This window comes from Marmota monax, unplaced genomic scaffold (genome assembly GCF_021218885.2).
Source record: "Marmota monax isolate L192 unplaced genomic scaffold, Marmota_monax_Labrador192_F-V1.1 WCK01_AAM20220418_F8-fsc00021, whole genome shotgun sequence".
Classification (NCBI taxonomy): domain Eukaryota; kingdom Metazoa; phylum Chordata; class Mammalia; order Rodentia; family Sciuridae; genus Marmota; species Marmota monax.
This window is the reverse complement of record NW_026695228.1, coordinates 22,253,393-22,314,340: the sequence shown is the minus strand read 5'-3', so window position 1 is coordinate 22,314,340 and position 60,948 is coordinate 22,253,393. Positions and strand designations below refer to the sequence as shown.

General features: G+C 40.9%; 2 protein-coding genes and 1 pseudogene across 2 annotated transcripts in view; 2 read left to right on the top strand and 1 right to left on the bottom strand.

Moving 5' to 3' along the window:
• The first annotated feature begins 15,243 nt into the window (after window positions 1-15,243).
• On the top strand, window positions 15,244-35,011 carry LOC124088157 (zinc finger protein 709). The gene is made up of 5 exons (XM_046437616.2): window positions 15,244-15,415; window positions 21,539-21,665; window positions 21,871-21,928; window positions 22,808-26,982; window positions 32,987-35,011. Exons 1-4 carry the CDS (start codon window positions 15,413-15,415, stop codon window positions 24,708-24,710), a joined length of 2,091 nt encoding a protein of 696 aa, XP_046293572.1. The 5' UTR covers window positions 15,244-15,412; the 3' UTR covers window positions 24,711-26,982; window positions 32,987-35,011.
• On the bottom strand, window positions 16,723-17,246 carry LOC124088158 (ubiquitin-ribosomal protein eS31 fusion protein-like; annotated as a pseudogene).
• Window positions 35,012-53,891: 18,880 nt separating the features above from the next.
• The window catches only part of LOC124088156 (zinc finger protein 709-like), a 12,550-nt gene continuing 5,493 nt past the window's right edge, over window positions 53,892-60,948 (top strand). Inside the window, exon 1 of the mRNA XM_046437615.2 lies at window positions 53,892-54,030. Within this exon, the coding sequence (XP_046293571.1) occupies window positions 54,028-54,030 (3 nt within the window). The 5' untranslated portion in view covers window positions 53,892-54,027. The remainder of the gene's footprint in view (window positions 54,031-60,948) is intronic.

Sequence of the window (60,948 nt, the reverse complement as noted above, 5' to 3'; positions counted from 1 at the left end):
TTGCTAGAGCCTCCAGGAAATTGATCTAGTCAGAATGCAATTTTACCAACTGCAAAATTTTGTGAATGGCAGACTGAAGGAAAGAACACCTTTGTTTATTTTTATTTATCTCAGATTCTGGCACAGAGTTTGGGGGGTAAAAGGAGTTTTGGGGATAAAAGGAGTTGTTGACTCTTGATCATGAGCCTATTTCAGATGATCTGTGGATTTATTGTGATGATATATGTAACTCAGAGTGTAGAGAGCCGTGACTGAGATTGAGGGTCTGTAATGACCTCGTGGCTGTTGTGTGCCTGGTGATTGGGAATGTTTCTGTGTTAAACAAAATTATGAAATGGAGTTAAAGATTTTGGAGGAGAGTAAGCAAGACGGAAGCCGTCACGTAACTTCTGAAGACTGCCATATGGCCCCTACGCGGGTATGAGAAGTAGGAAACATCAACAACTGTAGAGGCTCTTGTGCAGTTTTGATGGCAGTTTCAACCTTCAATAATGAAGCCTTTTTTTCTGCAGTAAGCTGCTGAGGAGAGGCCAGAGAGGGAATCTCCTATCATGTGTCAAATAAAGGGCTCAAATCTGCAGTAGATAAATGTAAGCTAGGCCTTAACCAGTTAAAATCTCTCAGTAGCTTTTGAAAATCATCGAGAATATGTAAAACATCAGTTGTAATCTGTAAGTTTCGGGGATGAATTAAGTATCCTATAATTAATTTGCCCAAATATACAAAGGAAAGGCCTTTTATACTTCTGCAGCACTAACAGACAACAGTTACACAATTTACAAGGAAAATACAAAATGAAATTTAATAAGAGTCAAAACATACTTAGAATGGTCAATCGCTATGAGCCAATAAACATGATTTTTTTAATAATCCCAACTATTTATTTAGCTATGTTTCCTGTTTATTTTAAGATTATAGCAATATTTATAACAAAAATTTATTTTTTTAACTTTTTTTGGGGGGGAGGCATTGGGGCACTCAACCACTGAGCCCCATCCCCAGCCCTATTTGTATTTTATTCACAGACAGGGTCTCCCTGAGTTGCTTAGTGCCTCACCTGTTGCTTTGACTCCTCCCTCAGCCTTCCAAGGTGCTAGGATTACAGGTATGTGCCGCTGCGCCCAGCAGGGTTGAATTTAACTTTAAATAAACTTTAGTGGTTACCTTAATGTGGAGAAAGGTCTTAACTAAGGTGAGGAAGCCTCTTGGCAAATCTTAGGTAAGATGTTTCCTTCCTTTTTTTTTTTTTTTTTTTTTCATTTTTAGTTGTAAATGGACACCTTTAATTAATTAATTAATTAATTTTTTTGGCGTGCTGAGGATCAAACCCAGTGCCTTACATGTGTCAGGCAAGTGCTCTACCACTGAGCTAGAACCCCAGACCAGGGTGTTTTATTTCTGAAACTAACTTAATTACTTTCTTAAATATTTTTTTTATAAAGTTTTTCTATTTCATTTTTTGAGTCTGCGAATCAGTTAACACATGATATAATATTACATCTGAAATATGAATCAAACGAGTTAAGAGAGCCTGTGACTCTCCTTTGTGGGAGAGTGGCAAAGCATCTTTACATCCCATATTGCCCACCTCTAAATCAACCAGGCTCTCTTTATTATCTATTAAAAGTGTATTTATCCCTCAGTGTCGAGAGTAACACAAAATTATATAACTTATGACAGATTGTTTTTATCTAATTACAAAATGTCAAATCACATAAATAAAACTGTAACTAAATTTGTTATTTTTATTATAAAACACAGTTATAGAGAACACCAGTTTTATAAAATGTTCTCCTAAACCTTATATGTAAAAGATTTTATATGAATAGTTTTAGAATAAAAAGAAACCAGTTAACAGTATGACAATTACACTATGTTCTTATATTAACCAAGTTTTAACTTTTGAAAAAAAAAATTAGAATCTGGAATGTCACATAATACTCTAAAATAATAGTTATTGTTTAACTAGAGTTGGACAAACAATTTCTTTAAGACTTTTTTTTAAACTTCACAGACATAAAAATTATTTTGATCAGTGAGAGCAAGTTAATGTTTTAGTAACTCCTATTTTAACACAGAGAACTAGAATCTGGTTTACATCAATCCATTAATATTTTACTTGCGTCTGGGGAAAGGATCAGTTTTTCTGTTTTATCTCAGCCTTTTTTTTTTTTTTGGAAGCTTAATTAACTATGGGTCTCTATCTTTTGAACTGTAAACAACTGTCCTAGGATTTTGAAAGCTTCCTCTTGAAATGTAACAAATGTTTGTGAAAAGAGCAGTTTTTTCTTGTCTGCTTTCATAAGTATGTTTTATGCCAGAGACCCTGTTCAAAGCCTTCAGCCTCCTAGATTAGGAATTTGCTTTTTAAAAAAGGAAAAGGCCTTAAATAACTCTCACTGATTGTGCTAATTATATATAACCTCTTTAGTCACGCACAAACTGTTTGAAATTTGCCCTTAACAAACCTTTTGCAACTTAAAAGAAACTTTTTGTCGCATACTCAGATTTTATGCCTCTTTCCCTTCACAACTTTTATTATATCTATTTCCCTTCACAAACCTTGTATCTGTTTCCCTTCATGAACCTTAAATCTCTGAACTTGTGGACTCCTGCTAACTCTTGTGTATTCTCCTTTATTTTAGTTAGCTAAATGAGGCTTATCAATTTTGATGATCTTATAAAAAATTACTTGATTTTGCTGATTTTCTCTATTGGATTCTAGTTTGAAATTTCATTGATATCTTCTCTAGTTATTTTGCTCTGCTTTATTTAAGATATGTTTCTAGGGTTATTTGATGTGGAAATTCAGCTGTTGAGTTGAGGTCTTTCTTCTTAAATTGTAGGACACCCAGAGAATAGTTTGGTGTTCAACAAACACCACACATTTGATGTCAGAAAGACTCCAAGGGTCCAAACCCACTACTGACTCCAGATAAGTGAGAGGTCACCTGTTAGAATTGAGCCTGTTGATCAATGAGCCTTTCCACATTGGAACAAGGGTAAAGTAGGATGCATGGAGGTCCCAGAATTCAATATTCTGGCTTCTCACTCACTTACTCACTCCTGGGAGTGAGCACCTGTGCTGCATCGGCCCTTGGAGAGTGGTCCCTAAGCTTAGGAATGGGTTGAACATTCTGAGTGTGGACTCCCTTGTGAACTGTGGTGAAGAAGGCTGCTTCCTTGAGCTGCTTCCTTTTAATTTTCTTCATAGAATCTTGTTTATTATCAAATTCCAATTTACTTGGGCATTTAAGAATGTTCTTCCATGAACATAAAATTGGGCTTTTTTGGTTGAAACTCAGGAGATAGAATTATGGTATTAAGAAGAAAAGAAGGATTCTTGAAATAAATTATTGTTTTAAAATCAGTTTAAATAAGAATAGAAACATCCATGGACCTGGGCTGGGACTGTTGTTTTTTTTCCTGGTACTGAAAATAGATCCCAGGGGTGCGCTACCAATGAACTACATCCCCAGCCTTTTTTTTTTTTTAATTTCTTTAAATTTTGAGATAGGGTCTTGCTAAATTGCTCAGGCCAGATTTGAACTTGTGATTCTCTTGCCTCACCCTCCCAAGTTGGGGATGACAGGCATGTGCCACTGTGCCCAGCTTGTTTTGAATTTTTAATATATAAGTCATATGTATTATCATATGCATACAGTCACATAGGCATATGTATTATTGTATATCATATATTATCATTTGTTTATGTTTCCCTGTGAATTCTTATATATTGTTTCTTTCTAGGAATTGGTAGATTTTTTTCTGAATTATTAAATTTATGGGCATAAAATAGTTTTTATTTTTCTTGGAAGTTCCTTTTAATGTCCACGGATTAGTAGGGAATGGCATCTCTTTCATTATAGGTGTTAGGAATTTGTGTATTCTCCTTTATTTTAGTTAGCTAAATAAGGCTTATCAATTTTGATGATCTTATAAAAAATTACTTGATTTTGCTGATTTTCTCTATTGGATTCTAGTTTGAAATTTCATTGATATCTTCTCTAGTTATTTTGCTCTGCTTTATTTAAGATATGTTTCTAGGGTCATTTGATGTGGAAATTCAGCTGTTGAGTTGAGGTCTTTCTTCTTTTCTAACATGTACATTCATTGTGTTAGATTTCTCCTTATGCATTGCTTTTTCTTTATCCCCAAAATGATATTAAGATGTTTGTTTGGGCTGGGGATATAGCTCAGTTGGTAGAGTGCTTATCTCTCATGCACAAGGCCATGGGTTCAATCCCCAGCACCACAAAAAAAAATTGTTTATTTTCACATATTGTGAATTACTTAAATTTCTTTGGAGTTGTTTCTTTTGGTGCATATGTCATTCAAAAGTGTAGTGTGCAATTCCTTGAAGATTTTCCAGCTACATTTCTGCTACTGATTTCCTGTTTCATTCCAGTATGATCTGAGAGCAAATATGTATGATTTGTTTCTTTAAAAAAAAAACATTTATTTTTTAGTTGAAGGTATTGTGTATATTTTATGTGTTGCTGAGGATCAAACCCAGTGCCTCATACTAATAGGCAAGCGCTCTTCCTCTGAGCCACAACCCCAGCCCCCATTTTCCATTTCTTTAGACTTGTTAAAGTATGTCTTGTAGCTCAGAACATGGTCTTTGTTGGTGAATATTGTATGTGATCATAGAGAAATGTGCAATGAGGCTTGGGCTATAGCTCAGGGGTAGAGAGACTTACCTAGTATTTGCAAAGCTTTGGATTCAATCTCCATCCCTGCAAAAAAAGAAAAGAAAGCAAACAATAGAATGTGTACTGTGTAGTTGTTGTTCTACAGTGTCCAATGTCTCCATTTAATATAAGATGCTGTTGATTTCAGCTATATCATTACTAATATTCTGCTGCCTTGAGCTTTCATTTACTGTTGGAGGCATATCGAAATCTCGGTTTATAACTATGGATGTGTGATTTTCCTTTCACTTCCATGTTTCTGCTTAATGTGGTTTGATGCTTTGTCTCTAGGGGAGTGTGTGTTAAGGATTGCCATGTCTTTTGAGAATCAACTGCTTCATTATTTAATCTCTTTATTGTTTATTATTTTGTTGGAGGTACAGCTTATTCTCAATATAGGATCTACAAGTGTTTTTGGATCAATGCTGGAATGATATCTGTCTCTGAAAAACTATATTCATCTTTGTCTTCAAGTTGATCTTATTTTGAAAATATTGATACATTTTTAATTGACAAATTGAATGTATTTATAATTTCAAACATGATGCTTTCAGCATGCCTGTACTCTCATCTACCTGGGAGGCTTAGTCAGGAAGATATCAAGTTCCTGTCTCAAAATAAAAATTTTAAAATGGCCTAGGGACATGATGGGGTTGTAACTCAGAATGACTCAGTCATAGTGCTCCTGGTTTCAATCTTCAGTGCCACAAAAAAATAACTGATTAGTTAATTAATTAATATATACATACATATGGCCTTGAAGCATGTGTACATTGTCAAATGGCTAAATTGAGCTAATTATCAGACACATTTCTTCACATACGTCTTTTCTATGGTAGGAACACTTTGAATATGATCCCATGGTTATTATTTTTTTTTTTTGATGAGTTAACATCAGATTATTTATTTTGCTTACACAAAATAAGGACAAGGGATCTTCATTATTTCGCCAGTTGAGAATGGCTGTTCTCCCCCCAATCCAGATTTCTCTTGGAGGACCAGATGTGTCAGATTGGTTTGATTGACTCCATGTTTGTTTGTTTTTTCCCCCTGGAATATTGTCTCTGTTGAAAAAGTGGCTTCACAAAGAAGGTGGCAGCAGGAAAATTTCAGAATCCAAAGCTTAAAAATAAGTCTTGGGCAGTGTGGGGTTATTTTCTGTCTCTGGGAGGGATCATCCGGTGTCCGAGGCCTGGGGACAGAGGCAAAGTCCCCAGCCGCCCATCCAGGAGATGTCACTCTCAGTAGCATCTGGTGTCCTGACCTGTGCTCGCCCAGGATGATGGTAGTTAAGGAGCAGCAGGTCACAGGGGCCCCCTGACCCTCTGGGAGACAGAGCTCTCCCTGGGCAGACCCCGGGCCTGAGGGTCAGTGGCCAGGGGAGAATCAATGACTGTCCCCGCCTGTGGTCCCTGAGGTCCTGGGGCAGGGATGCAGGAGGCAGCCAGTGTCACAAGACATCCCATCCCCAGCCAGGCCGGGAGCCTGGTTAAGCGAGGAGAAAGACGGTGTCCCTCCTCAGGGCCTGGCCCCTGCGCTGGTCTCACTTCCTGCCCGCACCGCCTGGAAGGGGAGGAAGTGACACCCAGGGGAAGGCCGGGAAGTGAGGCCACCGTCACATTCAAGTTCAGGGTGTGACAGCTCAGTCTGCCTCCAACAGGCCCCATACTCAGCTCCCCTTCATGGGCCACTTCCCTTCTGAGAGTCACGTCCTGCCCTTTAAAGGCACAAGGACCCAGAAGTTCCAGGGACACGGCCATGTTTAGGCCCCCGGATCTGGAAGTTCCTCAGGTGCACATCCATGTTTAAGCCCCAGGATCCGGAAGTTCAATGGGTGTACGTCCATATTTAGGCCCCCAGATCCGGAAGTTCCTCGGGCGCACGTCCATGTTTAGGCCATAGCATCCAGAAGTGCCACAGGTGCACGTCCATGTTTAGGCTCTAGGATCCAGAAGTTCCTCAGGTGTCCATATTTAGGCCCATGGATCCGGAGGTTCTTCGGTGCATGTCCATATTTAGGCCCCCCGGGTCCGGAAGTTCCTCAGGCATCCATGTTTAGGTTCTGGGATCCAGAAATGCTTCAGGCGTCCATGTTTAGGCCCCCGGATCCAGAAGTTCCTCAGTTGCACGTCCATGTTTAGGCTCTAGGATTCGGAAGTTCCTCAGGCGTCCATGTTTAGGCCCTCGGATCCAGAAGTTCATCAGGTACACGTCCATCTTTGGGCCCTCAGATCCGGAAGTGCCTCAGGCGTCCATGTTTAGGCCGTAGCATCCGGAAGTTCCTCAGGCGCACGTCCATGTTTAAGCCCCAGGATCCGGAAGTTCCTCAAGCATCCATGTTTAGGCTCTAGGATCCAGAAGTGCCTCAGGCATCCATGTTTAGGCTCCCGGGTCCGGAAGTTCCTCAGGTGCGTGTCCATGTTTAGGCTCTAGGATCCGGAAGTTCCTCAGTCCTCCATGTTTAGGCCATAGCATCCGGAAGTTCCTCAGGCGCACGTTCATGTTTAAGCCCTCCATGGTTATTTTCTAGGCTATGATCTGGATCATTTTATCTCATTTATCAAAATCTTATATCTATAATCTGTATTTTTTTTTTACTAATCTATAACCTATAACTTACACTCTTATTGATTGTGTCAATCAGTTCACACCACAACAGAATGGGAAAAAATATCTATGGTCTTAACTATAATCACCATGTTATATAACTGGTTCCCTGAACTCGTTTCTCCTATCCAGCTGAACTTTTGACTCTCCATGTCTTTACAGCTAAAATGTTTTGTTTTGTTTTGTTTTTAGTAGAGAACCGAAGGTTAGGTTAGGTTGTTTTCTAATCTACTTTGCCAATCTATCCTTTAAGTGATATATACAGATCACTCATTTCAAAGTGGCTATTTGGATTAAAAGTACCATATTTGGGGCTGGGGTTATAGGTCAGTGGTAGAGTGCTTACCAAGCAAGTGTGAGGCACTGTGTTCGATCCTCAGCAACACCTAAAAATAAATAAGTACAAGGTATTTCAGACCTTAAACTACTACAGAGCAATAGTATCAAAAATGGCGTGGTATTGGTACCAAAATAGACATGTAGACCAAAATCGAAGACAAAAAGACAAACCCACATAATACGGTTATCTCATACTAGACAAAGGTGTCAAAAACATACACTGGAAAAAAGAGAGTCTGTTCAACAAATGGTGCTGGGAAAACTGGAGATCCATGGGGCTGGGGATGTGGCTCAAGTAGTAGAGCGCTCGCCTGGCATGTGTGTGAGGCCCTGGGTTTGATCCTCAGCACCACATAAAAATAAATAAAGGCTCATCCCCAACTAAATATATATATTTAGATACTTGGAATGATATCTCCAAGAAGAATGAAGGAACTTTGGTTTGTGTACAGGGAAGGGAGGACAAGGGTGGGGTTGTAGAGATAGGAAGGATGGTAAAATGAGATAGACATTTTATTATAGACATTTTATTATATATATATATATATATATTTATTATATATATATATATATAATGAAATTAAACCTCTGTCTCTCACCCTGCACAAAAATCAAATCAAAGTGGATCAAAGACTTAATCACTAATACAGAGACCCTGCACCTAAAAGAAGAAAAAGTAGGCCCAAATCTTTATCATGTTGACTTAGAAACTGATTCCCTGAGCAAGACTCCTAAAGTGCAAGAAGTAAAATCAAGAATCAATAAATGGGATGGATACAAACTACAAAGCTTCTTCTCATCAAAGGAAACAATGTGATGAGTGAACCTATAGACTTGTTATCGGGAGCCGCTCCAGAAAACACTCTAAGTCCGAATTTCAAATCAAAAGAGAGCTTTATTTACCTGGCCAGGGACTGTCACCCGCTGTAGAGACTCAAGCTCTGTGGGAGACAGAAGCTTCCTGGTCCATCCAAAGAGAACATGAGCACACACACACACACACACACAAAACAAAACCACAACTCAGTGACTCGATTATCGTCATGTGAGCTAGCCAGCCATAGAAATTAAAATATTAATAAGTGGGACCTGTGGGCTCTGGGCAGGACTGGAATTTCCCAGTCAGCAAGCAATGGATAAACAGAAGCTAAAAAAGCATTAGCTAGCTTTGCAGTTCAGTTGACCACAGTCCCGGGTTCAAGTAGGTGCTAGACAGTCGCATCCTGAATTTGGGCAGGGGTCAGCAAGGTGAGAATCTACTTCAAAGTCATGTAGACCCACAAGGGCATTCACACCCAGGATGCAGCTCACCACGACCACTGCTGCATCTGGAGTAGGGTATAATTGGTGGGGTACAAAGTACAGAAAGACAATTTTTTAAAATAAGAAAATAACTTTCATTTCAGTTTCTTAGAAACAGCTCTTGTGATAGGTTTTAATAGAAAGCAACAAAATGGAGTCTTAGACCTGTCTATCACAGTTCTTGCTTTATAATTGTTTTATCTCACTTATCAAAATCTTATACCTATAATCTGTATTTTTTTTACTAATCTATAACCTATAACTTACACTCTTATTGATTGTGTTAATCAGTTCACACCACAACAGAATGGGAAAAAATATTTACCATATGCACCTCAGATAGAGCACTAATTTCCAGGATATATAAATAACTCAAAAAACTTAACACCAATAAAACAAATAACCCAATCAATAAATGGGCTAAGGAACTGAACAGACACTTCTCAGAATAAGAACTACAATTGATCAACAAACATATGAAAAAATATTCATCATCCCTAGCAATTAGAGAAATGCAAATCAAAACCAAGATTTCATATCACTCCAGTCAGAATGGCAATTATCAAGAATACAAGCAATCATAAGTGTTGGTGAGGATGTGGGGGGAAAGGTACACTCATACACTGCTGGTGGGACTACAAATTGATGCAACCACTCTGGAAAACAGTATGGAGATTTCTCAGAAAACTTGGAGTGGATCCACCATTTGATCTAGCTTATCCCACTCCTTGGTTTATACCCAAAGGACTTAAAATCAGCATACTACAGTGACACAGCCACATCAATGTTTATAGCAGCTCAGTTCACAATAGTAAACTGTGGAACTAACCTAGATGCCCTTCAACAGATGAACAGATAAAGAAAATATGGTACATATACATAAGGGAATATTACTCAGCCTTAAAGAAGAATAAACTTATGGCATCTACAGGTAAATGGATGAAACTAGAGAATATAATGCTAACTGAAATAGCCAATGCCAGAAAAACAAAAGCTGAATGTTTTCTCTGATAAGCAGATGCTGATCCATTGTGTGGTGGGGGGATAGGGAAGAATGAAGAAACTTTGGTTTGTGTAGAAGGGTGGGAGGGGAAAGGTTGGGTTGTAGAATGAGACCTACATTATTAATCTATATACATGTATGATTACACTATTGAAGTGACTCTGTACCATGTACAACCAAAGGAATGAGAAATTGTGCTCCATTTGTGTAAAATATGTCAAAATGTATCCTACTGTTAAATAAATAAATAAGTAAAGTACTTTCTCTCCTATTGTCTCACAACTAACGACAACAACAAAAAGGTAATGTAGAACTGGGATTGTAGTTCATAACAGAGCGCTTGCCTAGCACGTGTGAGACACTGGGTTTGATGCTCAGCACCTCTATAAATAAATAAAAGACATTGGTCCATCTACAACTGAAAAAAATGTAAACAAAACAAACAAACAAACAAAAACAGCTACCCATCCACAACTAAGAAAAAAAAGTACCATATTTGTAAGCACATTTTCTCTTCTACACAAGGATATCCACTAAATTTGATTTATTGATTAAATTAAACAAATATGTTTCTAAATAATTTAGTACAGTTATCAAAATCTATTTACAACTAAGCTAGATGCAGTGGTGCCTGTAGTCCCAGCAGCTCGCAAGGCTGCGGCAGGAGGATTGCAAGTTTAAGGCCAGCTTTAGCAACTTAGCAAGACCCTGTCTCAAAAATGATTTAAAAAAAAAAAAGGGCTGGAGGTGTAGCTCAGTGGTAAAGTGTCCCTGAGTTTAATCTCCAGTACCTCCCCCATATCTGTACACAGCTAATCACAGCGTGCCTTCAAACAACAGAGTACTGTTTTACAAACAGCTCACGTGTCTTCGTCTGTTCTCAGGTCTCTTTCCCATGCCATATATAATTGCTGTAATTTGTCTTATCTATCCATTAGGTATAACTACCAGGTAGATTGCTGATATGATCAATTTGAAGAAATATCTGTTGATGCAGATGGGAATAAAGAAAGTATAAAGTTTTTATTGTGCCCGGCGCGGGGCGCGGGGGGCGGCGCGGCGGCAGCGAGCGGGCGCGGGGCGCGGGGTGGGCTCCTGGGGGCCTTGCGCGGAGCTCGGCCTGCGGCGGCGGCGGCGCTCGGAGCGGTAGCGCGGCGGCTCCGGCGGTCGGCGGCAGCGGCGGGGCGGGCGAGCCCACGGCGCGGCGCCCCCCGCCCCGGCCGCGCTGCGGAGAATGGACACCTCGGGCTGCCGGGCGCCGCAGGAGGATAGACCCCGGTGATCACCGGCTCTGCCCGCGCCACCACCATGTCCGTGGCCTTCGCTTCCGCGCGGCCGAGAGGCAAAGGAGAGGTCACGCAGCAAACCGTTCAAAAGGGCTCGGGCCCCGGTGTGGCGGTCCCAGGCAGCTCCGGCGTGGGAGCCCCCAGGCAGTTCACGCGGCAGAGAATTGTTTTTAAATTGTTTTTAAACAATATCCCATTTGCTTGTTACAAAAAGGCGCGATCTGCAAATACGTGAAAACGTCCCCAGGCGTCTCGGTCAGAAACCCCGGCAGCCTGTGTTACTGGAGGAGCGCTTTGTAGAGCAACAGTGAATGGCTCGTCTCGCGCTCGTTCTCTAAACAAATATGAGCTCCCCGAGGTTGACCCGGGCAAATGGGATATTGTTTAAAAACAGCCACCTCTTTGCCATGGAACAGTTTTATATTCCAGTTTCTAAATCAGCTCAGTGTGGAAGGAAACCTCTCCTGTTGCAGAGAACACAGGCCTGTGGATGCTCCTGAAGGTCGGCTGCGCCCCCGCTCATCCTCGACTGAGTGGCCTTCTGGCCAAACAAGCCATATTAAAGACTGCCGTTCAGCGACCGCGCTGCCCTGCCAGCGCGCACAGCCCCAGGTCCTCGTGCATTTTGGTTTAGTTCACCTAACGTACCACGTAGGTGTCTGTCTACAGCCGATGACCTCATTTCACTTATTTAATTTTTGTAACAGTCAGTTGGCTAAGCAAACTGATTTTTAGACTATTTATCTTCCTCCTCTTCTTCCCCACTCCGCTTGAAGTTCTGCAGGAACGTGCGCTTTACCGCAGCACCGTCACCTCGAGTGGGCCCACGGTCCCGCCTGGTGGAGGCCAGGAGCCCAGCGAGCGGCCCCTTCTGAATGTGCTCAGCATCTGTACAAATGCATTTTATTTGCTACATTTTGTGAAGCTGTAATGTTAAAAGATATGAGAACTTTTTCAGCATAAATATATTTTACTTGCACTGTGTTTTTTAGCTAAAAGTGAAAACTTAGATTAAATAAAATCAAAGTTGAGAAGAATCATCAAAAGACTGTTTCTCAGTGTGAATCAAGTGTTGAAAAATGGTTGGTGTATTTTGTCAGTAATTGTACATAATCTTCGGCACATAACATGAAAATGGCTGTGTAAACTATGATTATTTTGCTAAGAGACTGTATGCCAGCCGAAGGCCGACTTTACAGACCCCAGAGCAAAGCCCCTTCTTTGTACCTATTTTTTTATTACAAATATACTAATTGGTTCTTTATATTTTCAGAGGTTATTGTATTAAATTGTCTATTGATAGTACTTTTATGACTGTAAATACTTGGGCTTTCTCCGTGTGGATCCTCACGTTAGACTTCAGTCTGCGCCTGTGGACTGAAGGCTGATCAGTATTTTTTATCAGCACCTGAGAACTGTTACACCTTTTATTTTATATTTTAGGAAAATCCCTGTCTTTCCATTTTTTCATGTAAATTTTGCACAGTTACTTGTTCATATGTAAATATTTTACTTTCAAAAATGAAGTTTTTAATTGCTATTGTTCGGGACTGGGGATGTGGCTCAAGCGGTAGCTCGCTCGCCTGGCATGCGTACGGCCCGGGTTGGATCCTCAGCACCACATACAAACATGTTGTCTGCCGAAAACTAAAAAATAAATATTAAAAAAATTCTCTCTCTCTCTAAAAAAAAAAACAAAAACAAAAAACAAAAAAACTCCTAAAGCACAAGAAATAAAATCAAGAATCAATAAATGGATTGGATTGAACTAAATCCAAAATTCTTTTAAAAAAATAATAATTGCTATTGTTTTATATAGGATTGAAAGAAAATTAACTCCTTTATTAAAAACAAATCTATCTGTAAAAAAATAAAGTTTTTATTGTACTTCCATGTAATTCTTTACTAGCATTCTTTATGTGAACATTCTCACATGTTTTCGCTTCTCTCTAGATAACTTTTTCCTAAAAGGCATCATTTTTTGTTGATTCTTTCTTCTCCTTGCTCCAGTGTGACATGGAACACCTATAGTGATGGTTTTATGTAAGTTGTTCTACATTGACCCTGCAAAACATCTATGTGATCCTTTTGATGACTTCTAAGTCTGTACTTGTTAGAGTCTGTAAACAAGTCAAAATAACACCTGGCATTTTGCCAGGGGAATGTTAGAGTTCCTAAACAAGTCTGGATGGTGCCTGGCAAAATGCCAGAGGGAGTGGTTTGAGAAGTAACAAAAGCGAGCCATTAAGTGGGGAGATTCCTTATTGGTTGACTGATGTATCTAGTTTATGCTAATTAGATAAGCTGTGTGGAATGTATAAATACCGCTCCTGTCCTGCAATAAACGGCTTCCACTCCTGCTGTATCAAAGTACACAAATTGTTCCTCACTCCCCGGTAATTCTGCTGCAGCCGGACTGCGGCATGTACTGATATCACACTATTCATACATCATCGTCCTGGTGACCTTTAGCTCTTTTTCTATGGTTGCCTCTACCACTTTCAGCATAGTTAAGACAGTTGCCTGATAGTCTGTGTCTAAGGTCAAAACCTGAGGTTTCTCCTGAATGGCTTCTCTCAGTTCATTTCTTTTTTCATTGATAAGCCCTATTTCCCTCTTTTTATTTATTCTTTTTGTTATTACTGTTATTGATAAGTGGATATTTGAATAGCTATAATGGTAGCTGTGAAAATCAGATTCTCTGAGTTTGGGCAGAAAGAGTGTTGAAATTGCTTTCAACTCCTGGCTTGTAGGTTTTGGCTAACTTCAAACTCTAGTAAATTTCAGTAGAGTACATCAGGTTATCCTAAATTCAGGTATAAACCTTTGATTGTTTGTTACACTCTTAAATACTTACACTGTATTTGGGTTTTTTGTTGTTGTTTTTTTTTTTACCCTAACAAGGACATGAGTCTTTTAATTGTGGAGTGTTTTACCTTTAGATAAATATGATTTGGTGTACTTTTCATGCATATACTCAGTCATTTTTACTCTGCCTAGGAACCTTTTGTGTGGGAGATGTAGTGGGAATTGAACCCAGCTGCTTTTTGCAACCACACAATTCTGCCATGATGTTCTGCATCAACTTGGCCCTCAGGAATGGAGCCTAAGGAGTGTCTGTGGACTGAAAATATAAGCCCCAAATAAACTTTTCCTCCTCTAAAAATTGATCAATTTAAAATTGATTTTGTAGTCTTTTGGTCACAGCAATGAAAAAGATGACTATTAGTCCTTTATGCTTATGTGAACCGATGGAAGGAAAGGGGCCTCCTGACAGGAGGAAAGAAAAACAAACATGGAAACATGGACATGAAACTGTCTGCCTCCTGGAAGCAGCGTGGTTACCCACATGGGCAGCAGCCATGCAGGTTAGGGGACCCCAAAAAGGTGGCTCAACCAGAATGCAGGGAGTGCACCGGCTCCGGACCGGCCAGCTGCAGCCAATGAACCTGCTTCCTGAAAACTCCTCGAGTGTCCAGCCTCTTCTGTCCTACGTGATTAATAGTAATTAGCAATATCAATATATTGTAGTTACGTTTAAAGTTGTATTTTATTGGGGCTACGTTGTTGCTCAGTGATAGAGCGCTCGCCTAGGCATGGGTTCGCTCTTCAGCACCACATAAAAAAAAGGAAATAAATAAAGGTGTTTTTAAAAAGGGCTGGACATGGGGCTCAATGGTTAAATGGCTCTGGTTTCAATCCATAGTACTAAAAGTTATATTTTGTAAAATTATCTCACATATTGTTTACTGTGTTTAGTTTATATAGGTATTCCCACACCTCGGAGGGTGGACCTGTATGGATGTGTGCAATTATCCCTCCCGTTAGCTCAGATCCAGGCCCTGGTAAGAAGCTCGGGCTGGGAAGGGCTGTAGCTGGAAACCACCTCTTAGGTTCCATTCAGCCAGGTAGAGGTTCTATTCTGCTGTCACTCAGGACTCAGGGGCGGGTCCTGGACCACTAGCCAATTAGAGACATGGGGTGGAGCCGCAGGAACTGTCCAATCAGAAGCGCAGCTGGAAGAAGATGGAAACCTTCTACTTTGGAACGGCTTCATTCCTGGGCCGCCATAGTGTGTCCAGCGGGTCTTGTGAAGAGAACTTCTAAGCGTCTCAGCTTCCTCTCTGTGACATCTCCGTTCTACAGGCTGAGGCGACCCCGGGAACCCCAGAAGGAGGGCAATGGTGAGTGTGGAGGGCGCCCTTCCCGCAAGGGGAGCGGGTCGCGGTGAAGGGGACGGGTGAGTCGCTGTGGAGGGACCCGGGCCTCCGGCGGCAGCTGCGGCGACTGCGGTCGGAGTCCGGCCGGGGCCCGGGTCCTGCGCGGCGCTTTGCCGGCCGGAGCGGTCTGTGGGCAGCGCGGCCGCCCAGCCCCGCGTCTCCCCCTCTGCGGTGGCGGCGGGAGGGTCGCGGGGAGACTCCCGCCGCGGGCGAGGCGGGGACTGGGAGGGAGGTGTGCGCGTCCCAGCCCCCCTGCTCCTCGGGGTCCCCTGGTTACTCCGAAGTCTGCAAACCTGGGGAAGCCGGTTCCCAAATCCGCGACTGACCCTCAGCCCCGGGGCTTGTGGGCGCAGGAGGCGGACAGATCTGTGGACCCTTCTGCCAGGGCCCCCTACTGGAAATCAGCGCCCGCTGGACATTGGTTTAGAAAATGCGGATCGAGGAAGGCACCGCTGCATTTAAGAGAACCGCAAAGCAGGGAAGCCCAGCTGTGAAGTCTGCAGACCCCTCAGTGGTTGGCAGAAAGGACTTTTCTTTCTAGAGGGGAGCAAAGGGGAGTACAAAGAAGGTGGCGGATGAAGGGAGGATGGAGGGTGGCAGCATCGTCTTAGGACGTTTCACCCTGACGTGAGCCTTGGGTGGGTTGGTTGGTTGGTTTTGTTTGCTACCGACATTGAACTCGGGGTCCTTAACCGCTGAGGCATATCCCCAAGCACTGCCTATCCCCCACCTCCGTGTTTTTTTGTAGTGGGGATTGAACCCAGGGACACTTCACTCAACTACATACATCCCCAGCGCTTTTTCTTTTTTATTTTGAGACATGGTTGTAAGTTGGTGCAGCTGGCTTTGAACTTGAGATCCTCCTTTCTCTCAGCCTCCAGAGGCACTAAGATGTATCTTTCATTGATTACCTCTGCCCTTGAGCGTTTTTCTTAAGTGATCCTTCATTTTTCTGAAATTGTTTCTCTGTCTCTTTGTCCAGCTTTTTGTTCGGTTTCAGTGGTGTTGTTTTTAATTTGACATTGATTTTTTTTTATACTTGATATACAGAAAGGTCCTGTGTGTATATTAAGGTCCTGTGTGTTTTGCAACCATGCTACACTCCAGTATTAATTGCAGGAGTTTTTGTTGGTTCTTTGGGATTTTGTAGGTAGGCAATAATGGCACGTGTGAGAAGTCATTTTTTATTTGTTTCATCTCGGTCTCAATGCCTATCATTATTATTTCTTTTGGTTTCTCTGTACCTATTGGTTTGATCTTAGAGTTTTTGTTGTTTATCTTTTTTAGTTCATGTCTTTTATTATCTCAAATACATTACTTGTCTTCTGGTTTGTTGAAGCAGTAAGTCAGACAACACTTGCCACAATAGTGTCTGTCAAAGTGGCTGGCCATAAAAACTCCTGCACCACATTCATCTGAAGGACACTCACGATGAAGGCGGCTAATTTTGCCATTTTCATCCACCTTATAATATTTCAGGACAGCCAACTTAACCTTCTTTCTCTTATGCTTTTCTTCTTGGGAGTGGTGTAAGACTTCTTCTTCCTTTTCTTAGCACCACCACAAAGCCTCAGCACAAGATGAAGGGTGGACTCCTTCTGAATGTTGTAGTCAGACAAAGTACGTCCATCTTCCAGTTGCTTACCAGCAAAGATCAGTCTTTGCTGATCAGGAGGAATTCTTCCTTATCCTGGATCTTGGCTTTTACATTTTCTATAGTGTCCGAGGGTTCAACCTCGAGTGTATTAGTCTTCCCCGTAAGGGTTTTTACAAAAATCTGCATCTCGGTGGTGGTCCCACCCAGATGGCGGATTGGAAAAGGTTTGTTGTTTATCTTGTTGAAATGATCAATTACATGAGTTGACTTTTTAATGTTTGGTCATTCTTTATAGTAGGGGCTGGGGTTATGGCTCAGTGGTAGATGCTTTCCTAGTGAGGCACTGGTTCGATTCTCAGCCCCATGTACAAATATATAAAATAAGGTCTATTGACAACAAAATATTTTTGAAAAATACTTTTAAGAATTTCTACTTGGATTTTGTTGGAGTATTGTGTTTAAATAAGGATAGATGTAATATACCATTATTTGTTGTGGGCTTTTTTCTTATTTATTTATATATTTATTTTTGCAGTGCTGGGGATCAAAGTCAGGGCCTCATCTGTGCTAGGCAGGTGCTGTACTGCTGAGCTATCCCCAGACCCTGTTGAAGATTTTTTCATCCTTATTCATAAAAAATTTTTGTCTTCTCTCTCTCCTCCCCTGTACTGGGATTGAAACCCAGGGAACTCTCACTGAGATACATCCCCAGTTCGCTCGTTTGTTCTTTCTTTCTTTTGAGAACCTCAGTCATTCCTTTATCTATCTATATATCTATTTATTTTGTTTCTTATAATGTCTATCTAGTTTAGTATCATGGCCCTATAGGACTCATACATTATTAAGAAGTACTTTAACATCTATTACCTGGAGAAATTGTGATGATTGGTGTTATTAAATGTTAGAATTAGCCAAAGAGACCAGTGAGCCTGCTTCTCCCTGTTGTTGAGTTGCTATTGTTTCTGTAATACATAGCGCCTTATTTACATTGATTATCTTTCCTCAGTGAGATAGTGTGGGTTGTTTCTTTCCAGAAATTGGTTGATTTCTTCCAAGTTATTTTTCTGTGCTTTACTTAAAATTACCTTGCTCTGGTTTGGCAGTTATCCAATGTGGTACATTAAACTGTTGATTAAAGGTCTTTCTTCTTTTCTAATACATGCATTCATTGTTTTAAGTTTCCTCCCTATGCACTGCTTTTTCTGTATCCCACAAGTGATGTTAACATGTTTGTTCATGTTCACATATTTCAAAATACTTAAATTTCTTTGGTATTGTTTCTTTCAATGCCTGTGCCATTCAACCATGGAGTGTGCAGTTTCTTGGACATTTTCCAGCTATGTTTATGCTATTAATGTCTGGTTTCATTTCAGTATGGTCTTTCAGTATAGAAAGTGAGCAACTGACTATGATTTCTTGCTGCGGCCCATGAAACTTCAACAAAGGATCTTGAGTACTGGGGACTGGAGATGGAGAAAAACACAGAGACATTTTTAAGCAAAGCTGGGGCCAGGTGGGACACTGCCTTCTGAAGGAGGAACAGTGACCCAGAACTAGCTCTGCAAGTTTATTATATAGAAAAAAAAAAAGTTTATTATATAGGGACTCCTAATCAGGAAGTTTAACTATTGGGGCATTGTAAAGTGTTCAAATTCAAAGCTTGTGAGTTATTAAGAAGCTTCTTTGTGCACTAAAAAGTTACAGAGGTAGAAACTGCTGTACCCAGAAAAAGCATTGTATTGGAACATTTGATAACTGAAGTCTGTGAAGTCAGAGCCGAGTGTCAAGACTGTTCACATCCTCGCCTTTGGCAAGGAATGTTTCCCAGGCTTGGCCTTTGCCACAATGTAGGATCAGCTGATGACTATGGGCTCATCTGCTCCCCACAATTTGTGTTCCTTTAGGTTTGTAAAATGTGTCTTGTAGCTCAGAACAAGACAGAATTGGTAAAGATTCTGTATTGTGGTAGAGCAAAATGGGAACTTTGGCAGTTTAAGAGCTGTCAGGCTGTGGTTTTTGCCTGTGGACACACAGAAGCTCAGCTTACTGACATGTAAGCATAGAGGCTTGTGGTGGCTAACAGGTACCTATAAAAGATAACTGCAGTGGCAGAAACAATAAACCAAGCAATAGAGACAGAACAATCCTACTTTAGGCTTGGTGTAGTAAAAGTCCCTAAGTTGTAGGAGCTAAGAGTCCCTTGGCAGTTGACAAGCTTGCATCCATATAAGAAATGTAGAATGTGGGCTGGCGCTGTAGCTCATCAGCAGAGAACTTGCCTAGCATGCATGAGTCACTGGGTGAGATCCCAGCACCACATAAAAAGAAACAAATAAAATAAAGGCATTCTGTCCATCTACAATTTCAAAAAAAATTTTTTTTTAATGTAGAATACACCTTCCAATAGAATTGCACCAACTCCCTTGCCTTGATGTACCCCAAACATGCTTATATAAAGTAATGGCCCTGCTGTGCTCAGTGCTCAGACTTTGGGATTTATCTCTCTGGGCTGTGACACCATGAATAAAGTATTGCTTTCAGATATTGGTGTCCTGACCCTCATTAACAGCTTGTTTTCTGCCAGTCTTTCTGCAGAACATTCACATTTAAGGTAATTACTTAAATATGAATTGATGGTAATTACTTAAATTACTTAAATGTAATTACTTAAATGTTTCCTTGGGGCTGGGGTTGTGGTTCAGTGGTAGAGCGCTTGCCTAGCACATGCGAGGCCCTGGGTTTGATCCTCAACACCACATAAAAATAAATAAAATAAAGGTATTGTGTCCAACTACAACTAAAAAATAAAAAAGAAAATAGAGTGTTTCCTAATTTAAAAGAGCAATAAAATTATCACTCTCTTATTCCAACGAATTTAAATATCATTAGAGGTTCATTATGCCCAGAGGCTTTCATAAATTAGTTTTTTGCCTTTGTTTTCTTCCTTTTTTTTTTTTTCTTTTTTCTTGTTGGTTTGGGTTGATGCCAAAGGCCCTAAATCACTGAGCCACATCCTAAGCCCTTTTTAAAACTTTTATTTTTTAAAATTTTTTTGTGGTGCTGAGATTGAACCCAGGGCCTTGTGCATGCAAGGCAAGCCTTCTACTAACTGAGCTATATCCTCAGCCCCAAAATTTATTTATTTATTTATTTATTTATTTATTTTTTTGGTACCAGGGATTGAACTCAGGGCACTTGGCCACTGAGTCACATCCCCAGCCCTATTTTTATATTTTATTTAGAGACGGGGTCTCACTGAGTTGCTTAGTGCCTTGCCATTGCTGAAGCTGGCTTTGAACTCATGATCCTCCTGTCTCAGCCTCCTGAGCCACTGGGATTACAGGCGTGCTCCACCGCACCAGGCCCAAAATTTATTCCTTTATCTTATTTTTTTAAATATTTTGAAACAGGGTCTCACTATATACAAGTCACTGGGATTATGGGAGTGTGCCACTGTACCAGGCGTGACCTAGTTTTTGTTTTCCTAGGAAAAGGACTTATTTTTAGCATTTTTGCAATTTTTATAGGTCCTGTGAGAGGTGACACCTTGGTGACACTGAAATATTTTTAAGAACATGTACCACTTTTCCCCTTATTTTATTCAGCTTTGACATTCTCCAACAAAAATCTTAATAATTACCTATGAGTATACTGAGTTATCCTTCATGAGTCTTATTTACTATTATATTCTTGTGGATGTACAGAAACTAACATACAGGCTTCCAGTTATGGTGCCTTAGTGTAACCCCAAATGATGTGCTTAATTCCCTAAATAAAGAGTTGTAAAAAGAGGTTTTGTTTTGTTTTGTTTTGTTTTTGTGATGCTGGGGATTGAACCCAGGGCTTTGTGCATGCAAGGCAAGCATTCTACCGACTGAGCTATATCCCTAGCCAAAAAAAAGAGTTTTAAAATCTGATCCAGTTCACTAAAGATTCATCACCCAGGTGTATTTCAGGGGATAATGAGATAGGCAACATCTAACAAGCATGTCAAAGTCTCACAAACATGTAGAGGAGCAACAAGATTTAAACAGGCTGAATTTTGTTGGGATAACCTGCTTAGGAACCCAATTCCCTCTTTACAGTTATGCTAGTGAGGGTCATACTAACAGTAGTTCCCAGATATCAACAAAGATCAAAGTTTGTCCTCAAGTATTTCTAAGAATATGCTGTCTCCTAACAGCTACTGATATTACGCACAGTACATGTTAGACTTTGTGGTGAGAAGGGCTAGAGATGAGTGTACAAAGAGAATTGGAGTAATCCAGGAGCACAGCCAGAGTTCCTGTTCTTTTTGTTACTCTAACAAGTGGATATGATCCAGCATCAGAATTGATGTGAGAGGATGTGAGCCTGGCTGGAGAGTAAGAGTGTGACACCCAAGTGATGGAGTATTGGGAGACACAGTACCATATGAGATTCTCACAAACTGAGTATAGGTCTGCAGTATGTCTCATTTTCCTCCTTGGAATACCTGTGGGATATTTTAGGAGTCGGTGACCTTTGAGGATGTGGCTGTGAACTTCACCCTGGAGGAGTGGGCTCTGCTAGATCCTTCCCAGAAAAAGCTCTTCAGAGATGTGATGCAGGAAACCTTCTGGAACCTGACCACTATAGGTAAGGGTGACATTTTTTCCCTCACTTTGTCAATCAGAGAATGGTTTTTACTTGCCTATCAGTTCTGTTCCATGATCTGGAATATGAAAGGTTCACATTCTGATGACTATACTGGCATGATGACATTATTCAACAGATCTACAAGACACTGATAATTTTTATGTAATGTTGAACTGACAATGATGTTTCTGGGTCTGCATTTTAGGAAAACACTGGAAAAATCAGGCCATCGATGATCACTATATTTCCTGGAGAAATCTAAGGTAATTGAACTCACAAGATAAGGCAATGTACCTCATAAATCTTGGAGTAATGTATAAAAACGTCATGAAGAGAGAGGGCTGGGGATGTGGCTCAAGTGGTAGCGCGCTCACCTGGCATGTGTGCAGCCCGGGTTTGATTCTCAGCACCACATACAAACAAAGATGTTTGTCCGCCAAAAACTAAAAAACAAAAATAAATAAATATTAAAATTCTCTCTTAAAAGAAAAAAAGAAATGGAAATCTTTAAAAAAAAAAGTCATGAAGAGAAGGAAAATATACATGCCATGATTTAATCTGTTTTTTGTTTTTGTTTTTGTCTTTTTTTTTTTTTTTTTAACAATACATACAGTTTGAGTGGGAAAGTTCAAGATCCAAAATGTTCCAGTATGGGAACCATTTGATGTCTTAAGTGACACTTTCTGATAATTTATTTTATATATATATTATATACTGTGTTCCATACACAAATTACTGGATATGTATGAAATTACCCTCAAGTGGGACCCATTTTGAAGGTATCTTATCTGAATTTTGTCCCATGCATTTCACATAAATAGTACTCTTTTGTAATTTGATAAACATCTTCAGGATTAAAAAAATACATTACTTGGAAGGAGTATGTAGAACCCCAAGGTAATTGGTAGTGCATACCTGTAATCCCAGCGATTGGGAGACTGAGGCAGGAGGATCACAAGTGGGAGGCCAGCACCTTAGTGAACCCTTGAGCAACTTACTGAGAGGCTGTTTCAAAAAATGAAAAATAACTTTAACAGGACTGGAATGTAGCTCAATAGTAAAGCTCACACAACATAAAATCTGTTGTTCTGGGAGATCATTAATAAGTAAATCCTTAGTAATGTAGTTTCTGTTCTTTGCAGAATTCAAGTGATTGAGAGACTCTGGGAACAGAAAGAAGATAATCAATATGGAGAAATATTCAGCCAAATCTTAGATCCTCTTATAAACAAGAGAAGTTCTTCTGGAGTAAAACCAAGTGAACACCATGTGTGTGGAGATGTCCTCGTTGCAGATTCATCCCTAGCCATGCCCCAGACAGCTCATATTAGACACAAAGCACATGGGTATCTGGAACATGGAGGGAAGCCATATGAATATAAGGAACATGGGAAAGCCTTCCATGATCCCCAATGTTTTCAGAAGCATGAAAGAACTCTCACAGCAGAGAAACCCCATGTGTGTAAGCACTGTGGAAAAGCATTTAGTTCTTCTAGGTACATTAAAGTTCATGAACGAATTCACAGTGGAGAGAAACCTTATAAATGCAAACAATGTGGCAAAGCCTTTCGTTTTCCCAGTTCCCTTAAAATTCATGAACAGATTCACAGTGGAAAGAAACCCTATGTGTGTAAGCAATGTGGAAAAGCCTTTAGCACTTCCAGATACATGAAAACACATGAAAAAATTCACAGTGGAAAGAAACCCTGTGTATGTAAGCACTGTGGAAAAGCCTTTAGTTCTTCCTATTATATTAAAATCCATGAACGAATTCACAGTGGAGAGAAACCCTGTGTATGTAAGCAATGTGGAAAAGCCTTTAGTTCTTCCTATCGCCTTAAAATCCATGAACAAGTTCACCTTGGAGAGAAACCCTGTGTATGTAAACAATGTGGAAAAGCCTTTAGTTCTTCCTATTACATAAAAATCCATGAACAAATTCACAGTGGAGAGAAACCCTATGTTTGTAAACAATGTGGGAAAGCTTTTCATTTACATAGATCCCTTCAAAGACATGAAATAACGCACACTAGAAGGAAACCCTATGTTTGTAAGCAATGTGGGAAACAATTTATTTCCTCCAGCTCCATTAGAAAACATGAACGAATTCACAGTGGAGAGAAGCCTTATACATGTAAACAATGTGGGAAAGCCTTTCCTTTTCTCAGTTCTCTTCAAATGCATGAACAAATTCACAGTGGAATAAAACCATATGTATGTAAGCAATGTGGAAAAGGCTTTAATTCTTCTAACCATATGAAAACACATGAACGCATTCATAGTGAAGAGAAACCTTATACATGCAAACAATGTGGGAAAGCTTTTCATTTCCCCAGATCCCTTCAAATACATGAAATAACCCACAATGGAGAGAAACCCTTTGTATGTAAGCAGTGTGGAAAGGGCTTTAGTTCTTCCAGCTCCATTAGAAAACATGAACAGATTCACAGTGGAGAGAAGCCCTGTGTATGTAGGCAATGTGGAAAAGCCTTTAGTTCTTTCTATTACATTAAAATCCATGAACGAATTCACAGTGGAGAGAAACCTTATAAATGCAATCAATGTGGGAAAGCCTTTCATTTTCCAAATTCCCTTCAAATTCATGAACAAATTCACAGCGGAAAGAAACCTTATGTATGTAAGAAATGTGGAAAAGCCTTTAGTTCTTCCAGCTCCATTAGAAAACATGAACGACTTCACAGTGGAGAGAAACCCTATATATGTAAGCAATGTGGAAAAGGCTTTAGTACTTCTAGATGCATGAAAACACATGAACAGATTCACAGTGGAGAAAAACCCTGTGTATGTAAGCACTGTGGAAAAGCCTTTAGTTCTACCTATTATATTAAAATCCATGAACGAATTCACAGTGGAGAGAAACCTTATGAATGCAAGCAATGTGGAAAAGCCTTTTGTTTTCCCAATTCCCTTCAAATCCATGAACAGATTCATAGTGGAAAGAAACCCTACATATGTAAACAATGTGGAAAAACCTTTAGTTCTTCCAGCTCCATTAGAAAACATGAACGGATTCATAAGGGATAGAAACCCTATACAGGTAAACAATGGGAAACCTTTCAGTCATTCTGATGCTATCAAAAGACGTGAGAAAACACTGGAGATAAACCCTATATGTGTAAGCAATGTGAAATAGGCTTTAGTTCTTCTAGCCCCATCAAAGCACATGAATGAATTCACAGGGAAGAGAAGTCCTATACATGTAAACAGTGTGGGAAAACTTTCATTCAGTCCTGTTCAATCAGAAGACACGAAATAATGTACACCAGAGAAAAACCCTGTGTATGAAAGCCATGTGGCAAAGCCTACAGTTATCCCTGTCCCCTCAAACAACATTAAAGAATTCACAGTGAAATGAAAACATGCATGAGAGCAGTGTGGGAAATCCTCCAGTGATTCCTCCACACAGAAAGAATGCACACTGGAGAGAAACCGTGTGTGTGTGAAGAAAGCAGTGAAGCCTTCACTCCCTCCAGTTACCTTCTCAAACATCAAGGATTCACTTTTGAGAGAAACTCCATGAGTGTAAACAAAGTGAGAAAGCCTTCACTACAGTTCTGTGTGTGTGTGTGTGTGTGGTGCTGGGGATTGAACCCAAGGCCTTCTATATGCAAGGCAAGCACTCTACCAACTGAGCTATATCCCCAGCCCCTCACAGTTCCCTTTGATACCATGAAACAATTCACACGGAGGAGAAACCTTAATGATATCAGCAATGTAAAACCGTCTTTTTCTCAGATTGCTTCAACTACACGGAAGAACACACTGGAGAGTAACTGTGAATATAGAGAAGTGGGAATAAACTTTGTTGCAAACATGAGAATACAGGTGCAATAACTTTTATTATTGCAAAGGATATGGGAATGCTTGTCATCTTGGTTCAGGATACTCCTATAAATGAACACAGTATGCAGTGGAACCTGCAATAGAAGTCATGTTCAATGATCTACATTTGGTTCACATGTAAGAAGTCACAGTGGATTAAAACCCTGTGAATGTGAAATATTCTCAGAAGAGAATTCTCCTGTTGTAAGATAGTTTCAGAGGCCTCTGAAAATTCTTCATGTAGCAGAATTCTATATGTGCAATTGATATGAAGAACTTGGTGCAAAATAATTAGTTTAGAAGTCTCCAGAAACTGTACTACCTAGAGATTTCCCAAAACTTATATTATTTTGACCAGTAATTCATTCTTAAAGTAATTTATGCACTGTGTGTTTCTAATCTGGATTCTTTGAAATAAAGATTGAGGTGAAACATTTCTGAGTTTTGTTTAGGTAGGCTGTACTATCTGAGTTTAATAGGTACTATATTTTGAATCAAATCTGGTAGTATGTCTTCTAACATTTTGAAGCATGTTGGCTCCAAAGCAATTTGATATGTATTTCTAATATGCCATTAGACTTCATTTATATGTAGTTTTTTTTTGGGGGGGGCGGGTAGCAAATGTAATAGTGTCTTTTTTTATTAAATTACTTATTCTAATTTATTATACATTATGGCAGAATACAATTCATTTTATATTACAATTTGTAATTTTATATATACAGGTACACGTATACTTGTGTATGTTTCTTCTCAGGGGAAAATGACATTTTTACATGGATTTTATATTTTTCACAGTTTGGCATATTTTTTTCCATAGTATTGGCACATATGATTACACATAATGGTGAAATTCATTTTTACATATTTGTATATGCCCGTGATATAGCGAAAGATGTACATTTCCTTCAAACCAGATTTTTGTGCATGCTTTTTTAGATTTTCTTAAATGTTTGAAACAAAATGCACATTAATATACATTAGCTTTTTCTTTAAGAATTTTTTTTTGGGTAAATATTGATAATACTGTGATAGAGTTCTTCTTTTGTGATACAGGTCTGAGAAGAATGAAATTCATTTTCAGTGGGATAGCAATTCTCTTCAATTGTAATTTCAACTTAGACTTCCCTATTGAATTAATTATAGCTATCATCTGTACAATATTTCTTACAGTTCAAGGGCAGGAAAATCAGATTGCCATGTTGTTGAGAGCCACAGCCGAAGGGGCCCCAGCAAACTTTCAGACTGCCAGCTGATGATTGGCTCACAGCGGCCCCAGCAACTTCTAGCTGATTGGCTCCTCTGTGGTGATGCTCATTGGGCTGTTTCCCTGCCCTTTCAGACTACGGAGCTGCTCATTGGGGGACTTTTTTGGCTCCGCCCACACGACCCAGCCAATTGGCCTCAGGAGCAGGAGGAGTGCGGGAGGTTGAGAGGCTTGTGGGAAGCCGGTGGTGGCAGTTGGGCTCTGAAGGTAAGTCCTGAGGAGCTGTTTTGTTTGGCGTGTGTGGTTCTAAAAATAAAGTTCGTTTCTTTTGACAAGTGGCTCCTGAATTGTGCCCAGCCAGACTGCGGCATTTGGTGGCTCGCACGGGGACAGAACGACTGAGGGTAAGTGATAAGGTAAACTGCTCGCCCCTGAGGGCAGGGCGAGAGGATGGGTAGCCATTTTAAGATTCCTCTTTTGTTTTGTTTCACTTTTGTTTTAAGTTGTCTGTCCCTGGAGATGAGTGAGACAGAAGAAAAACCGCTCACATCTAAGGAAAAACTATTTGCATCTGAGGAACAGATAGGGAGAAAGGACGGATGGACATTTCAGGAGGATAGAAAGGCTATAATGATTTCATGTCGTTCCATTTTTATTTCATTCTGTCTCGGTTTTGTTTGGTGTTATCTTGTTGGGTTGTATTATAGTAGAAATATGGGATCAGAAATTAGTAAAAAACAAACCGAAAGAGTGTTAAGTAAATTGTTAGAGGAAGGAAGCATCCCAGTAAAATCAAGAGCAGTCAGGGCATACGTTGATATAATACAAAAATGTAGCCCATGGCTTTTTAAGGAGGAGTTGTTGAATATATCAACAATATAATGGAACCATCATGGTGAAGATTTAAAAAGAATAGAAAAGAAAAGCCCAGGGACTCTGCCAGTTGGCACATTGCCATTGTGGACGTTGGTATTTGGTTTGATTAGTCCAAAACCTTCAGTTCAGACAAAGATAGAGGAAGAAAGCTTAGAGCAGAAAAAGCTATCAGGGGGAAAGTTACAAAAGGAGACTGCTACTAACACCTTTCTATCACAAGAGGGCGTAAATGTCCAACCAACAGCACCACCTTTACAGGAGACTGCTACTAACACCTTTCTATCACCAGAGGGCATAAATGTCCAACCAACAGCGCCACCTCCATATGCTGGGAGGCTCCCAACCCCCGCAGTTGATAGTTGGGATCCTGAGACAGGATCTCAAATATTAACATGCCCTGTATTTGAGGTAGGAGGGCAGCGAATTCACCATGCTTTAAATTTCAAAACAGTGAAGCAGCTAAAAGAGGCTGTAACAACCTGTGGTCCTCAAGCACCCTTCACTGTAAGCTTGGTCGAATCCATTAACAACTTGAACATGACGCCAGCAGATTGGGCTAATATGTGTAAAGCTGTGCTAAATGGAGGACAGTACCTGTTATGGAAGGTGGCCAATGAGGAATTTTGCAAGGAGACGGCTAGGCGAAATTCAGCAGCTGGTTATCCTCAGAGAAATCTAGATATGTTGTTAGGAAAGGGACCTTATGAGGATCAGCAGCAACAAATTGCATATGATCCTGGCGTATACGCACAAATTGCTGCAGAGGCGGTTAGGGCATGGAAGACTTTACAAGGACATGGAGGTTTACAAGGTCAATTATCTAAGGTAATACAAGGAGCTAATGAATCTTACGCTGAATTTGTAGATAGGCTTATTCAAACAGCTACCAGAGTTTTTGGGAATACAGAACAAGGAATGCCATTAATAAAACAACTGGCTTATGAGCAAGCGAATCGTTGGTGCAGAGAAGTCATTAGACCATGGAAACATGAAGATTTAAACACATATATTAAATTATGTAGAGACCTTAATGAACAAGAGCAAGTCGTGGCAGCTGCAGTAAAACAGGCTTTAGATGCCAGGCCAAGAACATGCTACAATTGTGAACAAACAGGACATTTTAAAAGGAATTGCCCCATAGGAGGAGGGTTTAACAAAACTAGGTATCAAAGGAGTAGAATACCGGGTATTTGCCCACGATGCCGTAGAGGGAGACATTGGGCTAATGAATGCTGTTCTCAAACCACCATAGAGGGTACTCCATTATCAAAAAACGAACAAGGACCAGATGTTTATCCACGATATCGTGGAGAAAGGCATCGGGCTCCATTGCCAAAAAATGGATAAGGGGGCCCAATGCTCCGGGGCTCAAAACCACAAATATATGGAGCACTGGAGGAACCCAGCAACCCCATGAGGGTAGTGCCCAGGACACATTGTCCATCAGATCCCTCATCAGACAAACCAGAGGGAGCACAGGGTTGGACATCTGCGCCTCCGCCAGAGCAGTACTAACTCCAGAGATGGGAGTTCAAATCATTCCCACAGGGGTAAAAGGACCTCTTCCCAAAGGAACAGTAGGCTTATTATTGGGACACAGCTCTTCTACTCTAAAAGGACTTATGATAAGTCCTGGGGTAATTGATCCCGATTATGAAGGTGAAATAAAAATTATAGCCAGTTCTCCAAAGGGTATATCAGTAATTTCACCAGGAGATAGAATAGCACAGTTACTAATAATACCCAGCCTACATGATAAATTTTCCAGTCGTACTGTAGAAAGAGGTTCCAAGGGATTAGGCTCCACAGGTGTAGATTGGGCTATGCTTTCTTTAAATTTAGATTCTCACCCCATGCTAAAACTAAATATTCAAGGACATGAATTTAATGGGCTACTGGATACAGGTGCAGACCTTAGCATCATCTCTCATCAAGAATGGCCAAAACATTGGCCATTACAACAAGCCACTCAAACGCTTCGAGGCCTAAGAGTGGCGACTAATCCCCATAGAAGTGCAATGGTATTAGATTGGAAGGATCCTGAAGGATGTGAAGGAACTATACAACCATATGTATTGGATCATCTCCCTGTAAATTTATGGGGACGAGATGTCCTAGTTGAATTAGGTTTGACATTAACAAATAACATCAATTAAAATGTACCCACTATTGTGGCTAGACAAGGTTTTAGGAAAGGAAAAAGATTAGAAAAACAAGAATAAGGTATAGCAGCACCAATACAAATAGATCAAGGAACAGACAGACATGGGTTGGATTTTCAGAAAGGGCCACTGAGACAATAAAAAATACTTGGAAATCAGAAAGACCAGTGTGGGTTCCTCAGTGGCCCCTGACTAAAGAAAAGATACAAGCAGCCCATGACCTGGTCAAACAACAATTAGCAGAAGGACATATACAACCTTCTGTATCTCCCCATAATACTCCATTTTTGTCATCAAAAAGAAATCTGGTAAATGGAGATTATTGCAAGATTTAAGAGCCATTAATAATGAGATGGTTATTATGGGACCTGCTCAATCGGGGATTCCTCAATTGTCTGCTTTGCCAAAAACCTGGTATGTTTTAGTTATAGATATTAAAGATTGTTTTTTTTCAATTCCAGTTCATCCTGAGGATAGTCCACGTTTTGCATTTACTATCCCTGCACTGAATCATGAAGGTCCTGATCAGAGATATGAATGGAAAGTACTCCCTCAAGGGATGGCTAACAGCCCAACTATGTGTCAAATTTATGTTAACAAAGTAATCCAGCCACTTAGAAATCAAAATCCTGAACTACAAATATTTCACTATATGAATGATGTATTATTAGCACACAAAGATAAAAACACATTGCTAGAATGTTATGCCACACTTACAAATTTATTAAAAAATTATAATCTAGAGATAGCAATAGATAAAGTACAATTAAATTTTCCAATTAATTATTTAGGAGTTCTGTTATCCTCAACCATGGTCCGTCCACCAAAAATTCAAATACGAGTAGATCAACTCAAATCACTTAACGACTTTCAAAAGTTATTAGGAGACATAAATTGGATAAGGCCTTATCTAGGTATACCAACAGGAGAGTTGGGACCTTTATTTGATATCCTAAAAGGTCCATCAGATCCAAATTCACCCCGAATGTTAACGCCTGAAGCAAGAAAGGCATTAAAAATCATTGAAACATATATGGAAAATATGCATTTGGATAGAATTGATATAAGTTTGCCTTTATTATTTATTGTACTACCAACAAAAAATATTCCTACAGGAGTATTTTGGCAAGAAGGTCCATTATTATGGATACATTTATCTTATTCTCCTAACACTATTCTTACTAGGTATCCTGAGGCTGTAGGACAATTAATACTCAAAGGAATAAAAGCAGCAAAGGGAGTGTTTGGAATTTCTCCCAATAAAATTATTACTCCATATACTATGAATCAAATTGATGAGTTAGCTAATGAGTTAAATACTTGGGCAATAATCATGTGCAAATCTAATGTTTCATTTGATAACTATTTACCATCTAATCCTTTATTGTCTTTTTGGTCATCGCATCCTGTAATTTTTCCAAAAATGACAAGAAAAACAATATCATGAATGCTCCAAATATATTCACTGATGGGTCAAATAATGGTAGAGCAGCAATAGTTACACCTGATCAAACTTTTACATTTTTAGTACCCAAACAATCAGCTCAAAAGGTAGAGCTTAATGCAGTATTACAAGCTTTTGTGATGTTTAAAGATTCTGTATTTAATTTATTTTCCGATAGTCAGTATATAGTTAATGCTATAGTATCCCTTGAAGATGCTGGTAGGATTTCCCCTTCCTCTACTGTTTTCTCTTTGCTTTCCACTATACAAAGTCTAATCTGGGACAGAAAAGATCCGTTCTTTATAGGACATATCAGGGCACATACAGGGTTGCCTGGAGCCCTTAGTTTGGGCAACGATTTAGCAGATAAAACTACACATGACATACATATTTTCTCTACACTAGAAGAAGCTACAAATTTTCATAAAAAGTTCCATGTCAATGCTAATACTTTACAAAAGCATTTTAAAATAACTAAGGAACAAGCTAGAGAAATAATAAAACAATGTCAAAATTGTGTGACCTTTTTACCACAAGTTAATCTTGGAGTCAATCCTAGAGGATTGATACCTAACCATATTTGGCAGTCACACACTTGCCAGAATTTGGAAAATTAAAATATTTGCATGTTACAGTTGATACTTCTTCTGGATTTTTGATGGGCTCCCTTCATGCCGGAGAAAAAACTAAAGATGTTATAGCTCATTGCTTACAAAATTTTGCCACTGTGGGCGTTCCAAAACAGTTAAAAACAGATAATGCCCCTGGTTATACTTCTACCTCTTTTAAACAATTTTGCTCAACATTTGGCATTACTCATATAACAGGAATCCCATACAATCCACAGGGACAAGGCATAGTTGAAAGAGCTCCTCAAACTATTAAAATGTACTTATTAAAGCAAAAAGAAGGAATTGGGAAGGGGTATATATTCCCCAAAGATAAACTTAAAATAACCCTTTTTACTCTAAACTTTTTAAGTTTGGATTCATCAGGGCTTAGTGCTGCGGAAAGGCATATGTATCCAAAAAATGTACATAAGCCCAAGGTACTTTGGAAGGATATTCTAACAGGACAATGGAAAGGTCCTGACCCAGTAATTGTCTGGAGTCGGGGGTCTGTTTGTGTGTTTCCACAGGGAGAACAGCAGCCGATTTGGATTCCAGAGAGATTAACTAAAGCGATTTCTACAGACCAAAAAGAAGATGATTTGGCTCAAATCCATAACAGCTGATATCTAGAACTCCAGTTTGGCTACCCTTACATCTGCGACAGAACCAGGATGCTTTTTTCAATATCTATTTTATTATTGCCCTTTCCCACATCATGAAGTTCTATTTTGTTTTTTGAGCTCATATAGACCTAGGTTAATGTTTTGCTGATCAGTTCTATTTTTTGACTATAGAATTTTTAAACATTGCAATGGAGATTTCACCTGTAAAAAGTTATAAGGTCTTTACTATTATGTTATGGTTTGTGTGCACACTTGTGTTTTATGTTGTGTTTGTGTGTATGTATGTCCATATATCATATATGATGAGCGCTCATGAAAAAATGGATCCAAATATTTTTTTTATTCACTTGATTTAAATGGTTTAATTTAAATTGGGTAAACAACTGTTGAGGATTGTTTTAATATGTGAACAAAAAAGGAGGTTAACAGATCTGTTTGTTTACTTTCACCTTTTCTTTTCATTATATTTAATAATTCTCTTAAAGATAATGTAAATTGTTAAGAAAATTGTTTTCTTTTAGTGCCTTCTGTAATGTTACATAATTTTTTCTTTAGCCATTATTGCCAGAATTCCTATCTTCATCCCAGTGCCAGTGAAGACAAAGATAAAACCAATCTACAGCTTCTGCAATAGCCATTACTGAACTGCTTGCAGAACTTGCCTGGACTATGTATCACTTGTATGCATTGTGAACTCACCTGTATGCATTGTGAACTATCTGTTGGTGCAGCGACTTGTGGTAATGTTGGGGTATTTTTGCTGATGATGTCATCGGTGGTACAATTTTTCCAAAAGGAGCTGTCAATTGGCTTGGTGTATCTTCCTCCCTTCTGCTTGTCATGATCGTTCAGCTAAAATTTGGGGGCCAACAGAGGTGAGGCAAAGAACCTCACCCCCCCCCCCGCTGGTACAAAGACCTATCCACAGGTGTGGCTGTATACTGGACCGGTAGTCAGTGACGGGTAAGATCCAATTGCAATGGTACCAACCTAAGACAGGAGGCTGACGCCTTGAGGTCAGCTCATCCGATAACGGGTAAGAACCATATGTACTATTGGACAACCTAAGGCAGGCACGGTCCCTAAGCCACATGCTTGTTGTTTAAACAGAGAGGGGGAGATTTTGAGAGCCACAGCCGAAGGGGCCCCAGCAAACTTTCAGACTGCCAGCTGATGATTGGCTCACAGCGGCCCCAGCAACTTCTAGCTGATTGGCTCCTCTGCGGTGATGCTCATTGGGCAGTTTCCCCGCCCTTTCAGACTACGGAGCTGCTCATTGGGGGACTTTTTTTGGCTCCGCCCACGCGACCCAGCCAATCGGCCTCAAGAGCAGGAGGAGTGGGGGAGGTTGAGAGGCTTGTGGGAAGCCGGTGGTGGCAGTTGGGCTCTGAAGATAAGTCCTGAGGAGCTGTTTTGTTTGGCATGTGTGGTTCTAAAAATAAAGTTCGTTTCTTTTGACAAGTGGCTCCTGAATTGTGCCCAGCCAGACTGCGGCACCATGTCAGTCCTACAGACTAAATGAGACTCCCCCCGTCTTTTTTTTTTTTTTTTTTTTTTTTTGCAGTTCTGCTTGCAGTTCTGCATGTTGAACCCAAGGCCTCACAGTTTCTAAGTACATCCTCTACAATTGAGGTATAATCCCCAGCCCCACTTATTTTATTTTGATAAAGGGTCTCAATTGCCCAGGCTAATGTCTAGTTTGCAGTCCTCCTGCCTTAGCCTCCTAGGAAACGGTGAGCCAACCCTAGCCCAAAACAGGTTCTTTCTAAAGCTCAGGGACTTATCTGCCACAGCCTTGGAGATTCCCAACTTACATGAGCCATTCACCTGGCATGTAGCTGAGAGACAAGGTGTGGCATGAGTCTTCACTCAAAAACTGAGGTATATTCCTCAATCTGTGGCTTACTTTTCTAAACAGTTGGATTCCATGTCCTGTGCATGGCCCAGACACCTAGGGGCTTGGTGGCCACAGCCCTTTTGGTGGAGGAGGCCACCAAATTAACCCTAGGACACTTACTAGCCACCAAGCTCAGTGTCCTTGAAATTAAAAGACATCAATATCAGCCAGCAGAAGATGTCTGGTGGATTAAGTAGGGAGATCAATGGCTAACTGGAAGGTGACTGACCAGGCTCCAACTCCAAGCCTCATACTGTAATCCCCTGAAGTCACTCCTAAAATTTGCCCAACTCTAAACCTGGCAACCATGCTTCCTAAAAGCTCATAGAAGGGAACACACACACACAAGAATGGATGCAGACCTCATGGACCAGTGATGCTCTATTAAGTACTAGAGGGGCAAACTTCATTGGAAATGGTGGTGGGCCACCATGAGGGTCTGGCTTTTATTTATTTTTTTTTTGGGGGGGGGGATTGGTTTATTTCACTTAGCATGATGTTTCTCCAACTCCATCCATTTACCTGCAAATGCCATAATTTTATTCTCTTTCAATGTTGAGCAATATTTCATTGTGTATATGTACCACAGTTTCTTTATCCATTCATCTATTGAAAGGCATCTAGGTTGCTTCCACAGTTTTGCAATTGTAAATTTTGCTGCTATAAACATTAATATGGCTGTGTCCTGGTAGTATTCTGTTTTCAAGTCCTTTGGGTATAGACAGAGGAGTGGAATAGCTGGGTCAAATGGTGGTTCAATTCTAAGTTTTCTAATGAATTTTTTTTTTAATTTTTTATTGTGGGTTGTTCAAAACATTACAAATTTCTTGACATATCATATTCCACACTTTGATTCAAGTGGGGTATGAACTCCCACCTTCACCCCATACACAGATTGCAGAATCACATCAGTTACACATCCATTGATTTACATATTGCCATACTAGTGTCTGTTGGGCTCCGCTGCCTTTCCCATCCTCCACCATCCCCCCTCCCCACCTCTCCCCTCCCCTTCCCTCCTCTCTCTCTACCCCCTCCACTGTATAACCCTTAGGGTCTCCTTCCATTACCATGCAATTTCCCTTCTCTCTCCCTTTCCTTCCCACCTCTCATCCCTGTTAAAAGTTAATCTTCTTCTCCTGCTCTTCGTCCCTACTCTGATCTTAGTTACTCTCCTTATATCAAAGAAGACATTTGGCATTTGTTTTTTAGGGATTGGCTAGCTTCACTTAGCATAATCTGCTCTAATGCCATCCATTTCCCTGTAAATTCTATGATTTTGTCATTTTTTAATGCAGAGTAATACTCCATTGTGTATAAATGCCACATTTTTTTTTATCCATTCGTCTATTGAAGGGCATCTAGGTTGGTTCCACAGTCTTGCTATTGTGAACTGTGCTGCTATGAACATCGATGTAGCAGTGTCCCTGTAGCATGCTCTTTTTAGGTCTTTAGGGAATAGACCAAGAAGGGGAATAGCTGGGTCAAATGGTGGCTCCATTCCCAGCTTTCCAAGAAATCTCCATACTGCTTTCCAAATTGGCTGCACCAATTTGCAGTCCCACCAGCAATGTACAAGTGTACCCTTTTCCCCACATCCTCGCCAGCACTTGTTGTTGTTTGACTTCATAATGGCTGCCAATCTTACTGGAGTGAGATGGTATCTTAGGGTGGTTTTGATTTGCATTTCTCTGACAGCTAGAGATGGTGAGCATTTTTTCATGTACTTGTTGATTGACTGTATGTCCTCCTCTGAGAAGTGTCTGTTCAGGTCCTTGGCCCATTTGTTGATTGGGTTGTTTGTTCTCTTATTGTCTAATTTTTTGAGTTCTTTGTATACTCTGGATATTAGGGCTCTATCTGAAGTGTGAGGAGTAAAGATTTGTTCCCAGGGTGTAGGCTCCCTATTTACCTCTCTTATTGTTTCTTTTGCTGAGAAAAAACTTTTTAGCTTGAGTAAGTCCCATTTGTTGATTCTAGTTATTAACTTTTGTGCTATGGGTGTCCTATTGAGGAATTTGGAGCCCGACCCCACCGACTGTAGATCGTAGCCAACTTTTTCTTCTATCAGACGGCGCATCTCTGATTTGATATCAAGCTCCTTGATCCATTTTGAATTCACTTTTGTGCATGGCGAGAGAAAGGGATTCAGTTTCATTTTGTTGCATATGGATTTCCAGTTTTCCCAGCACCATTTGTTGAAGATGCTATCCTTCCTCCATTGCATGCTTTTAGCCCCTTTATCAAATATAAGATAGTTGTAGTTTTGTGGATTGGTTTCTGTGTCCTCTATTCTGTACCATTGGTCCACCCGCCTGTTTTGGTACCAGTACCATGCTGTTTTTGTTACTATTGCTCTGTAGTATAGTTTGAAGTCTGGTATCGCTATACCGCCTGATTCACACTTCCTGCTTAGCATTGTTTTTGCTATTCTGGGTCTTTTATTTTTCCATATGAATTTCATGATTGCTTTCTCTATTTCTACAAGAAATGCCGTTGGGATTTTGATTGGCATTGCATTAAACCTATAGAGAACTTTTGGTAATATCGCCATTTTGATGATGTTAGTTCTGCCTATCCATGAACAGGGTATATTTTTCCATCTTCTAAGATCTTCTTCTATTTCTCTCTTTAGGGTTCTGTAGTTTTCATTGTATAAGTCTTTCACCTCTTTTGTTAGGTTGATTCCCAAGTATTTTATTTTTTTGAAGATATTTTGAATGGAGTGGTTGTCCTCACTTCCATTTCAGAGGATTTGTCGCTGATATACAGGAATGCCTTTGATTTATGCGTGTTGATTTTATATCCTGCTACTTTGCTGAATTCATTTATTAGCTCTAATAGTTTCTTTGTAGAGCCTTTTGGGTCTGCTAGGTATAGAATCATATCATCTGCAAATAGTGATAATTTAAGTTCTTCTTTTCCTATTTTTATGCCTTCAATTTCTTTCGTCTGTCTAATTGCTCTGGCCAGTGTTTCGAGAACTATGTTGAACAGAAGTGGAGAGAGAGGGCATCCCTGTCTTGTTCCAGATTTTAGAGGGAATGCCTTCAGTTTTTCTCCATTCAGAATGATGCTAGCCTGAGGCTTAGCATAGATTGCTTTTACAATATTGAGGTATGTTCCTGTTATCCCTAGTTTTTCTAGAGTTTTGAACATAAAGGGATGCTGTACTTTGTCTAATGCTTTTTCCACATCTATCGAGATGATCATATGGTTCTTATTTTTAAGTCTATTGATGTGGTGAATAACATTTATTGATTTCCGTATATTGAACCAGCCTTGCATCCCAGGGATGAATCCTACTTGATCATGGTGTACAATTTTTTTGATATGTTTTTGTATCCGATTCACCAGAATTTTATTGAGGATTTTTGCATCTAGGTTCATTAGAGATATTGGTCTGTAGTTTTCTTTCTTTGAAGTGTCTTTGTCTGGTTTAGGTATCAGGGTGATGTTGGCCTCATAGACTGAATTTGGAAGTTCTCCCTCCTTTTCTATTTCCTGAAGTAGCTTGAAAAGTATTGGTATTAGTTCTTCTTTAAAGGTTTTGTAAAATTCTGCTGTATACCCATCCAGTCCTGGGCTTTTCTTAGTTGGTAGTCTTTTTATGGTTTCTTCTATTTCCTCAATTGATATTGGTCTGTTTAGGTTTTCTATATCCTCCTGACTCAATCTGGGCAGATCATATGACTTAAGAAATTTATCGATGCCTTCACTATCTTCTAATTTATTGGAGTATAAGGATTCAAAATAGTTTTTGATTATCTTCTGTATTTCTGAAGTGTCTGTTGTGATATTGCCTTTTTCATCCCTTATGCTAGTAATTTGAGTTCTCTCTCTTCTTCTCTTCGCTAGCATCGCTAAGGGTCTGTCGATTTTGTTTATTTTTTCAAAGAACCAACTTTTAGTTTTGTCAATTTTTTCAATTGTTTCTTTTGTTTCGATTTCATTAATTTCAGCTCTGATTTTAATTATTTCTTGCCTTCTACTTCTTTTGCTGTTGTTTTGCTCTTCTTTTTCAAGGATTTTGAGATGAAGTATGAGATCATTTATTTGTTGTTTTTTTCTTTTTTTAAGGAATGAACTCCAAGCAATGAATTTTCCTCTTAGAACTGCTTTCAATGTGTCCCATAGATTCCAATATGTTGTGTCTGTGTTTTCATTTATCTCTAAGAATTTTTTAATTTCCTCCTTGATGTCTTCTATAACCCATTGATCATTCAGTAACCTATTGTTCATTCTCCAAGTGATGTATGCTTTTTCCTTCCTTCTTTTATCGTTGATTTTCAGTTTCATTCCATTATGATCAGATAAGATGCATGGTATTATCTCTACTCCTTTATATTGTCTAAGAGTTGCCCTGTGACATAATATATGATCTATTTTTGAGAAGGATCCCTGTGCTGCTGAGAAAAAAGTGTAACTGCTTGATGTTGGGTGGTATACTCTATATATGTCAATTAGGTCTAGGTTATTAATAGTGTTATTGAGTTCTATAGTTTCCTTATTCAACTTTTGTTTGGAAGATCTGTCCAGTGGCGAGAGAGGTGTGTTGAAGTCTCCCATGATAATGGTATGGTGGTCTATTAGACTCTTGAACTTGAGAAGAGTTTGTTTGACGAACATAGCTGCACCATTGTTTGGGGCATAAATATTTATTTATGATTGTTATGTCTTGTTGGTGTATGGTTCCCTTAAGCAGTATGTAGTGTCCCTCTTTATCCCTTTTGATTAACTTTGGCTTGAAATCTATTTTATTTGATATGAGTATGGACACTCCTGCTTGTTTCCGAAGTCCATATGAGTGATATGATTTTTCCCAACCTTTCACCTTCAACCTATGTATATCTTTTCCTATCAAATACGTCTCCTGTAGGCAGCATATTGTTGGGTCTTGTTTTGTGATCCATTCTACTAGCCTGTGTCTCTTAATTGGTGAGTTTAAGCCATTAACATTTAGGGTTATTATTGAGATATGGGTTGTTCTTCCAGCCATATTTGTTTATTTCTGTTACTAAACATGGTTTGTTTTCCCCTTTGATTATTTTCCCCCCCTTTACTGTCCTACCTCCCACTGTTGGTTTTCATTGTTATTTTCCATTTCCTCTTCCTGTAATGCTTTGGCGAGGATGTTTTGAAGAGATGGTTTTCTAGCTGCGAATTCTTTAAACTTTTGTTTATCGTGGAAGGTTTTAATTTCATCTTCCATCCTGAAGCTTAATTTCGCTGGATACACAATTCTTGGTTGGAACCCATTTTCTTTCAGTGTCTGAAATATGTTATTCCAGGATCTTCTAGCTTTCAGAGTCTGTGTTGAAAGATCAGCTGTTATCCTGATTGGCTTACCCCTAAATGTAATCTGCTTCCTTTCTCTTGTAGCTTTTAAAATTCTCTCCTTATTCTGTATGTTGGGCATCTTCATTATAATGTGTCTAGGTGTGGATCTCTTATGATTTTGCACATTCGGCGTCCTGTAGGCTTCTAGGATTTGGGATTCTGTCTCATTCTTCAAGTCTGGGAAGTTTTCTCGTATTATTTCATTGAATAGACTGCTCATTCCTTTGGTTTGGAGCTCTGTACCTTCCTGTATCCCAATGACTCTTAAGTTTGGTCTCTTAATGTTATCCCATATTTCTTGGATGTTCTGCTCATGGTTTCTTAACAGTCTTGCTGAGCTGTCTATGTTCTTTTCCAGTTGAAATACTTTGTCTTCATTGTCTGACGTTCTATCTTCTAAGTGTTCTACTCTGCTGGTAGTATTCTCCATTGAGTTTTTAAGTTGGTTTATTGCTTCCTGCATTTCTAGGATTTCTGTTTGTTTGTTTTTTATAACCTCTATCTCCCTGTATAGTTGATCCTTTGCTTCCTGGATTTGTTTGCGTAATTCATTGTCGAAGTGATCTTTCATTGTCTGATTTTGCTGTTTAATGTCTTCCTTGATACTCCAGATCATTTGAAGCATGTATATCCTGAATTCTTTATCTGACATTCCATCTGCTGCAGCTGTTACCTCTTCTAAAGTTGCGTTGACCTGCATTGCTTGTGGTCCTTTCTTTCCTTGTCTTTTCATACTGCTTGTGTATCTTTCCTGCAGGTGCGGGCGGCGGCTCTGCTCTCTCCTTATTCCAATTGGGGTGTTGTGGCTACCACGCCGGCAGGTCACTGGGCCTGTTCTGGGCGCTGGCGGCGGCTCTGTTCTGCCGCTACTCCAATTGGGGTGACAAGTGTACCACGCTGGCAGGCCACCGGGCCTGATCCGCCGGTCAGTTGCAGGCTTGCCTACCCTGCAGGCGCCGGCGGCGGCTCTACTCTGCCCCTACTCCAAATGGGGTGACGTGTCTGTCGTACCAGCAGGCCACTGGGCCTGTCCCGCTGGTCAGTCGCAGATCTGCCCACCTTTCGGGCACAGGTGGAGGCTCTGCTCTGCCCCTACTCCAATTGGGGTGTCGTGACTACCCCGCCTGCAGGACGCTGGGCCTGTTCCTGGCACGGGCGGCGACTCTGCTCTGCCCCTACTCCAATTAGGGTGGTGTGTGTACCACACCGGCAGGCTCCTGGGCCTGATCCGCCGGTCTGTTGCAGGTCTGCCTACATTGGAGGTGCGGGCGGCGGATCTGCCCTGCCCCTCCTCCTGCCTGCGGACCCCTGGGCCTGATCTGCAGGTTGGTCACAGGTCTGCTCACCCTGTGGGCACGGGTGGCGGTTCCGCTCCGCCCCCACTCCAATTGGGGTCACGTGACCACCACACCGGCAGGGCCTGATCCGGGCGTGGGAGAAGGATCTGCTCTGCCCCTACTCAAGTTGGGGTGACGTGTGTACCACACTGGCAGGCCACTGGGCCTGACCCGCCAGGCTGTCACAGGTCTGTTTACCTTGCAAGCGCGAACGGCGGCTCTGCCCTGCCCCTCCTACTACGCCCATGTACCACTGGGTCGCGGGTCTGCCCACCTTGTGGGTGTGGGTGGCGGCTCCGCTCCGCCCCCTCTCCAATTGGGGTCACGTGTTTACCACGCTGGCGAGCCGCTGGGCCTGCTCCGGGCGCTGGCGGCGGCCCGTCTCCTCCCCTCTGGCTCGACGACAAATTGAGGAGACTCGGGTGTCTGTGCCTCACCCCCCCTACCAGGAGACCAACTGTTTATGTTGCCGCTGGTATTGATGAAGTTCTCTCCTCCGCCGCTTTCTGATGACATCAGATCTCTGCCATGTTGGTATCCTATGTGAATGGCAGCATTTCGTTCCCCTTGCCGGGCAACCAAAGCAACGGGTGAGTCCTGACCGGCCCTCAGCAGGACCCGGACCGAGAAGCAGTTTCCGCGGGCTCCTAGCCCCGGGCCAGGGAAGTTCCGGGAGCCGGAACTCGGCTGCTCCGTGCTCGGTGTAAGCTCCTATAAGTGTAGGCTCCAAGAAGCAGTCCCCGCGGGCTCAGTTCCGGGAGCCGGAATTCGGCCGCTTAGTGCTTGGTGTATGCTCTGATAGGAGCAGGGTCCAAGAAGCAGCCTCCGCAGGCTCCGCAGCCCTGGGCCAGGGCGGTTCCGGGACGGTTCCGGGAGCCGGAACTCGGCCGCCCCACGCTCGGTGTTCGCTCCAATAAGATCAGGTTCTAAGAAGCACCCAGGCACTGAACCCTAGTAATCTGTCTGCAAGCCGCAGGCGAATTGCAGCCTGAAATTACCTGTTCTATGGCTGAATGAGCTGCGGTCAGTCGAAAACAGGTATGGTGACGTCAGCTTTCCAACATGGTGGCTGCTGGCCTCCTCTGTGGTCTGACCGGTATGGAGAACCGAGATGGACCGCTTCCTTCCCCCGTCTCGAACCCAGAATTCAGCCCTGAGTACGGTGCTTGCACGGCTGGCAGAAACTGCAGCGCTGTATCCCTGCGTCGCTATCTCCTCGTTTCCCAGCGCGCGCTGCAGACTCTAGCCGCGGGGCGATTTGCTGAATAAGCAGTGTTACCCTCCGTGCGACAAACCTCTCGCGTTTGAGTCCCTGTAGCCGATCCTCGTGCGATGGAAATCCTTCCTCCAGGTTCCGGAGCACCCCACTATTGCTGGAAATTCCTAACAAGATATCCTTTAGCCGTCCTGACTTGTCATACTCCCACACAGTGAAGCAGCACACGGGGGCAATGCACTCCCCTCGCCGCCATCTTCCCCAATCCTTCTAATGAATCAGGGTCTGGCTTTTATATGGCCTTAGCAGAGCCAGGTATGGGAAGAGTTAGGTACTTTTGATGGGCATTCTTTGTGGGAGGGGCCACCAGGACAGTGAAGGAGGGCAGGTAGAGGAAGAGGAAAAGAGGTTCCTTGGGGGCCCATTGTCCATGTCCTTCATTCCAGGCTCTTAGGGCATAATTCATTGGGGCTATGTCATATACAGTTCTGGTGGTTGCGGCTTGAGTGGGTGTAGAGAGAGGGAATTTCAACATCATCATGGGTGATTCCTTCCTTATGGGACTCAGGAGAATGATTTATTATGGGGTTCAGGAGAGTCACATTGTGAGTGAAGTAGAATGGCTTTTGAATGTTCTTTCAAGGTGGGCTAGATAGGTCACCTTGTCAAGGAGTTGCTTCTGTATAAAATAAACAAAGCAGAGGGGAAAAGTCATTGCCAGAAAGACCAGCATTAGAGAAGTTGAAAGATGGGAGAAGCCAGGAAGTCCTGTGTTTTAAGAACTGACTAGTTCTCTGTTGTTCCACTTGGTCCTGTAGTTGTTTAAACATATCCCCTATCAGTCCCAAATGATTGACATAGAAGCTACATTTTTCCCCTAGAAAGGCACAGGAGATCTAGGCCCTGATGATTTTGCTGGATGACAGATACCAGTACCAAATTGGTGACCTGTTGGATATCTTCAATAAACTGTACAGACAATTTTTATAGTAGTAAAGAGAGTTCCTAATCCTGCTGCTCCTGTGGCAATCCTGGTGGATATCTCTATCCCTATGAGTAAAGGAATAAATGGAATGGCTCTCTTGTAGCCAGTGTGTGCCTTTATCAGGATAGACAATCTTTGATTGTTATATAAAATGTCAGTTTGAGGAGTAAGGAAGACCAAGGCACAGAGGCCAATCCAATTTTTGGCAGGCAGGGGTAAATTGAGCCTTGCAAAGGAAAAATTTCTCAAAATTTGGGGGCATCAGTGTTGTGGAACTGACACAAGTGTATGACTTAATGTTATAGTTAAAGCTTCATCCCCGGGTTTCATAAATTGACTTCCAGACCACTCATGTATCTAATCAAGCCCTTATTGAAGCACACCGGTGGCGACTGACCAGAACATACAGCTATTCCCCTGATCAGCCCCAAACAATTGCAAGGACGCCCCTTATAAGCCTGAAAGCCACAAAAGGGACAGGATGTTTGGGGGTCCAGCCAATGCAAGCCAGCCAGGTTACAGAAGCTGGAGAGTGCAGTCAGGAGGAGGGACGCTTAGCCAATCACAATTAGCCCAGTCACCCCAGTTCCAGAAACACAGCCCCGTTACCCTAGTTAAGAAACAATGCCCCATTAGGTAGTTCCGTGTTCTTAAGGGTTTCTATAGCAAAAGGAAAAGAACAACTTGCCCCAGTCATGACCTTTCTATTTGGCATGCCTGTTTACAGAATGGAGTCACTTTGGCTTGACTAACACATTAGTTCTATTAAATGGCTGTTCTGGTTATAAGTGTTTTGCTAGGTGTTGAAGACCAAGCTGGTCAAATTGACCTTGTGCCTCTCTATTGTTAAGAGTCAGCTGAGTTCCACAGGGGTCACTCTTGGGGAACTTGAAAGCAGCCTCTTAGCTTGTTTACTGCCATCTGCTAGGATGGATTAGGGTCTCCTTGATGATGTGGCTTCCTTGGAAGCATTAGGGATGTATGCCTTTTCTAATGAGCTCTTTTGCAGCATGTGCACTGGTTGCACTGGGTTTTTTGTTCTCCAGGATCTCAATGATCCTCCTGATCCGGAGGTCATGTGATCTAGAATTAGGAAGCTCTTAGAGAAGTCATCTTATCCCTTGGGTTCAAGCTGAGTCAGAGGGCAAGAGCTAAATATTGGCTATTTTTCTTGGCCCTTTTATTCTTAACCTTAATCTTTAAGCCTTGGTAGTAAACATCCAGCAAGCCAGACTCATCAGTATTAAAGTAAGAGTACTGGCCTTTACCTTTAATGACTATAACTTTACAGTCATTTTACCCCTTCTTTTTAGTTGGGGTCTGTATTAGGACTGGAAGTTAGCCTTATAGTCTGTCTATAGATGATGACTTAATATCTCAAATTAACTTAGATTGTTATATTGAAAGTCGTACTTCTGTAAGACACTAACATATAACAGGTAAAGTTTACAAGGAAAATACAAAATGAAATTAACAAGAGTAAAAACATTGTTTGTATAATAATTATGAACTAAGAAAAATAATTTTTATAATCTTACACCTTACTTGGCTAAATATTATATTTCTTGTTTATTACAGTAATCTTTTTTAATTCTTTTTTTTAGCTGTAGTTGGGCACCATACCTTTATTTTATTTATTTTTATGTGGTGCTGAGGATCTAACCCAGCGCCTCCCACGTGCCAGGTGAACGCTCTACCGCTGAGCCACAATCCCAGCCCTATTATAGTAATCTTTACAACAAAAATTTATCCTTTCAACATAACTTTAAACAAGCTTAATTCTAGCCTGCTTTGAAATTATCTTAACTTGGAGTAAGGCAAGAGTCAGAGTCTTAACTCAGGTGAAGTGGAGTCTAGGCAAATCTTAGGTAAAGTGTTTTATTTCTGAAGCTGATCTTTGCCACTTTCTTAAATATCATTTTATGGAGTTTATATATATGTTTCCTGAGTTGTATGAATGTTAGCTCACACAATATAACATTACATCTGAAACAGGAATCAAAAACTGAGAGAGCTTTTAACCCCCTTTTGTGGGAAAATGGCAAAATGTTTTCATGTTTCACAATATTAACCTTTAAACAGATAAGGCTCTCGTTATCTTTTAGAAAGACATTTAAATTTCTATCCCAGTGTCAAAAGTAACATAAAATTTTACATATATCTTACTGAAAACAGGTCCAACTTATTTAATATTAAATGATAAAAATAAATCCCCAATAAAATTTACTATTTTTGTAAGTCTAAAATTACCATTACAGTCAACTTTAGTTTGGAGAACCACCAGCTTAATAAAATGCTCTTTTAAACCTCTTATTTTAAAGACTAGTATACCTGGAAGATACGAACACACAACACATTTAGTATACGAAGTAAACAGTAATAGCACCACAATTACATTGATGTTTTTATACTAACAAATTGTAGCTTTTAAAGAAACATCTTGACTCTGTAATGTAGCATAATACGTTAAAATAACAGTTGTTTGTACAAACCCTAATTCCTTTAAGACTAGTTGCTTTAAAGAATAAAACTTAGCAGAACAGTGTTAAGAGTTAGTTAATGTTTTAAGAAATCCTTATCATTTCAACACATAGATTAAACTTGGGTTTACACCAGTACATTAATATTTGACCTTAGGGAAGAACCTTGAATAGCCTTAACTGATTGAGCTACTTATATATAACCAACTTAGTTACTCACAACTTTTTGAAATTTACCCTTCACTTACTCAGATTGTCTTTTTGCTTACTTAGATGCATTACAACGTGTCCACCCAAAGACTTTCTTACCCAGAAACATTTCCTTTTCCTTCTATTTTCTGTACTGATATTTCCATACCTAAAACCTTCTTACATCTCTTTCCTAGCTGTTGATCCTTTTTCTTAATTTACACTCTGATATAACCCTTATGAAATTTCTAAATTTAGACAAATTACTCGATTTTAAAAAGATGAAATACTTTATGCTATTTACAGTACTTTAATTGAAACACAGTTGAAAATTTTGGAACCTTTGCATATAGAATTATACCTGATAGAACTTAACTCTTAGTAACCTTGTTTTCAGTGAAGATACAGATAAAAAAAATCTTAAACCTTTTTCCATTTACCAATTTATGAAAACATACATGATGTTTAAGTATATTACCCTATGGAATAAAAGAAATCAAGAGTACTTGATTTTATATTTATCAGTTTGCACTTTAACTCTGTAAATTAATCTGATGCTTCTAACAAACACATTTATGAAGATTAATCCCACTGATGTTAAATCTAATTAACTTACTTTTAACTGTAAAAACCAAGACATCAGACAAGTGTAGTTAACAGTACTAGCCATCTTTTTGCTGTTAAAGAAAAAATCCTAGGAGCAATGGATATTACATTCTAGACATTTTACAGAAATTAACATTCTACTAATTGTCTGACCACCTAGAAAAACTTTTCAATTAGTCATTTTAAAGACATTTTTACTGTCAGTTGTTTACCTGATTTAAATCAGACTTTTTTTTTTTCAATCCCATGAACTAAAGGTATTTGGGTCTGTTTTTCTTTTATAACTTAATTTATGTGTGCTCATTTATCTCTGTCAGTTTTAATACCATGTACATGACATATGGACACAAGGACATATGTAGACAAAACGCAGTATACAGTGTGCACACATACACAAGACAGGCAAGAAACAGACCATGTAGCTGCTTAAAGCCTATTAGACTGAGAGCTAACCCTTGCAAACTGGCCTTGAACAAAGCAGAGTGGGGGGAAAAAAACAAAAAAACTCTTGGATAAAAGAGGACCGATAAGAAAATCATTAATCTTGGCGCCCAGGATCAAAAACCGAGAGCTCAAAAAATATAGAATTTGTAAAAAAAAAAAAAAAAAAAAAAAAAGAAGAAGAAAAAAGTCCTATAAAAATATAATATGGCCATAATTAAAATAACCTACTATTACTTATGAGGGTGAGGCTCCCTCTTAATAAACAAAAGGAAAACAGAAATATGGGCACATGTGCTGAGAAAACTGGTTTTTTTGGCTGGGGGCAGCTCCCAATCCCAGAGCCTCTAGGGATCAACATTTCGTCTTTCCCTCCATGACCTCTGGCTGGGGCTTCACTCAGAATGGAGGATATTAACTAACCTTTTGAGAATTATTTTGAGGGAGGACATCTGCCAGCTAGTTGTGCCCTTAAATCTTCTTCCATGTTCCTCAAAGAACCATGATTTCATAGTAAGCTCCTCAATTTTAAGTGCGAGGGAAGTCTCTTAGTATTCTGGGTGATGTCTCCACTAGAGAATATAAATAATTTGGGTTCCTGGACTTGGACAGATGAAGGGTAGTTTTATTCTTTTTAACTGAGACAGATTTTTTGTTTTTGTTTTTTTCCTGCCAGATGAGGGGAGTAAAAGAGAAAATGTGTCTCTGGAGAGTCTAGAGAAGGTAGTCTAATTTTAAAACGAGGGGAGCTCTATCTTGAGAATCTCTCAAGAGTTCCGTAATCTGGTCATAAAAGTCTCCTCCTGCAGGGAAACTTGGTTTCTCTTGTCAACCTTATTTTGGGCGGGGATTCCTCCTGCAGTGAACAGGTAGTTTGCTAAGGAATGTGACATATCCTGCCCTCAAGAGGTCAGTCAGGGGCGCAGGTAAACTGCCTCCCTGTAGGGGTCAGTATTTAGCATGCTCTCTGCTCCCCACATCCTTCCTGACTAGTGACAAAAGGTGGGCTAAAGGGGGAGTGATCAAGGGTGGGAATGACGCTGCCCAGGGGTACTTCAACTCCTATAACTCCCTCCCCTGAGCCAAGTTACCTTAGCAGCGGGGAGGGGTGGGGCAATGGGAAACGGTCCTGAAGGTGTAGACATTTTATCTTCTCCTGATTAGCCCCTATCTTTCTTGACCCAATCTTTTGTTATTTAACCCTCTGGACGATGAAGCCTCTGGCTCCGTAGATCTGAGAGTGAGTGATGGGGAAAGCAGTTAGGAATGTCTTGGGTCATTTGAGGGGCCCATGGGTGCTGCTTTGAGAGAAACAAAAAGACATGAGTAGTAGAGTGAGATTAGTACAAAATAAATGTGGCAGCATCTGGAACCTGTCAATGAAAATCATAAAGAAGATAGAAACCATTAATCTTTCTTTATCAGGTGATGCAAGAGCTAAGTTGTTCCTTTCACAAGGCCAGTGAGGACGAGGCCTGTATTTGGGAATGTAAATCTTTAAGGATGTGATTACATTGGGAATGGAGCCTAAGGAATGTCTGTGGACTGAGACCTCTGAAAATGTGATCCTGGAATAAACTTTTCCTCTAAAATTGTAAAGTGTTTTGGTCAGGTAGTGGCACCCCCTCCTCCACAGAATATCTTAATTAAGTTCTCCAGAAACCCTCACCATAACTGTTCTTAGACTATCAGCAAGAATTTCTGCAAAAGAGTTTTCAGGCAAGAGGGACTAGCTCAAGGCCTCTAGCCTGGCCTGGAGACTTCACAGGGGTGTTTACATTTGAAAGAAAAGCAGTTAGATCCTTGGGAAAGTCCTTTACAATCCAAAAGATGAGAGTGAATGGTGCAAATTAGGTTCCTTGAAAACCCACTCTGGTGCAGGGAAGGGAAGGGGAACTCTCCCTTTCCCAGGCTCTGATTTTCACAGAGTCCTTGGTTTATTATTTTTGTATTCAGGCCTGGGTCCCGTGCCCAATACAGTAGGAAAAAACTACTTTTATGTGGACTTCTACAGATTGTGAACCTCTGAGTCCCCCACCCCCTACATACTGGGCATAAAGCTTTAAAAATTTCTGGACTCAGGGTTCAGAGGGACAAATTGGTTGAGGAAATGGGTAAACAATGGGGACAGAAGCAGCAGAAGACAGCTGGTGGAGTAAAAGGGAGATCATAAAATATGACTGCCTCAGGCTGACCAGTGGGAAATTAATAAAGGAAACCAAGACTTGTGCCACTTAAGGAGGGAGGCCCTGATGACTTTGGCGCTCAGGCCTTTGCAGGGAAAGACTTCATGTCTGCTATTCGGGAGGTCACAAGAGCTTGCCCCACACCTGTGAAAGGGCCTCCATGTGGGGGTGTGGGCAACCAAACAACACCCTTTACCTAACCTTCTGTAGTAATGGGGTGCATTCCCCAGGGATTACTGGCAGGTAGACTTCTTCCAGATTCCTTCCCCCAATGGCAAGGATATAAACACCTTCTGGGTTTTGGTGACACCTTTTCTGGGTGGATAGCAGCATACCCCACCTGAACTAAAAAGGCCCAACAGGTCACTGGAGCTCTGTGAAAGAAAACCATCCCTCAGTTTGGATCCCTACGTCACTCCAGAGTGATTCTGGGGCCTCAGTCTCCAAAGTGACACATGAGGCCTCATGGGTATTGGGCACCGCTTATATCTTTACACCTCATGGCTCACTCAATTGTCAGACGAAGTGGAAAGGGACAATCAATGGATTAAAAGCACCTTGGTAAAATTGTGCAAAAAAAATCCCCAAACACTAGTGACAGCCTTGGCCTATAGGCGGGCCTGTGAAGAATCAGAGTCACCCCAAAACTTCAAACTGATCCACTGTGAAATACTGTAGGGGAGACCATTTGTGATCTCAGAACTTGTCACTGATCCTAAGATACAAGAGGTGATCATATATGTAATCAATTTGGAACAAGTGCAAAAGGCCCTTTGGAATTCGGAAGTCAAGTCCTCCCAGCTCCAGCCCAACTGCTCCACAAATTCACCCAGGTGACCTTGTTCATATATATGGCTCAGGGGATCGAATCCAGGAGCATTTTACTACTGAGCTACAACCTCGGCCCTTTTATTTCTTTACAGTCAGGGTCTCACTAAATAGCTAGCCTGGCCACGACCTTGTGGTCCTCCTGCTTCTGCCCCTGATTGGCTGGGATTATAGGTGTGTACAACCACGCCCGGCTGACTTCGTTCTTCTAAAAACTTGGAAAGGGAACTCACACACCAACTGTTACTCCCTAGATGGGAGGACTCCTTCTAGGTCCTAAACACCGGGAGGGTGTTCAGATTCCAGGGCCAGACATGATGGGCCCACTTTCCAAGGACAAAATCTGTCCCTCCTGAGGTTTACAGGACCGCTTGCCACCAGGCAAAGAGAAAAAGGAGGTGTGTTCATGTGAGCCTCTGGGAGATTATGGGTCCTTTTCAGAAGAAGCAGGGTCCTGTGTAAGCTATGTACTACCTACTAGGGATCTTGCTCCTCTCTGCTCTAGTGGGACTTGTCCTTTGGCTGTTGGGATTACTCCCTTCCATGAGGAACACATCCCTGGTTTGGGCTCGGTTTTCTCTTGGCATTTCAGTCATCTTATTCTCCCCTGTGGCTGCCTGCCCCAGCTGCGGTAAAGCAATACATATACCAGAAGGAGCCACCAGATGGCAGCATGTACACATAACTGTGCTCCCCCCCCCCCCCCCGCGCCCCGCCCCGCACTTTCTCATTCCTGGCAGGGTAACCCTCTTCATGAGAGGACTAGAAACACAGCAAGAGAGAACATCTTTCTTCCTAACATTAGATTTGCCATCATCAGTTCATCTGTGGGGAGACACCAATCCAATATTAGAGGGTATTTGTGCAAAGGAGACTAACATGATTCTAAATCTACATTTGGTGGCTAATGCCACCTTTCCAAACCTAAGAATTAAAGCTCATCTTCTCATAGGACACTCCATGGGCTTTTTTAGCCTTTGGCCATGACCTGGTGAACTATTGTAGCCAAGTACAATTTCAACAATTTCGGATACCCAGACGTGAACCTTCAAAATCTGCCTTCATTCACATGGTGTTAAATGCCTCTTGTACCTTCTTTCCCTGTGGTAAAGTTGTAGATTCCTCCTGAATCTTGGTCAAACTGCCCCAACACCCCCCTAATTGGCTTTTCTGAGTGTACCTGTTTCCCACTCCCTCAGCTATAAAAGCGCAGGGGAGATTTGCCACCATTGCCAAAGAGTACTGAGGTCCTTCTTACAAAGAGGACTTTTTCCTGATCAAGCAAATGCTCTAGTGACACCTCAAAAGCTCCTAAAGATAAAATAGATGTTAGTCTCAGTTTTTTTCTTTACTTTACTTTTCTTCCTTTCTTTTCTTTTTTTTTTTTTTCCTTACTGGTAGATTAGCCCAGGGGCACTTTTCCACTGAGCTGCATATACAATTTTTCATTTCCATCCCATGACTCACTAATTGCTGAGCTTAGCCCTAAACTCCTACTCAGCCTCCCAAGTTGCTAGGAGTTAATGGCAGAGTCACCACACTCAGCAGAGATGCTGGTCATGAACCCTGAATTCTGTGCATATTAGGGGAATGCCTTTTTTTGTGTGTGTGACACAAAGAGAAAAACATCTAGGGTTCTAAGAAGCAGACTTCCAGCACATCATTGGAAAGAGGTGACTCAAACATGGGGAATAGGATGTATTGTCACTTCAGCAGAAAAATACAAGCTTTTACTAATGACCCTGGATACACCATCTCTATGTAACCCGGGCATCAGAGAAGAGAGGTCCAGGTCTAACTGTAGCTGGGGGAATCGCCTGAATTGGATCACTTTCTGGATTGGTGAGAGGAGTGACCAGCAATGCAGTGACTGACGCATCAGAAACCACGGGAGACACTGCCATCAAAACTGGGCAAGACTTTAAATTGCTACCAAATCCTTGGACCCATTAGCCCAACTGGTGACAGAAAATAGATTAGATGATTTGTTGGCTCAGGAAGGTGGATTGGGTCTCTGGCAGACACCACCAGCTGTTCTGGACACACGGAGACTAGAGCTGATAAGATTTTACAAAGTGGTACTTGGCTTACAACTGCTTCCCCAGGCAGTGCTGGGCTCTAGGGGAAACGATGCAGCTTCCTTGCCTAACTTCACCTACCTCTTATCATGATTAGGACTTTTGGTTGCTGTATTTCTCCTATTATTGGCCCTGATCTTCCTCTTCTCCTGGTAAAATGGGTCTCTTCTGGGGGACAGAGACTCCAGATCAAGATGATACTGGATCAAGGTCATTGGGCTTTCCTACACCAGAGACTCTTGCTTCACTGTGGCTGCTTTTGAGACAGTGAGTTGGGATGTGTAGCTTGCTGGAGTTGTTCTGTAACTTGTGTCTGTGAAGAAAATGTATGAAGAATAGGATTAGAGACAAAATTTAAAGATCTCCTGGAGAAAGGGTTTATGACAGTTTGGTTAGGTCAGAACATGAAAGTGACTCAAGGTGACAGTGTCTATGGTGACTAATAAAATTATTTTGAAGGATGGAGAGTTTCCATACTATAAGGAAGGGACATCTGAGAATGGTGACTTCCAGAGTGAAATCCTTAGCTGTCCTGCCTCAGCACACAGGAGTGTCGCACTCTGAAAACTTGGATTCAGCAAGATGTCATTCCGGCCCTCAAGCTTGGGAATATGTTTAATCTTCTGAATCTAAGTTTTTCTTACAGCCTTCTTTGGAGTAGACTGGTTTCTGAGTTCAAATGTTTCCATTTTTTTTCCTTCTTGATTCCTTTGTAAAACGCTGCTTCCAGGGGCTGGGGATGTGGCTCAAGCGGTAGCGCGCTGGTCTGGCATGCGTGCGGCCCAGGTTCGATCCTCAGCACCACATACAAACAAAGATGTTGTGTCCGCCGAGAACTAAAAAAAAAACAACAACGCTGCTTCCATATAACTCCACTACTTCCCTGAATTAAATAACTGTACTCCCTTGTAGGTATGTTTTTATTTTCTTAGATGAAAATGGGTAAATAACAAAGGCATAAGAAAGCCTTGGCTATGAAGCCAGTTGTCTCATCCAAAATGCCCGACCTCTGACAATATGTTTATGTCCTGGCAGTCCAGACTGGGTAGATGTTTTTTTTTTTTTTTTTTTTTCTCTTCTTTTTTGATACTGGGGATTGAACATAGGGGTTTTCCACCACTGAACCATCTGTCCATCCCCCTTTTTTTTTTCTATTTTTATTTTAAAATTGCTTATTGCTAAGCTACTGAGACTGGCATTGAACTTGTGATCCTCCTGCCTCCGCCCCCTGAGCTTCGGGGATTAAAACCCTATGCCACTGCACCTGGTGAGGTGTCCTTTTCTGACATGAGGTGTTGTCTCCATGGACATTGCTTCTGGCACTGCCTGAGTACACTTGTTACCTCAATTACAGGGGCAAGAAACAGAAAATGCCCACTGAATATAGTGAGAAGACAACACCAGTTCTGAAAGGCCAGGACTGAATTTTGCTTAACTGATTAAATCCCAAATTTTCAATTCTACACTGAATTGAAAGGAAATTAATAATCTCTTATAACAATTAATATTAACAATATTAATATCATAGTTATATTTAAAAAGGTCTTTTATAAAATTATATTACATATTGTATACTATATTTATCTTTTATAGGTGTTTCCAGACCTGGGAGGGTGGACCTAAATGGATCCATGCAATTATCCCTCCCGTTAGCTCAGATCCAGGCCCTGGGAAGAAGCTCAGGCTGGGAAGGGCTGGAGCTGGAAACCATCTCTTGGATTCCATTCAGCCAGGAGGGAGGTTTTCTTCTGCTGTCACTCAGGGTTCGGGGGCGGGTCCTGGAACACTAGCCAATCAGAGACGGGAGATAGGGGGGGCACAGGATCTGTCCAATCAGGAGCGCAGCTGGAAGAGGGCGGAAACTTTCCACTTTTGAACAGCTTCCTTCCTGGAGCCACCATAGTAGGTGTGTCACATGTGTTGTGAAGAGAACTTCTAAGTGGCCGAGCCTCCTCGCTGTGACCTCCACCCTCTGCAGGCCGAGGCAACCCCGGGAACCGCAGAAGGCGGGCAATGGTGAGTGTGGAGGGCGCCGATCCCGCAAGGGGAGCGGGTCGCGGTGAAGGGGACGGGTGAGTCGCTGTGGAGGGACCCGGGCCTCCGGCGGCAGCTGCGGCGACTGCGGTCGGAGTCCGGCCAGGCCCCGGGTCCTGCGCGGCGCTTTGCCGGCCGGAGCGGTCTGTGGGCAGCGCGGCCGCCCAGCCCCGCGTCACCCCTCTGCGGTGGCGGCGGGAGGGTCGCGGGGAGACTCCCGCCGCGGGCGAGGCGGGGCCTGGGAGGGAGGTGTGCGCGTCCCAGCCCCCCTGCTCCTCGGGGTCCCCTGGTTACTCCGAAGTCTGCAAACCTGGGGAAGCCGGTCCCCAAATCCGCGACTGACCCTCAGCCTCGGGGCTTGTGGGGGCAGGAGGCGGACAGATCTGTGGACCCTTCTGCCAGGGCCCCCTGACTGGAAATCAGCGCCCGCTGGACATTGGTTTAGAAAATGCGGATCGAGGAAGGCACCGATGCATTTACGAGAACCGCAAAGCAGGGAAGCCCAGCTGTGAAGTCTGCAGACCCCTCAGTGGTTGGCAGAAAGGACTTCTTTCTAGAGGGGAGCAAAGGGGAGTACAAAGAAGGTGGCGGATGAAGGGAGGATGGAGGGTGGCAGCATCGTCTTAGATCTAGGACGTTTCACCCTGACGTGAGCCTTGGGTGGGTTTTGTTTTTGTTTGTTATCCTCCTTGAACCCGGGGTCCTTAACCACTCAGCCATATCCCCAGCCCCGCACCCCACCCCACCCCTGCGCGCTTTTTTTTTTTTTTTTTTGATCAATCCCCGATACTTTACTACTGAGCCACATCCCAGCCCTTTTTATTTTTATTTTGAGACACAATCTCACTAAGTTGCCAAGGCTGGCTTTGAACTTGAGATCCTTCTGCCTCAGCCTCCCGAACCACTAAGAGGTATCTTGTTTTGATTGATTACCTCCGACCTTGAGTGTTTTTCTTAAGTGATCCTTCATTTTCTTTATCAATTTAAAAATTTTAAAAAAATGTGTTCTTATTAGATGATCTTTCATTTTTGTGAAATTGTTCCTCTCTTTTCCATGTTTTTGTTCTGTATCAATAGTGTCGTTTTTATTTGAAATTGATTTTTTTATATTTGATATACAGAGAAATGATGGATTTTTGCATGTTAAGGTCGTGTGTTTTTTACAACCTTGCAAACCCCGGTATTAATTCCAGGATTTTTGTTGGTTCTTTGGGATTTTGTAGATAGACGATAATGTCACATGTGAAGATTTATTTTTTATTTGTTTCTTCTCAGTCTCAATCCCTGTAGTTATTATTTCTTATGCTTTCTCTGTACCTAATGATTTGATCCTTCTCTTTTGTTGTTTATTTTTATTTTTTTAATTTTTTTAATTGTCGGTGAACCTTTATTTATTTATTTATATGTAGTGCTGAGAATCGAACCCAATGCCTCACACACACTAGGCGAGTACTCTACCACTGAGCCATGACTCCAGCCCCTCTTTTGTTGTTTAGCTTGTTGAGGTGATTAATTACATGAGTTGACTTCTTTTTTTTTTTAATCCACATTAACCATTTATTTTATATATTTATATGTGATGCTGATGATCGAACCCAGGGCCTCACACATGTTAGGCGAGCTCTTTTATTGCTGAGCCACAACCTCAGCCCCATGAGTTGACTTTTAAATGTGTGGTCATTCTTAAATAGTTATAGTAGGGGCTGGGGTTGTGGCTCAGTGGGAGATGCTTGCCTAGCATGTGTGAGGCACGTGGTTTGATTCTTAGCACCATGTTCATATAAATGAAGTAAAGGCTCATTAAGAACTACGTATTTTTAAAAAATACTTATAACAATTCCTACTTGGGTTTTGGATCATTTTGTTTATATTATAGTTATATAATAGCAAATATAAATTTGCTATTATTTGTTGAGGATTTTTTCTTTTATCTTTTTTATTTATTTTTGCAGTGCTGGGGATCAAAGCCAGGGCCTTACAAGTGCTAGGCAGGTGCTGTACCACTGAGCTATCCTCAGGCTCTATTGAAGACTTTTTTGTCTTTATTTATAAAAACTGTGTCTTCTCTCTCCCTTCTCATGTGCTTGGACTGAAAACCAGGACATTCTCACAAGTTCTTTCTTTATTTGTTTATTTTGTTGTTTTTTTAAAAATATTTTTGTATTTTTTATTTTTGGGGACTAGGGATTGAACTCAGGGGCACTGGACCACTGAGCCACATCTTCAGCCCTATTTTGTATTTTATTTAGAGACAGGGTCTGATTGAGTTGCTCTTTGCCTCACTTTTGCTGAGGCTGGCTTTTAACTTGTGATTCTCCTGCCTCAGCCCCCTAATCCCGCTGGGATTATAGAGGGGTGCCACCACCCCCAGTTTAGTTGTTTCTTATAATGATCAATATTAGCAGCACCCAATGTAAACAATATGCATCCTTAAACCAAAAGCTCCTATTAAGACGTTTACAGTTTTGTCAGTTTTGTCGCAGTAAACAGAAATGGTGTATTTGATTATCATCTACAACATAAACAGTAGGTTTGTGAAAGAGTGGACAGTTTCTAATGGTGCACGAACAGAACTGGGAGCGGGTAGGATGAGATGTTAATGAGATAGGAGGTGAGAATATGGAGGGGTTAAATCATAGGAAGTGTGAAAGAGAAATCAAAAGAAGCTGGCTGTTAGGAGAAAAGAGAAAATAAAGGTAAAAATAAAAGTACTTGGTGGGCTGGGGATGTGGCTCAAGCTGTAGCGTTCTCTCCTGGCATGTGCGGGGCACTGGGTTCCATCCTCAGCACCACATAAAAATAAAATAAAGATGTCGTGCCCACCGAAAATAAATATATAAAATCTCTCTCTCTCTCTCTCTCTAAAAAAGTACTTGGTTTTACAAATGTTGGGGATGAGAGGGCAGGAAAAGAAAGAAAAAAATTTTTCAAAGGATAATTGATTGTTTCTGTTGGAGTTCAATATCTTCCCTGCTTCCTTTCTCATCCAATAGTTGGGGTTGTCTGGAGTTTGCTAGTATCTCCACCCTCAGGATATTGAAGGTTACTAGGGAGGAAGGGTTAGTCTTGGAGGTGGAACACCTGGATGAGGGGTATAGCAATTGTCAGTCTCTGTTGGAAGACTGCACCTCAGGAATCTCCTTTGGGGTCCACCCATGGTATGTGGGAGCCTGGTCTTAGGCCCTTATATTGCTTGTGGACCCTACAATTCTTGGTCTCTAATTTAGTCTCTTAACTGTGTCTCCCTCACTCCCTCCCTTTCTACTTCCCAATCAAGAACTTCTCTCTCTAGAGGTGCTGAGGGCTGAGCACTGGGACCTGTGTGCCTGTCATGGAGAGCAGGCAGATCAGGACCAGGCATTGAGAGAGAAGGGCCCACCACATAGCTGCAAGCACTTGGGGATTGGGATTGGGAGACTATAGGTACCTTGATGTTGGGCTTCCAGGCCCAGATTGGTGTCCCAAGGTGGAAGCTGCCTCAATTAAACATGGTGGTGGTGATAGCAGAGATAACCCAAGATGATTGAGTTAATTACCAAATACATTGCTTCACATACATATCTTTTGTGGAATGAGAGCACTTTAAACCTAATTCTCTAATGATTTCTCAGAGTACAATACAATGATCTTACCTCTAGTCATCATAACATATTTCTTAAATTTATTTCTCCTATGTAACTGAAGTTTTGACTCTTGACCTGATTTCTTGATAGTTAAAAACTGTTTTTTTTTTTTCCCCTCATAAAGTACACAAGGTTGGGTGTTGTTTTCTGCCAGCCTGTCTGCAGAACATTTACATTTAAAGTGATTATTGATGTAGTTGGATTAAAACATGGCATATTTGTAAGTACTTTCTGTTTGTTTTACTTTATGTGATCACTGTTCCTATAGCTTCTTGCTTCCTCTAGAGGACTTCTTTTCATAAGGCACACCGAGGAGATACACTGGTGAAAAGTCTCTGAATTTTATTTTTTGTTCTTTTCCTCCTCCAGACTGTATAATTTCAATCATCTAACTTCATCTTAGTTGATTCTTTGTTCTCCTTGCTCCAGGGTGCTCTGGAACACCTATAGTGATGGTTTCATATATGTTGTTACAATGGGAACCTGCAAATTATTATATGTTGTTTTTTTGTTTGGTTGGTTGATTTTTTGTTTGGTAGTAGAGAGGATTAAAACTTTATCACATAGCTATATCTCCAGCCCTTTTTTTACTTTTGTTTAGCGTTAGGGTCTTGCTGAGTTGCCTTCTGCCTTAGCCTACTGATTCAGTGGGATTACAGGAGTGTACCACCTTGCCTAGTGAATGTCTTTGTTGACTAAGTTCAAATTCTGAGGTTTCTCAGAAATGGCTTTTCTCTATTTTTTTCCTATTAATAAGCCCTATTTCCCTCTTCTTTATTACTATTATACTGGGGACTGAACCCAGGGGCATTTAACTACTGGGCAACATCCCTAGTCTTTTTTTCTTTCTTTCTTTTTCTTTCTTGATATCAGGGATTGAACTCAGGGCACTCAACCACTGAGCCACATCCCCAGCCCTATTTTGTATTTTATTTAGAGACAGGGTCTCACTGAGTTGCTTCACTGAAGCTGGTTTTGAACTTTCAATTTTCCTGTCTCAGGTTTTCAAGCCACTAGGATTATAGGTGTGTTCTACTGCACCTGGCCTTTTTTTTTTTTTTTTTTTTTTATGTTTTATTTAGAGACAGGAACTTGCTCAGTTGCTTAGAGCCTCCCAAGTTGCTGAGGCTGGCTTTCAACTTGCAATTAAAAAAAATAATAATTTACAAAATATTATCCTGCCTCAGATTCCCAAGTGCTTATGATTACAAGCATGTTCCCCCTCACCTGCCTCTTCATTATTCTTAGATTTTTGTTGTTGTTATAGATATATGAACATTTAAAGACTCTAATGGGTATCTATATGAATCACAGTCTCTTCTTTCAGTGTTTGAGCAGAAATATTTGATGGGGTTAAATTTGATTTCAGCTCCTGGTATGAAGTTGATGGTAAAATTGAAACTATAGTGTTAGTGGAGTGCATCATTTTATTCTCTATTCATGTATAAACCTTTGTTGTTTCACTAGGATCTTCAGTAATTATATTTATTTGGCTTTTTCCTCACACATGGACACAGATCTCTTTATGATGTTTTACATTGAGTTAAAATGTTTAGTGTGTCTTTAATCATGTATTCATTAATTTTTGTTCTGCATATTAATCATGTGTGTGTTTGTGGCGGTGGGTAGTGGGGATTGAACCCAAGGCCTTGCACATTGCTAGGCAACTGCTCTAAAACTGGCCTACGTCTCCAGCCCTTTTTCCTTTTTCATCAGCGTCTCCCTAAGTTACCCAGGCTTCCCTGGAACTTGGGATCCTCCCAAGTAGCTGTGGTTATAGGTGTATGCCATGATGCCTTAGAGCACACCAGTACTTTTTCATGCCATGTATTGCAAAAATTTTTGAACTTTGTTGTTTGCTTTTTGCTTTCCTCTACTTTCATAGATTTAAATCGCTCCGCTTATTTTTTTAGAAATTATTATTATTTTTTTTAAATTAGGAAACACTATTTTCTATGTTTAAAGGTATTTGTATTTGTTTAACTGTTTTTTTTTTTTTGTGTGTGTGTGTGTGTGTGTGTGTGATGCTAGAAATTTGAACCCAGGGCCTAGTGTATGCGAGGCAAGCACTCTACCAACTGAGCTATATCCTCAGCCCTTAAAAGCTATTTGTATGGGTTGGGGTTGTAGCTCGGTGATAGAGCAGCACTTGCCCTACATGTGTGAGGCACTGGGTTTGATTCTCAGCACCGCATATAAATGAAAAGCAAAATAAAGATCCATTGACAACTAAATAAAGTTTAAAAAAAAAAGTATTTGTGGCTTCTCAAATTATTCCAGTATTGTGTTATGGTTTCAATGTGTGGTTTGAATTTCATGCTTGAAATAGAGAGGAATACATGGCATGTCCAGGTAAATAGATACCTTTTGGTCCCTGACTGGTTATTAGAAAGATTGGAATGTCTCCCACTGTTGTTCAATGCTGCTGTGTCATGAATCAGTTTTCTGTTCACATATGGGCACATGAGTGCTCTTTTCTTTTTCATCATTTGTTAATCTTTTTGTTAATAGTGTACTTTTCCAAATAGTGTGACTTCAAAATGTTTTGTGTTTATTAGTCAATTGATCACTTTATTATTCCAATGAGTTTAGATATTAGATATTTATTATGCCTAGAAGATTTATAAACTATTTTTTTCCTTTTATTTCCTCCCTTCATTCATTCCTTTCTTCTTTTTTTTTTTCGTCCTTTTATTTTGTGGAATGATGACGGAGGCCCTAATGCACTGAGCAATATCACTATCCATTTTTAAAAATCTATCTATTTTACTTATTTTTTTACAAATTTGAGACAGGGTCTCACTAAGTCCAAGTCGCTGAGATTATAGGCATGTGCCACTACACCTGGCATACATTACTTTTTGCTTTTTTAGGAAAAGGTTTTGTTATTGGTATTTTGCAATTTTATAGGTCTATGTGAGAGGTGACATCTTGATGACACTGAATCTTTCTAAGGACATGTACCTCTTTTTACCTTATTGTATTAGGTTTTGACATTCTACAAGAAAATTGTTAATGATTACCTATTCATGAATTATCCTTCATGAATCTTATTTATTTTTATTCTGGTTGACATACAGGAACTAACATACAGGCTTCCAGTGCTGGTCCCTTAGTGCAATCCCAAAGGATGTACTGAATTCCCTAAATAAGGAGTTGTAGAAAAGGTTTTAGATCTGATCTAACAGGCCAGTTTACTAGAGATTCATCATCCAGAGTGTATTTGGGAGGCTGATGAGATAGGCATCCTGTGACGAGCATGTCAGAACATTGTAAA

What these genes read in the sequence shown, in the direction of transcription:
- LOC124088157 (XM_046437616.2), top strand. An exon ending in CTGGAACCTGACCACTATAG is followed by an intron (nt 21,666 to 21,870) that starts GTAAGGGTGACA and finishes TCTGCATTTTAG; the next exon opens with GAAAACACTGGAAAAATCAG. An exon ending in ATTTCCTGGAGAAATCTAAG is followed by an intron (nt 21,929 to 22,807) that starts GTAATTGAACTC and finishes TGTTCTTTGCAG; the next exon opens with AATTCAAGTGATTGAGAGAC.